Genomic DNA, 72089 nt, shown 5'->3' on the forward strand with positions numbered 1-72089 from the left:
GGAACTAGTTTAGCTAACTTTAACTTGGTTAAACTGAATAAATTAAATACAACTCAAAATAAACTCAACCAGGGATCCTATAATGTAGGAGAATCTCTACATGACTCTAGTTAGACCCTCCACTTGAATTATTGGAGCCAACTAAGTCAAATTAAATTATTTAACTTGTACAAGTTGTCTTGTGATGTGGAATTACAATTTTATTCCTAATTTAATTCAAGGACAAAATTAAATCAGGAGTTTCTTGTTGCATTTTCAACACTCCCTGTCAACAAGAAAGGGATTATTAGATACCCCAATCCTGCCTATATGGAACTCGAATTTTCCTCTTGATAGTGCCTTAGTAAAGATGTTTGTATCATGTTCCTTTGTAGTAAAGTACTCCAACAACATGATTCTCCTCTGTGCACAATCTCGTAGATGGTGATACCATATGTTGATATGTTTGGATTGATCATGAAAAAATGGATTCTTAGAGAGTTTGATACAACTCTGATTGTCACAGTAAATCATTGTAAGATCCATTAACTGACCAAATAACCCAAAAAGGATCTTCCTCATTCAGATAACCTCACAAGATTCTTGACTAGTAGCCATGTACTCTACTTTTGTTGAATTGAGTGTAATATATCTCTACTTCCTGTTGTACAAAGAAACTGTTGTTGACCCAATACTGAAAATTCCCCTTGATGTGCTCTTCATGTCTAACGGACTCCCTGCCCAATTTGCATTTGTGAAGCCTTGAAACTTCAATCCCTCAATCTCTATGTACCAAAGACCAAACTGAGTGGTGCCTTTAAGGTATCTCAACACATGTTTAGCTACCTTCTAATAGAGTTTGGTTGGCTTAACCATTTCTTGACTAAGCTAGTTAACTGCAAAACATATGTTCATTCATGTGTTCACCAAGTACATAAGTGAGCCCACAAGATGCCTGTAAATAGTATCATCTGCTACTTCACCTGAAGTAGCATCTTCCTTCCTCCAATTCCCTGCTATAGGAGTCTCCATGGGTTTTCTGCTCTCCTTGTGGAACTTATTCAGTATTTTGTTGTCATAATTACCTTGAGAGACAAACAATTCCTCATATCCTTGTCATACTTCCATACCAAGGAAATAATGCATGAGCCCCAGGACATTCATCTTGAATTCTTTTGCAAGATTTTACTAGCTTCTCATCACCAATTAGAATTAAATCATCGACATATAATATTATAATTAATAATTTAACTTCAAACATAATATGGTAAAGGTAAGCATCTGCTTCACTTTTAGAGAATCCCAACCTAGTGAAATAGTTGCCAATCCTGGTGTACCAAGCACGAGGTTCTTGTTTCAATCCATATAGTTCTCGCTTGAGTTTGCACACATGTGACTCTCTATTGAAGGTATCAAATCCTTCTGAATGCTCAATGTACACCTCTTCCTCAATCAATTTGTTGAGTAATTTTATCTTCACATCTATCTGATGTATCTTCCATCCCATCTACTCTGAAAGTGATAGGATAGATTTGATTGAAGAGTAGCTTGCCACTGGAGCAAAGATCTCCTCGTAATAAATTCCCTCCACCTGAGAGAACCCTCTGGCCACAAATTTGGCCTTATGTTTCTCGACACTCCCATTTGTTTCTTGCTTCACCCTGTAGATCCACCTAGAACCTACCATTGACTTGTCCTCTGGCCTTGGGACAACTTCCCAAACACTCTTCCTCATAGTGGAGTCATACTCTTCTACCATAGCATCAACCCATACTAGTTTTTTCACTGCTTCCTCAAATGAGGACGGCTTAGTCTCTACACTCTTGCTCATCAGATCCATGTAGCAAATGTACTAATCTAGTGACCTCTTATGCCTGTGTTGTGATATGGGTGCTCCCAAATTGTCTCTAGCATCAAACATCAATCTGTCAGCTTCTCTGGTGCACTTCCTTCCATATCTAAATGTCTCTGCATGAGTGGGTGCTTCCACTCTTTTCTCCTCTACATGTGGCTGCTCCACATCATTCCAAGGTTCTTCCTTTGGAGATAAAAGCTCCTCATATGCATGTAACTGAATCTCCCTCTCAAGGGAACATCTCATGGCCTTCTCTTCATCAAAATTCACATCTCTACGAACCATTGTCATCTTGTGAGATGGCAGGTACACCCCATAGTTGTGAGGTGTATTAGTGTGCCCCACAAATATGCCCAACTCAATTGTTGGCTCTAGCTATTTCCTTGCATCCTTGGTAACATGATAGTAAACTGGTAAACCAAATATTCAGAAGTGTGCCACATCTGGTTTCCTACCTGAAAAGGATTCTTCTAGTGTACTCATCCCAAGAATCTGATGAGGACTCTTGTTCTGCACATATACATTTTTGTTACATGCTTCAGCCCACAAGTGAAATGGTAGGCCCTGATCATGTAACATCACATGTGCAGCTCCCACAATACTTTTTTTCTTCCTTTCAACAACCCCATTCTGCTGTGGGTTATGGGTTGTTATTAATTCTTGTCGAATGCCTTCTGGTGCATAGAAGGTCTTGAATTCATTCGACACATATTCTCCACCATTATCGCTCCTGAGAGCCTTCACTTTCCTATTAGTGTCTTTCTCAACAAGTTCTTTAAATTCACAAAATTTAGAGAACGCCTAATCTTTCTTCTGCATGAAGAAAATCCAACACTTACATGAGAAATCATATACAAGTATCACATAATATATGTGATTGGCTATGGAGGTTGTCGAGAATAGTCCACACACATCTCAGTGAACTCTTTCAAGGATCGCTTGCGCTCGACTTCCTTTATCATGAAAGGTGGATTTGGTGTACTTCCCCAATGCACACCCTTTGCATGTATCTCGTTGCTCTAGTGCACCCTTGGGAAATCCTGTAGAAATTTGTTGCATGATCTTCAATGTTCCATGGTGCAAATGGCCTAATCTTCTATGACGTAATTCACTAATGTCTCGACTCTACACCTTCTCTGCTTTGTGCTCAATGTTGCACAATCTTCTACATCTTATTTGTAGAGGTTATTCACTTGAAGCCCAATCCGCTTCACTTATCCTATGGTTATGTGATGAAGGAAAGTCTTCCCTTTGCTAAATATCACATCGTAGCCATGATCTTCCAAATTAGCAACTAAAACTAAATTCTTCTTCAGACCCGGAACATACATCACATCTTTTAATGTGAGAGGATAAATATACGCCTTCTGAAAAGTAATAGTACCTATTTGAATCATGTTATACCTTCCATAATCTCCTGTCTTGATGTGCATCTGGAAGTCCTACTCCTCCAAGTCACTAAAAAATTCTTTTTTTCTCTTCATATGGAATGAGGCTCCATTTATATCCATATGCCACACACTACCCATCACCAATGTCACCATACATGCAATGAGGGTGAAATCAAACTCGAATTGTGAAGCAATAGCTTCACCTACTGCTCCTCCCTAGGGGTTCTTTTCATTCTTCTTATGCAAACATTTAATATTCGACAAGTCCTTCTTGCCATCCTGATTGGAATATCCTTTGGATTGGAATTTCTTTCCTTTCCCTTTCTTTACCTTTCTAGCTAAGGCATAATTCTCCTCATCCTCATTCTTGGATGAGATTCCATCTCTGGTGTTTCACCTAATCTCTTCTTGCATCAAGTCAAACCACAAATGCTCCCACTCTCATAGCTTCTCCCTCCCATTTACTGAATCCTAGCAGTTGTGCTAGCTCTTGGGAAGGCCTAGAAGTGATAGGTTGGCTAGATCATCTTCAATAACTATAACCCCAACACTCCCAAGATCAACCCGACATTAGCTAAACTTGCTCAAGTATTATGGTATTGTGTCGCTCTTCTCCATATTGATTTTTCGAAGCTTGTCCTTCAGTGCTAGCTTCCTGTGGCCATTGTTGTTCTGAAATAAGTCTATCAAGGCATTCCACATTGCATGTGGAGTCTCATTCCTGTCGATATCCCAGACAATATGATATCGAACTCTTTCCAGTAAGATCCTTCTTACCTTGGCTACATTCCTCTTCCACTCTGTCAGTTTATTTGCATCTGTAGCCACTGGTTTCAGAACATTGCTGTCAATGTATTCCTTCAATACATTACCTTCCATGATTGCTTCCATCCATTCCTTCCAAGAAATGTAATTCGAGCTACCCTCAAGGGCATACTAGAGCATCAGACCATAGAACGCCATCTGGATCCTGCTACTAGCTCTGTAGAATAGATCTGCAAAACTTGTTCTTCTTGCAAAGAAAAACTCGTATTCTTCTCTTCTATAGTGATTTCAGCTCTAATGCCATCTAGAAATTCCTTGTAGATTCAAACTGCTAATTTTAATTTACTAAAACAATAGACTTGAATCTACTCTACTCATCAGCAGAAACAATAATTGATCGATAAATCACGAAGCATACAAGAGAAAGAATTCAATAAACACATTGCATAATGATTTCCTAGGAAAATCCACATCTAAAACCCCGTGCTATTTTTATATTTCATTAGTGAGAAATAATGAGAAGATTACAATGCTTTACACAAGCCCAAGCAACCTCTGCACTATCTCTATCTATCTCACAGCTTCCTAGACTGTAAGCCTATGCCAATACTTAACCAATTTTCTGCTTGCCCAAGTCCCTATTTCCTTTCATTGTTTGCTTGGGAATTAGCCCCCTATTAATTAGGGAAATTCCTCAATATGAATTACAGAATCCTCATAGGCCTTCCTTTGACTGCATGCACCACTTGTACAATTCAGGTGATTATACAATTGATAGTACACTTCCCTTGAACTCCAATCTCAACTAAATAACTCTTAGATCTAACATGCATGAGTTATTTATGAGTGAATCATCAGTTAACTAGTTGAACACATGAAGCAACACCCCACTGTTTGACCTCCTATTAGTTCCTCCATTAGTTGGAACTAGTTTCACTGACTTTAACTTGGTTAAACTAAAATAATTAATTACAAATCAAAATAAACTCAACGAGGGCTCCTATAATGTAGGAGACACTCTACATGACTCTAGTTAGACCTTCAACTTGAATTAATTGAGCCAAGTAAGTCAAATTAACTTAGTTTAATTTGTACAAGTTTTTTTGTAATGTGGAATTACAATTTTATTCCTAATTTAATTCAAGGACAAAATGAAATCATGATTTTCTTGTTGCATTTTCAACAGCACTCTCAACTACAAAGGTTAAACACATGGCATCAAATCATTCAAGCTAGGAATAAATATCGTTATAAATATTTTCTTCAAGTATTGGATTGATGCAACAAGTTGTAATGATAGAATGCGATATTTATAAAGTATTTTCCTTGGTGAAGAGCCTAGATTATCAATGAAGACAAAAAATATTGATATTCAATAACACTTTATCAAAATATGATTGAAGACAAGAAGGTGCTACTAGAAAAGGTGGACATTTTGAAGAATTTTGCATATTCATTAACAACACAAGTGAGCATAGATAAGTTCTCTTTGTGTAGATAAACAATGGGAATTATTTCCCCGGATTATTGATCATGTACTCCTGTGGCCCCTTATATGAAAAGAAAACAACAAGTGAGAGAATATTGGGTATGTGCTATATTCTTTGGATGACTACTTGCATGTGTTGAATGTTGTTCTAGGTGCAATAATGGCAAATCCACCTTGTGCGAGTGTTTGGAGGGAAGTTGCCTGGTTTTATTTTAGGTTATTTTCTCCGTCTAATTTTTTTTAGTTTTTGGCACACAATTTTTGAGTTAAATGATTTTGTGGGGCATGGATTTTTGGCCCGTGGATTTGTAGTTTTTGTTAATGAACTATGGTTATCTTATAATCCATGATAAATGAATTGGCAGTTTATGGATGCCACAAAATATCATATATATATATATATATATATATATATATATATATATATATATATATATATATATATATATAGTATTATAATACTATAAAGATCAATATACTAAAAAATATTTATATTTTTCCTAGTTTCAATTTCTAGTGTAAAATATTTGTGTTTATTTTTGTGTTTTCCATTGTATATGTTTAGCTTTTTAAGAATTTGTTTGCAATGATTAATTTTATGGGGTTAAAGCCTACATCTTTTCTCCTCATAAGTCATGGCATAACAAGTTAAATCAAAGACCCCGAGATGTCTCACTGAAGGAATGTGGTCGTACCACATTCCATATGGAGTACTATTTCTAAGAGCTTGAGATTTAAAACTTTTTTTCACAAATACTCTACATTGAACCACATCAACCAACAAAATCAACTTTACATTTTTGAAAAACATCATGGAACAAACCATATTCAAGATATTCTTGTTCATTATTTTAGCTACACCATTTTGTTGAGAATTATATGGGCTTATGGTTTGCTTTTGAATCCCATGTTGCGAAACATAGTTTTCAAATTCATTAGATGTATATTCTCCTCAATTATTAGTGTGAAGAGAGAAAATATGTGATTATCCTTCATTTAGAATCAATACATGGAAATTTTTAAAAGTTTCAAAGTCTTGAGATTTATATTTCAATAAGTAAACTCAAGACATCTTGGTATAATCACCAACAAAAGACATGATAATATCTATTTCCATTAAAAAATGGAATAGGCATGGGGCCACATAAACTATAATGTATTAGTTCAATTTTCTACGTCTTTTGGAAGTGGACTCATGGAAGGGTTGTTTGGTATTTTTTCCAAGCATAGAAACATTACACTACTTTTGTTTCTTAGGAATAGTAGACAAACTACAAAAATTATTATTTTTCAATAAACAAAGGTTGCCATACTTAATATGTTCAAATCTATCATGCCATAGAAGATTATATGACAATGTACAATCATTCTGATGAGAGTGATATGAAAAAATTTGTGCATGAGTAGATGTCCCTTTGAACATCAACAATGTTTCATCCTCCACTCTAGTCATGACGACCATGTTATCATAAAGCTTTTTTATTTGAAATTTTCCATCAAATATATGAATGGAGTGGCCTTATTGTTAAATTTTATAAGGGACGACAAGTTCCTTCACAACTTTGAAAGATAAATCACATCATGTAGAAGCAAATATAAGAACCAAGGAAAGTTAAGCATGATGGTGTCAATCCTAAAAGTTTAAGACTTGACAAATTATTGTCACTAAATCTTCAAAGAAGTGTTTTTGGAAGGTTGTTACATGTTACACTTATGTCAAGCAGTTATGCATCTCTCCAAGAAGAAAATGAAGTATGAAACAATTCTTCAGCTATTTCGAAATTACAATAAGAAAGTATGTAATACATAGATCTAGGTGGTTTTGCTGGATTAGTGTTTTACCTTTGTCTTCTTTCTGATTGTGTTTGTCTCTAATTTTCTCCTAGAGGATTCCAAATGTTGTTGCATCAAATCCATTTTTGTTACAACAAATACAATGAAGATCAGGTCTTTCTCCTTGATTTTGTTTTACACCCTATCTCTAGAATTATTTTTTCCCCCACCTTCTTTTAGTGCCATTTCCCCTAGAAGAATCATGTGATTGATCAATTCTTCTCCTTTTGAGCAATGAACATAGTCTATTTAGTGCGTTGTGATGTTGTCTTCTTCTTTCGAATCTATTTCTTATGTTCTGCAACTCTTTCCACTAAAGAGTCAAATGTGTTAGACTTGAGTCAATCACTAACACACAAAGACTCAAGGTAGAGATAATATGTAAAATAAAAACTTTAATGAAAACATGAGAGGAAGGTTTATATTCATTCTAATAGGATTTATATAATGCATGATGGATTTGATCTCAGAAGATAAAACCCAAATCATTATCATTCAACTCCAAGTTGAACAACTTCTATCACTAGTTATACAAATTCCAATTTCAATTGAAAGTGCTCATGATACATAAATATTTATAAAAACACTCCTAATACATGAAATAATCATACCACATGAATCTCAAGTTCAAGTTGAAAATAATAACACAACTTGAAATACTCATAACACACGTATTTCAATCGAAATTTATAAAAATAAAGTGGAGATTTATGACGCATACACAATACAGTATAAGATCTAGATTTGAACTATGTGAGGAATTTAATGTCAGTAAAAAGGTATAATATATATATTGAAGATCATCGTATCAAATTCTATGTATGGAATATTAGATGTGGATCAATAAGAATATATATCAAATTATAAATAGGAATATAAATTATTTTAATTTTCAGACGAAAAATAAATTGGAATCCTGAGTACATTTAATGAAATTTTGAAAAAAAAAAAAAAAAAACATAACAAAAACTTTTGAATTACCACGTTTCAACAGGGTAGGAGGAAAGGTTCACTTTGATCACAGCCTCCCCTGGCAAATAGATGTACCCGAACAATGATTTCGCAAAGTTCAGTCGCTAATTACAGATCCAATGTATACAATAGCATCACCTACGAATCACGTATTACGACGATAGCTTCAATGGCCAAACTTTTCATTACGATTCTCTCCTCCTTCTTTCTGGGCTATCGTCGTATATAAAATAAATATAACACCATCCAAATTACCAATAAAAAATAACTAGCATTTGCACCTAATGTTGCAAAGGAAACGCCGTAAGGCATAGTGTGTGGAAGAATATTGAAACGTGAATAGGCTTTTGCGGGCTTTTTTGAAAGCAAGGGTCGATGAATTCGAGTTTTAATTTGAGGGAGCGATGCCTAAAACCGTTGAAATGGAATGCAAGTAGCCATAAATATGCATTGAACCTGTTTAGAGACCTTTGTTTGTAGTTGGTAAAAATTGTGGAGTTAAAGGTGAAGATAAATGAATGAATCCATGCGAACAACAACCGGGCAACCATATTGATTTGGAAAGGGCTATTTAAGAAATCATTATTCAAATGGAAAATTAAATTAATATGAAGATATATTGAAAACATGTATTATAATCATTAAAATCAATTGATTTTGTCAACAAAATATGTTAAAACCCATTGACAATGAATTGGTTGTGAGGACATAAACTATCAAAATGGTATTGATCTTGAAACATCCCTTTTTAAGTTTGAAATGGGAAACACAAATAGTTGTGAGGACATAAACTATCAAAATGGTATTTGATGTTGAAACATCCTTTTTTAAGTGTGAAATGGAAAATACAAATAGTGTATTGTAACATCCTTTTTAAAGTTTGAAATGGAAAATACAAATAGTGTGTTGTAACATCCTTTTTAAAGTTTGAAATGGAAAACACAAATAGTTGTGAGGAAACAAACCATGAAAACGGTATTTGATCTTGAAACATCCTTTTTCAAGTTTGAAATGGAAAATACAAACAGTGAATTGTAACAAAAGAGGTTCGAGAAGGAATATAATAGTCTAAAGAACATTGTGCTTGTCATTCCATATCTGAAGTTGTACGAAAACATGGTGGAGGTAGCAAAGACCTGAAGAAGCAGTAATGGACCTGCAAAATGTATATTTTGTTAGAATTAGTAATATGTAAATTAGATGCAGAAATTTATTAGTAATACTTTGCAGGTGAGTTGTGTTAAAATGAATCTGGAATGAATGGTAATGAAGTTACCTTTGCTATGGGGATTTATATATTGTTAGTGGAAGATGCATGGTGAATAATGGCATATTGAACACCATTGGAGGTTAATGCACAGCTGGAGATGCAGTTTTTTTTGCTTGCCAATCTACATGTAGTTGTGCAGGTATGTTATTTCTGAGCCCATGTGGCCTGTTGCAAAAGAAAGAAAAGGTTAGAATGAGATGTACAGATAATATAAAGACATTCTAATATTTGATTATTTACTAATATTGATTAAAGTTGGTTGTTGTTGAAAGAAATGAAAAGTATGTTATGAAATAGAATGAGGTAAATAAATGGAGGAAACCTTTTGTTGATGTCAAAGTATGGGTTGGAGCAGATTATCTGGAGGCGGCATTGAACGGAGAATTTCTTCTGCGTGTTTTCTGCGAGCAATGTTTTTGTTGTCCTTCATTTTACTGTAACGATCGAAACTGAATGCGGGGTTAATCTGGAGATCTTGTAGAGAAGGCACTCTTGAAATAGCTGTGAATGTGAGACCTTGACGTTCTGTTTTTCCAATGTCAATTGTTGCTTTTGGAAGTGTCATACCTTGAGATTTATGTATGGTTAAAGCCCAAGCCATCTTCAGTGGAATTTGTGCATGACCATTTCTTTTTACTGCTGGAATAGGCAAGTGAGTGGGGTTTCTTTCATCCCAAGGAGGCCCAATGTACTTGGGAAAATCTACGACAACAAATGTTGGAATTTGTGGTGGTGCAGTTGATTCTTTGTAAAAGATGGTTACAATTTTTCCAAGGGAACCATTAACAAGACCGGCTGAAACCCAAAGGTTGGAAGTCAACATAACTTTTTCGCCATTGCATAGCAATACAATTCGCTCAAGTTGCTCGTCTTCAGAGGAAACACTGGAATATGTGTTGTCATCTTCAGCAATGGATCATGCGATAGGAGTGTTTAGAGATTTCATCATTTGCTTATTATGGACCATTGTTTGAGCATTTGTTGGAAATAGATGCATGGAATCATGGAATGAACATATTTCTTCTTCTGATAAAAAGGAATCTGTGCGCGACATGAGTACATTGTAGTCGTCGATTGTTGGATTTGCATCTCTAATGTTCTGGAGAATGTTCCTGAAAGTAACCTGTGCGACGTCGTTGCCTTGTTGACGAAATATTGTGTCTAATGTGATGACTGTGTTGAAGGTGTTCCACAGTGTGCTTCCGTGGCTCGTCCCTGCATATAGAGGTATGTCTTTGACAGGTGGTAGCTGACCGAGATCACCAACCAATATTATGGAACAACCACCGAAAGGAGTGTTTCTTTGGTGGGGAAATTCCTCGTGAAGACGTTCATCAATATGGCTGAGAAGCTTTGGCCCAATGAAGCTCATTTCATCGATTAGTATGTATCTTATATGCCTGAGTTCTTCTTGGAATTTTGCAAGAGCATTACCTTCTAAGGGCATAAGATCCTTTATACGAAGGTGCAAAGCAGAATGGATTGTCGATGCTTGTATGTTGAAGGCAGCAACCCCGTAGGGGCGAGGAGCATGATCGGTGAAGGTTCCAGGCTTGCAAGGCCTATGAGCATATCTTTGATGCAATTAATAAGGAGGGATTTTCCCGTACCAACAGTGCCTTGTATTATCATTCTGAGAGCGGGTAAATAATCCTTCCTAGCAAAATGATTAAAAATAATATTTAGAGCTTTTCTTTGCATTGGAGATAATGTAGTAAGGGTCAGCAGGGTATGTTGATGTGTTTGAAGAATGCGGTGGATGGAGCGGCTATTCTCAATGAATTGTATTGCATTATTTTGTAGATCCAATGGGATAGTGGTATGATTCCAGTTATGGGTGTCATCAAAGCCACGAAGACCAAGCATGTCAAGGTCGTTTATGAGAAGCTCATTTGTAGGGTGTAATTGGGAAAGTAATTCCCATTCATTTATTTCCATGGTGTCTGTTGGATTGGCTTCATTTATAGTTGAGGTATCATTTGTGACAGATTCAATATCAGATAGTGTGCGGTGTTGATGCCAAGGATTGTAGAATGGACGAAATGTTTGCCAATTTGCGATGAATTCTGCAGCAGAATCTCCTATATCTTGTACGATATGGCGAAAAGGTTTGTATAGCACGCCAAATAGATAGGATGGTAGGGTTATGGCTATTGAGTCGATCGTCATTGCGAGCAGGGGTGTATGTTTTTTGGCCATTGGAATCAATGAATAAGGCCGATTTTGGATGTAATTCCCACGGTGCTTTATAACAACATTGGAGTGAGGATCCATTTTTTCTTAGGCACGTGCTTTCTGAGCATTTTGTGTGACGTTCAACACAATTAACGAGCTGTTCATAGTCACTGAAAGGATTGGTTCTGAAGATTTGCGGTGTGGAAAATAGGCAAGGGTCTTCGGGATTTGTCCAAGCATTTGGTTGGTTTGAAGTCGAAGGAGCACGAGGGTTCCAAGCGGAAATATATTTGTCGAAGAACTGCCTTGTAATATCGACTGCTTCTGTGTCTTCCCAGTTGAGATTCTCCATATCAGGTGCATTTTCTATCCAAAGGAAACCATGGATGTGCACAGATCTCCTATGTTGCCATTCATACCTAACAAGTATGCGTTTTTGTAAGATAATTTTGCAATAGGTGAGGAATGTTGTTTAGAGTTCTTGGAGGGAAAAAAATGCGGTAGAATGCGTACCTGTACCAGTAATCTTTTGTATTCAAGTGTTTCTCTAAGATAATCTCACGAAATGCTGTGAATCTATGGTGCATATATAGTGATGTTAAATGTGGGTTAGAGATAATGTTATCATTTCTCCACTTTTGTTGTTTTGCAATATCCGAAGGAAGACATCCGGGCATGACTTCATGAAGATCAGGCCATTTTGTATCAGTTGCACTTAATGTGAAGAAGAACGTCGGGCAACCGAGTTGAGATATCATGTTCGTTAGTTCATTTTTATCTTTGTGCCAAAATGACCTTGTTCCACGTAAAGAGCTACCGAATCGCATGACTTGCTCTACCAATTGCTCATCTGGAAATTGTTCTAATCGAATGTTCAGATCTTGAATAGATATTGGAAAGTTATCTGTGATGTTTTTTTCACAAAAATCGACATTGTTGCTTGACTGCGATGCCGCATCATGACATTATATATGTAATAACAAAAGCATGGGTGGCTTCCAAATCTGTTATCGTAGTAACGTATGAGATGAAGTGCATATTCATGTAACTGCACTGCTTTCATTCTTGGCTGATTTGGCATTGCAACGCCTGTCGGGAAAAGGGCGGGGAAAGCCATAGAGAGTAGACCTTCTGTGTTGTATTCATTGACTGGCGATAAACCAATTGTTGGCCACTCAATTGTAGTATCAGATTGGTGGTTGTAAGCATGCAAATAATGGTGAATTTCTTGGATTTCTGTATTTGTATTAGGTATGATGGGTATGAACGATGATGTTTGGCCAACGGATGGGTCTGTGAAATCTTCGGTGAGCTCATGGGGTGGTTCAAGTGGAAGGCGGACAGTGGTTTCTGTAGTATTGGAATGGTGAAGGGAGGAGGAGACATCGGTGGGGATTGCTGGTAAGGATGCTAGTGCATTGGAATCAATACGAACATTCTTATAGTATGGGTCATTAGCCAATTTGTATTCCAATGCAGCGAGAACGCGATGTCTACTGACAATGAAATCATAAGCCTTATGGTCATTACTATGACGCATGACAATTAGGATGTCCAAGTGTTCAACACGTCGTGGCAACATGTTTGCGATTTTTGTAATGTCTTGAGGAAAACAAATTGTGTGGCCACTGTATTTATACTGGCCACCACGTGCATGTGTTACCTGCAGTATAGGGTTAACCCTAGCAATGAGCATTTCTTCTATTTGTGAAAGAGACGTAAGGGTAGCTGGTTGAGGGCCAGGGTCCATGTTGTTTGATAATGAGAAGCGATGACCCTTTGTTTCAGAGACGCATCTGGAGCAGCAATACATGTGGTTGGAATTGCGGATATGTATTCCAGGATATGATTCAAGACAAATGGAGCATGGGCATTTAGGTGGAAGTTTATCAAGCTTTGAACAGAAATCTCGATGTGCTTGATCAGTATAAACGTTGTTGAAAGCATGTGCGAAGGAGGGGTTAGGGCAATGAGGCATGGATGTATTTGTTTGAGAGGTTTGCTGAGAAGATAAAGAGTCTGATAATTGCAAGGGAGGATTGTTTTCAGGGTGGGCCATTTCAGACGAGGAAGGTTGGTCACCCTTTTGTTTTTTGTGTTTTTGACATTCTATGATGTTTTTTTTTCTTGGTAAAGCTCACGGCGTTGTGCATTTATTCGTTCTTTATTTGTTGCATAGTATCTTCGAGCATGTTCATTATTAGAAGAAGAAGCCATTCGCAAAATTTATGGTACCTATAAGCAAGGGAGGGGAAAAGAAGAATGTTATTTGGAGACAACAACCATGTTATTGTATGAAAGTGAAAGAAGGGTAAAAAATGCAAGCGAAAGCGAAAGAAGGGAAAAAAATCTAAGTTCTGAATAGTGCCATGTGAATTTTTTTATTTGAGAAATGTTTTTGAAAGAACGTATTAGTATTTTTTCTGCATACATGTAGGTAGTTTCATGTGTAAAGCTGATAAAAGGAAAAAAAAATGTGATTTTGTCTACTCACATAATGCTAGATACAATGGAGAACGAATATTTATTTCAATGGTATATAAGAAAATTTCATAAGAAGACATGCAACAATATATCTTGTAAAGTTGTATTTATAAAATTGGACAATAGGAGTTGCCAAAAAGCAAGGAATACATTTTGCCATATTTATCTACAATGTCGAGATGTTCTGAATTTCTCGAAGGATGTTGTTGCATTCTGTCGTGAAATGCAGTTTTTCTTCTTTTATGATAACGCATTTCAATCGTGGGACTTCTTTAAAAGTTTCTGTCTTCACCAATAGTGTGAAGATATTATCTGTCCATAGAGCTCTAGAGACAATTTCCTTGATCAGTTCTGGATCTGAAGATAATAGATAGAAGTCTTTGGCATTATTTCCAAGAATTGTAGAGCCCGCGTCTTCGAAAGCATCAGTTGAAGCCAATTCACCAGTGTGATCTTGTATGTCGATTTTCAATAAGTATCTGTAATCACAGTCGCTTACTTCAGCGTTGCATTTTGGACAGAACCACATCCCTGTATTTTGTGGAATAAGTTTTTTCATGCATTTTTTCCCACCAACAATCGACGGGCAAGAAATGTAGTAAAAACTATCCATCCCAATTTTTGTTATTGTGCCCTTTAATTGGAAAAATGTTGGTTTCTCTAAGGAATCCATACTGTAAATGTCAGCAATTGTTATTTTTTTTTGTTGGTGGCCAAAAGGAGATCTTGTTGTCAAAGATGTAGAAGCTGCAGTCGAACCTTCTTTTTTAAACCACGACTTTAGCGCATGGGCCTCTTCAATGTCAGGATCTACAAGAACAATGGATCTCGTTGTAGTGCCGATATTTTTTCCATTAAATTCTCCAACACATGCAGATTTGATTGCAATGATGGGGTTATTTCCTGTAGCACATAGGGAGGAGATTTCCTGTGACACGGCATTAAAATTATCTCCCCAAAAGATTGCATCTATGCTATACCCTGACATGTATCGAAGTTGTACTGTTTTTTTATTGACTTCAGAGTCGTCTTTTCTACGTATAGTGCATACACTGGAAATGTCTGTGACAACACCAAGAATATCAACAATGGAGTTGACGTTTGTTGTTCTGATATCATCAATTGATTTTATATTGAATCGCACTGTTGGATTATGTTTTTTTTCGTTGGCAACATGTTCTATGGTAGATGTTGCATTCAACAAAATTTCCCAGTCATTGTTCAAGTGGTTGTATTAATTATTAGCCATTTTTACATTCCCTTTAGAGACAATGTAGACATTTTCATTTTGGATTTTGTCGAAAAAATAATCTGCGACATTGTTGAAACATGTAATATGTATTTCTCAACCCTCTGTATCGAACAGGTCAAAAACAAACACTTTACCGGGTCCGTATTGATTCTGAAACTGTCAAAGAGCTGTTTTCCTTTGGACGTATCCTTTTATGCACCAGTTTGAGTGGTAAGGGTTTAACGATTTGATGGGAATTTGAACTGGTAGAACGGACGGAGTTGGAGTAGTTGGAAGAGGGCAGTGTCTTTTTGATGGAGGATGTGGATCCGATGAGGATGGAGTGTTTTCATCAGATGTGATGGGGATACTCATAGTTTTTGGATTGCCAATTAAGGGTGCAAATGAAGTAGATATTTCAAAGTCTATTAGCTTTATAGACCTACACGACAAATGAGAGTCAAAGGAATAACTGTTAGAAGCGGTTGTGTTATAAATAAAAAATGTTAAATTTGAAATAAGAAATTTATAACAAACTTACGTTGAAGGACCAATAGCTGAGGTAGTCCAACTTTTAACATTTATAATAGAACCCTTTTGTAGCAAGCCTGTTGCTACGAGATCATTGAAATCTTTTGGAAGCATGATGTGTTTCTTATGTGTTCCGTCTGAAATTGCAGTACGATATCGTGGAGTTGAATTTTGCATTGATTGTATTGGCTCAAGTTCAACAATTTGTAGGTATGGTTGAATATGAGTTGATCCAGATAACATTGAGGAAATTGCATTTTCAGTAAGGTTTGTTGTCATTTTCTGGTACAAAACAAAACACAAAAATGTTTTTTTCTTCATGTAAGATGTTTAAAATTCATTACATTCCTACAACATTACTTGAAAAAATATGAATTAAAGGGCAAAGGGAAAGAAGCATGTTTAGTTTTTTTCTAAATGAGTGGGCATATAAGCTTGTAAACATAATGAAGAAAGATATTTATTACAACAACTTTTATACGATCATTTTTTTTAAGCATAGTTCCACCAAGCGCAGAGGAAGGAGAGGGAGAAACAAACGAAATAGAGGGTTTGGGGGTAACTCTAGTATCATCTGGTTGTCGATTTGATTGCCCAAGAATCATGGTGTTTTGAACGACAGAGCTCGATAAAAGCCATACCAGCAGGCGAAGTGCAAGCCCTGGAAGGGACAATGTAGCCATATGAGGTACACCAACATCTCCCCTAGAGGAAAAGGGAGTAGGATTCCCCCAAGGGGAAATCCTTGATTGGTGGACTCCATTTTGTCAAACTGAGACCAACGAGGGAGCAGTGATGTTATTCCGATTTGAATAAATTTTATGACACTTTGACACAACTTGCTTTTTCAATTTTTAAGAGTCGAGAAAAATCTAAAGATGATTCTAGTCGCCTTCGATTTGGGTAACTCTAGTATCATCTGGTTGCTGAGTTGATTGTTCAAGAATCACGGTGTTTTGAACGGCAGAGGTCGAGAAAAAGCATATTGGCAGGCCAATTGCAAGCCCTGGAAGGGACAATGTAGCCATATGAGGTGCACCAACATCTCCCCTAGAGGAAAAGGGAGCAGGATTCCTCCAAGGGGAAATCCTTGATTGGTGGACTCCATTTTCTCACCCTAAGACCAACGAGGGAACAGTGAGGTTATTTTGATTTAAATAAATTTTATGACACTTTGACACAATTTGCTTTTTCAATTTTTAAGAGTTGAGAAAAAGCTAAAGATGACTCTAGTCGCCTTCGATTTTTAACGAGCCTGAAGTGACAAGTGCTCAGATGGTCCTTTTCTTTTAAGGAGTCCGAAAAGGAATGAAAGTGACTACTCTGGATATCTAGACAGGGGGATTACCAAACCAATCGCAAAACTGCAGAATACTTTTTATGGTACGACAGTCAATCTTCCCGAATGCTATGTTCAGTGCATTGCGATCGATAGGGCGGCAAACACGTCTTCCTAAGGACAAAGGATACAGCCTACTGTGGTCTCCCAATATATACTCGACGGTACGTGGGAGCACAAGTCCGTACTGGCACTTGTCGTTTCAAAGAGGAGGAATCACCCAACCTACGATGAAAGTGATAGTTACCAGGCTTTACGACGCCAGAACACGTCTCTAGCCTAGACTTCTAAATGGTGTGCGTTAGGTTCCAAAGCATTTTTATGTTTATTGAAATGTATTTTACAGTTGATCTTTCTTAAGAAGTTTGCCTTTAAGGTTGATCGCGTGATGTACATATACAATTCCTAAATATGCAATCTAAGATGATAAACAATCGTTTACTTTGTTTTTTGCAGTGAAAATCCTAGCTACTAAGGAAAGAGAAGTGAAATTGTTTCAACATAGAGCAGAGAGCACACACTAAGTCCTAAATCAATTTCCGCATGCATTCTAAATGTAAATGTACATGCATGTATTTGTTTTCTGCTTTCTTAATGTGTGGATGACAAAAAAATGCCAAGTGGAATATAATATCAATACAGGGATATGACTAGTCCAGAATTCCGACAGACATAAGCAAAGCTATTGAAGTTTGTATCTAAGATTTTCTAGAGTCTGTTCACTAGAAACAAGACAGTCACGATGGCACCACTTTGCATTAGTTTAACACAAAGGAATAAAGTTTAAATTATCAAGAAAGCATATATATAACTGAATCATTTCAATCGGGAAATAATTTTGAATCAAATTTATAAGACTCTATAGTTGCTCAGTGGCTAATGTACAATTGATGGAAGAGGATTTTGTATCATGGTCCATGGATGAAATAGAAATGAAGCAAAAACTCGGAAAGGAGATTAAGGTTGTTACCGGAGATGAAGCAATACAGAAAATGCCCAGAAATGTCCCTCAATGCTGAAAGTTGAATTGCCCAGTGACAAAACAGAGTAGGCCAAGGCAAAGTATCTGTATTTAACATTGCTATGTGAGTAACCAACATAAGCTACACAGTGCTATGCAAATTAATAGTCTTTGCGGGAAGAAAACCCAACATAAGCCACACAATCTAATCCTCACGAGGAAGGTTTTGCAGGGATTTAAAGGTTTTCTTATGTTATAAAATCCTAGGCAAATTTGGGTTCCCTAGCAAATAAAAATGTATGCCATAATACCCACTTACTATTAAGCATTGTCTCCAAAGGAACTTGAACAATATGATAAAAGATTCATCTTTTACTTCTATAATATACATAATGTTAAATATATGAAAAACACTTTCTGCTTTCAAGTAAGACTCTATAGTTGCTCAGTGGCTAATGTACAATTGATGGAAGAGGATTTTCTATCATGGTCCATGGATGAAATAGAATTGAAGCAAAATCTCGGAAAGGAGATTAATGTTGTTACCGGAGATGAAGCAATACAGAGAACGTCCAGAAATGTCCTTCAACGCTGAAAGTTGAACAACAACTACAAATTAGTTAATATCATATTTAGCTTGCAACTGCTTGACATATAGTAAAAAATGGATATTGTCAGATAAAGGTAGGGAGAAACAACTGCAAATTCAATAACAGAACAGAGATTAAACTGCATGCAAGATGATCCGAGAACAAGTAGTAAAGAAAAAATTACCACCACTTTCTCCAAGGTGCGTAGATATCGAATTCAGCTGTGCCCTGTTCTCATAAAGGCGCTGAATAGCTTGCCTCGATCTTACAATTTCTTTTGCCAAATTCTGCCCAAGAAAATTTTGACTCATTAAAGATAAAAGCAAAGCCTGTTTCTGAGCACTAGCAACCTTGCTGATGTTCTTTAGTCACAAACATGATATCATTAAATTTAGTACAATATGATATCATTAAATTTAGAAATTGTACTAGAGAGAAATATAACAAGAATCGTTACTAGAGGTTCAACCCAAGATACATAAAAAATGATGGAAAGCAGTACATCAGCCAGCATTCAGTGCAAACACACCTCACAAGATTTGTCCCCTACTTGATATCAATCACAAAGTTGCAGCAAACAATAGATTTAACATAAGAAGTGAAGAAATAAAAGAAGTTGATCTTCTTGGTCTCCTAAGAAAAGAATATATCTGAGTGTGAGTGTTAGCCCTGAGTTTACTGAATGGAACTTTGTTAGTAAATGGATACTTCTAAAATTCAAATTTGAGATTGATGAAGACCCTATGCCACAAGAAATTTGCAAACTAGCACATAGCCTTGACTTTCAAATTGTTTCTTTCCATCTAGAAATAGAATAAAGGCACTTATAAAATATGGATCTACATATGATCCACCAGTTTCCAGTGCTACTAAGGATGCAGTCAAAAGTACTTCCTTCCAGAGAGATAGGAATAAGCCTTTTGCTAATGACCAGTATGACATTTGGCCTCTAGCTGATCTCTAAATTTATGGTATATCTGACCTGCCCTCTCCACATTTGCAACTTGGGGTACATCATCAATGTGCATAGGGCTCTTATAACCAACAACATGCAAAGGACTCATCCAAGTTCAATTATTTTAAGTGATGTGATGAGCTCTATTCTAATGACTTCGAACTTTGTTATTGAAGCTAAACTCTAAACAATTCTTCTAAGACTAAATTCCTCTTAGTATAATGATATTTCTACTTTAAAAGAACAAATATTTTGCCTAATAAAAAACCTGGAAAAAGAAGATCTGAAATAAAAGTAACCCTCAACACAAAAATTTCATCAATATAATAGGCACCAAATCCTAGTTCATCACATAGCAGAATTCACGTTTAATTTCAACCTCAAGGAACATTGTATAAATTCACTTCTTAACCTCACTGAACTACTAATCTTGAATTCTCTGAATCAGCAGAGCCCTCTTGTTTTGAATTCATTTGTGCTGATTATTTAATTGACCCAAAATTTGTGTAAATTGTATGAGCTCCCATTTTCTGTCCTTTAACATGCTTCAATACAAGAACGATGGAGAGTTTGGATAAGGTTATTCATCTACAGTCTTGATTATATGGATGGGAAAAAATTCCTCCAGATCATTTTAGGATTCAGAACAAACGGTCTCCTAGAGTTTTCAACTTGCTCAGACACATCTGCTGTTAATTCCTGTAATTCTGGTTTCTGTACCCTGAGATACAGCACCAAAACTATAGTCCTTCTTCATCTATCTAAACTAGTTTTGAATCTTGATAGCTTTCTCTTGATGTTATTCCATCCCTTCCTCAAGTCTCCACAGCAATCTGGATTCTGTATAGGAAGAGATGACCTCTGGCTGATCTCTGAATTTATGGTATATCTGACCTACCCTCTCCACATCTACAACTTGGGGTACATCATCAATGTGCATAGGGCTCTTATAACCAACAACATGCAAAGGACTCATCCAAGTTCAATTATTTTAAGTGATGTGATGAGCTCTATTCTAATGACTTCGAACTTTGTTATTGAAGCTAAACTCTAAACAATTCTTCTAAGACTAAATTCCTCTTAGTATAATGATATTTCTACTTTAAAAGAACAAACATTTTGCCTAATAAAAAACCTGGAAAAAGAAGATCTGAAATAAAAGTAACCCTCAACACAAAAATTTCATCAATATAATAGGCACCAAATCCTAGTTCATCACATAGCAGAATTCACGTTTAATTTCAACCTCAAGGAACATTGTATAAATTCACTTCTTAACCTCACTGAACTGCTAAACTTGAATTCTCTGAATCAGCAGAGCCCTCTTGTTTTGAATTCATTTGTGCTGATTATTTAATTGACCCAAAATTTGTGTAAATTGTATGAGCTCCCGTTTTCTGTCCTTTAACATGCTTCAGTACAAGAACGATGGAGAGTTTGGATAAGGTTATTCATCTACAGTCTTGATTATATGGATGGGACGAAATTCCTCCAGATCCACCCCATGGTCATTTTAGGATTCAGAATATTCACAATGTTGTTCTTCATCTTCATTTTGTGTTCTGTTTTACAGACAAACGGTCTCCTAGAGTTTTCAACTTGCTCAGACACATCTGCTATTAATTCCTGTAATTCTGGTTTCTGTACCCTGAGATACAGCACCAAAACTATTGTCCTTCTTCGTCTATCTAAACTAGTTTTGAATCTTGATAGTTTTCTCTTGATGTTATTCCATCCCTTCCTCAAGTCTCCACAGCAATCTGGATTCTGTATAGGAAGAGATTTTTTTAGGCTATCTAACCCTACATTTTCTCTGAGTATTTCTTCCTCTCCATGCTGTCATAGGTCTAAGTTCTGACAGTCCGAGTTGCCCCATGAACAACACTAGCATCTTATTGAACCCTTTTTCAAAAGAGATTTCCATAGCTGAACAACAACGAGGATTATTAAATAGAGATAAAATAGTTACATCAATTTCAAGAGAAGAATAATACCCATAATAGTACATTGAGGTGATAGTATGAACCCATAGCTTCTACTCAGAGTTGCACATTTAGCTTAACATATAAACCATAGATCTTCTCTTCTACAATTTATCTACAAATGACTTGGTTTGTATCACATTGTATAATCCCATCTTTACATCTTTCTCTTTGATTTTCCTTAAAGGTTGCTTCCATGCCCTGGAACAAAAATACCTGAAACGCTTGTAAATACATTAGCATTTCCCAAAATAAACAATGCCACCTTCATTTTTGTTACACATTTTATGTGACATATATATTAGCATCTCATTTTCTGTCTAACTATTCTTTAGTGTGGATATTGTCTATAAATATCATTTACTACATTCTTTATTGTCCCTAAATTACAATTTATTAATACCCTCACAATTATTCTGAAAATAACTCTGTAAGTGGATAATATACAGGATACTGAATAACAACAGTTTATCAGAGGAGATGCCATGGCAGTTGAACAACTGCTTTAGCCTTACTACTCTATAAGAATTTGCCTGAATTGGTGCTATTTTTTGTTCATTTCATCGTGAAATTACAGAGGAAACAATCCTCGTATATCAACTCGTACTTATTCATACTGGAAACGATCAATTTGTTTTACAGAAACCTCTGCCACAACAATTTGTCTGGGAATATTCCTGTCACACAGAACTTTACAAGGTTTACCCCAGAAAGGTATAGATATAATGAACACATTTTATTTCTAGATCAAATTCAGTTTTCTTCTTGATATTGTCAAGTCTGTACATTTTATCTGATGGGAACGATTTTTGCCTCAGTTTTTTTGGAAATCCAGGTCTCTGTGGCTATTGGATTGGATGACTTTGTGGGATATCTGCCAGACAACCAAAAGGTGAAAACAGAACTAGATATTACAAATCAGATTCCATAGATTTGTATTAAATATCCTTTAGATTATATTGATAGTGTTATCTATTGATTGTGTAAATGGACAGCTTCTGTGTGAACAACAGCTATTGTTTGCATCTCATTAGGTTCAGTGATATTAGTGTGTGTAATCACCATCGCTCTCTACCTTTCAAATCAACATAAACCATTCACTAAAGGGTCATCAAGCAAAACGGGTCAAGGTGTTATGCCTCATTTCAAATTTGTTATTTCTCAGAGTAAAGCTATCATCTTACCATCAATATCTATGCCTCTTGTTAAAAGATTCTTGCATGTCCTGACCAGGTTCTCCAAGGCTTGTAATATTGCACATGGATATGGCCCTATACATGTATGATGATATAATGAGAATGACCGAAAATTTGAATGAGAAATTCATAATTGGCAATGGTGCTACAAGCACAGCTTACAGATGTGATCTTAAGAACTGTAAGTCAGTTGCTATTAAAAGACTATACACACACTATCCACAAAGCTTGCGGGAATTCGAAACTGAGTTAGAGACTGTTGGAAGTATCAAACATCGATCTGTCCTCCAACAATACCACGGGAACAATTCCTGTAGAGCTGGGGCATATTATAAATTTAGATAGATTGTGAGTTTTAGTTATTCTAATGTCTTGGTTAAGGCTTCTAAGGTTCCCTTTTAGAACTATATCTAAAAAACATAATAGCTGCAAGGGTAGACCTTACATTTCTATTGCCCTGTGATGTGATGTGAACTTTTAGGGACATTTCTAACAATAATATATCTGGACCTATCTCGAGATCTATTGGGAGTGCTCTTATTTAACAAAGGAGAACTTTCAAACAAACGACAATCCTGGTGTTGAGACAATGCCCAGTCAACCCAATGGCAAACTGATTAGGTTCTAATGGATGTGCAGCAATAACAAGCGGATAGACATTGCCACTGCACATATAAATTGACACGAATTTCTCAACAACAATATAAAATAAACAATAGGACCAACTGGGATCCCTGCTATTTAGATGAGGATAATTTACCAACATTGATTTACACAGCAGATCTTAGAATGACGACAATTTAAAATAAAACTGTTTCTCAACATCCTCACAACTTTCTGAGAACAAACCATGATAGCATGAACCTGAAAAAGACGAGGGTTATGATCCTCGATCTCAAACATAGACTTATCACATTGAACCTTAACAAGACTAAGGTTACAATATTCAATACCAAAAACAGATTATGACAGTGAACCCTAACAAGACTAAGGTTATAATCTTCAATACCAAACATAGACTTATCATTCTAAACATTAACAAGACTAAGGTTATGATCTTCAGTACTTCTAAGAACAATCATACTTCCATTTCATATCTACAGGTGATCTTCAGTACTTCTAAGAACAATCATACTTCCATTTCATATCTACAGGGGATGAAGTAGAGAATCGAGATCACTTCAGCATATACCTATGTGGGGTTCCAATTCACTGGCAAGGAAGAGGCCTCAAAAGGATACAAGCCTTGACCTAAGTGATAGAAACTCAAGGGACAGAAAAGTTAAAAGTGAAGGGGCCAAGTCTTGCTCAAGACAAGCATTCCGTGAAAATGGTATATGGATTCCTTGAACCCCTACTAAATGCCAATGAAGATGAACATGGTGATCATAAATTCACAATAGAACAAATATATGCAAAAACAATACATTCTTTCATAAAGGCTTACAGGTACCTACATTAACAATGGGCAAGAGAAATTTTGATGCAGTAGTAGACACAAGTAGAGATGAGCATCATCTCTAATCTCTGTTGGGAAGAGTTATTCAAAAAACCACCTATAAAACCAAGAAAGATGATAAGATCCCTATAAGGGTGGCCAATTACATTATTTGCAAGACTATAGGTAAATTGATGGCAGTAAGAACACAGTGTTATGAGATCACTCCTCATAAAACATTTGAAGTCATGATGGCACCACTTTGCATTCGTTTAACACAAAGGAATAAACTTTAAATTATCAAGAAAGCATATACATAACTGAATCAATTCAATTGGGAAATAATTTTGAATCAAATTTATAAGACTCTGTATCTGCTCTGTGGCTAATGTACAATTGATGGCAAAGGATTTTCTATCATGGTCCATGGATGAAATAGAAATTAAACAAAAACTCAGAAAGGAGATTAAGGTTGTTACCGGAGATGAAGCAATACTGAAACGTCCATAGATGTCCTTGAAAGCTGAACCTAAAAAAGACGAGGGTTATGATCCTCGATCTCAAACATAGACTTATCACATTGAACCTTAACAAGACTAAGGTTACAATCTTCAATACCAAAAATAGATTATGACAGTGAACCCTAACAAGACTAAGGTTATGATCTTCAATACCAAACATAGACTTACCATTGTAAACATTAACAAGACTAAGGTTATGATCTTCAGTACTTCTAAGAACAATCATACTTCCATTTCATATCTACAGGTGATCTTCACTACTTCTAAGAACAATCATACTTCCATTTCATATCTACAGGGGATGAAGTAGAGAATCGAGATCGCTTCAGCATATACCTATGTGGGGTTCCAATTCACTGGCAAGGAAGAGGCCTCAAAAAGACACAAGCCTTGACCTAAGTGATAGAAACTTAAGGGACAGAAAAGTTAAAAGTGAATGGGCCAAGTCTTGCTCAAGACAAGCATTCCGTGAAAATGGTATATGGATTCCTTGAACCCCTACTAAATGCCAATGAAGATGAACATGGTGATCATAAATTCACAATAGAACAAATATATGCAAAAACAATACATTCTTTCATAAAGGCTTACAGGTACCTACATTAACAATGGGCAAGAGAAATTTTGATGCAGTAGTAGACACAAGCAGAGATGAGCATCATCTCTAATCTCTGTTGGGAAGAGTTATTCAAAAAACCACCTATAAAACCAAGAAAGATGATAAGATCCCTATAAGGGTGGCCAATTACATTATTTGCAAGACTATAGGTAAATTGATGGCAGTAAGAACACAGTGTTATGAGATCACTCCTCATAAAACATTTGAAGTCACGATGGCACCACTTTGCATTCATTTAACACAAAGGAATAAAGTTTAAATTATCAAGAAAGCATATACATAACTGAATCAATTCAATTAGGAAATAATTTTGAATCAAATTTATAAGACTCTGTATCTGCTCTGTGGCTAATGTACAATTGATGGCAGAGGATTTTCTATCATGGTCCATGGATGAAATAGAAATTAAACAAAAACTCAGAAAGGAGATTAAGGTTGTTACCGGAGATGAAGCAATACAGAAACGTCCAGAAATGTCCATGAAAGCTGAACCTGAAAAAGACGAGGGTTATGATCCTCGATCTCAAACATAGACTTATCACATTGAACCTTAACAAGACTAAGGTTACAATCTTCAATACCAAAAATAGATTATGACAGTGAACCCTAACAAGACTAAGGTTATGATCTTCAATACCAAACATAGACTTACCATTGTAAACATTAACAAGACTAAGGTTATGATCTTCAGTACTTCTAAGAACAACCATACTTCCATTCCATATCTACAGGGGATGAAGTAGAGAATCGAGATCGCTACAGCACATACCTATGTGGGGTTCCAATTCACTGGCAAGGAAGAGGCCTCAAAAAGATACAAGCCTTGACCTAAGTGATAGAAACTCAAGGGACAGAAAATTTAAAAGTAAAGGGGCCAAGTCTTGTTCAAGACAAGCATTCCGTGAAAATGGTATATGGATTCCTTGAAACCCTACTAAATGCCAATGCAGATGAACATGGGGATCATAAATTCACAATAGAACAAATATATGTAAAAACAATACATTCTTTCATAAAGGCTTACAGGTACCTACATTAAAAATGGGCAAGAGAAATTTTGATGCAGTAGTAGACACAAGCAGAGATGAACATCATCTCTAATCTCTGTTGGGAAGAGGTATTCAAAAAAACCACCTCTAAAACCAAGGAAGATGATAAGATCCCTATAAGAGTGACTAAGCTTGGGAGTTTAGTGAAGCTGCCAAATACTCCTATAATTGATTTTGTTGACCTTATTGTTATGGATTCTTGTGATGAGAGAAATGTGGTGCATTTTATAGCTTGGCTAGGGTTGTAAGTGATCTATCAACTCTTGATTTTGTTGACCTTGTTGTCATGGATTCTTGTAATGAGAGAAATGGGGTGCATTCTATAGCTTGGGTATGGTTGTAAGTTTTCTATCAACTCTTATGTTTATGTCTTTGAAGTTTGTACGAGAGAAATGGGTTCATTATATAGCCTTAGTATTTGATTTGTGTAGCTTGTGAAATAGTTCTATTTTCTAGTTCTTTCTACATCTCTTTCTGGTGTGCCCTAGCCACTTCGTCAAAACAGTAACATAGTGCGGTATTTTTTCAATGCAGGGACATTTCTGCCAACCAATTATTGGGTCCTAATCGTTCAGAACTTGGACAACTACAGAATTTGGTCTCACTGTAAGTTCCTTGGAGTGATCCCTAAATTACAATTTATTAATACCCTCACAATTATTCTGAAAATAACTCTGTAACTGGATAATATACAGGATACTGAATAACAACAGTTTATTAGAGGAGATGCCATGGCAGTTGACCAACTTCTTTAGCCTTACTACTCTGTAAGAATTTTCCTGAATTGGGTGCTATTTTTTGTTCATTTCATCGTGAAATTACAGAGGAAATAATCCTCGTATATCAACTTGTAGTTATTCATACTGGAAACGATCAATTTGTTTTACAGAAACCTCTGCCACAACAATTTTTCTGGGAATATTCCTGTCACACAGAACTTTACAAGGTTTACCTCAGAAAGGTATAGATATAATGAACACATTTTATTTCTAGATCAAATTTAATTTTCTTCTTGATATTGTCAAGTCTGTACATTTTATCTGATGGGAACGATTTTTGCCTCAGTTTTTTTGGAAATCCAGGTCTTTGTGGTTATTGGATTGGATGACTTTGTGGGATATCAGCTAGACAACCAAAAGGTGAAAACAGAACTAGATATTACTAATCAGATTCCATAGATTTGTATTAAATATCCTTTAGATTATATTGATAGTGTTATCTATTGATTGTGTAAATGGACAGCTTCTGTGTGAACAACAGCTATTGTTTGCATCTCATTGGGTTCAGTGATATTAGTGTGTGTAATCACCATCGCTCTCTACCTTTCAAACCAACATAAACCATTCACTAAAGGGTCATCAAGCAAAACAGGTCAAGGTGTTATGCCTCATTTCAAATTTGTTATTTCTCAGAGTAAAGCTATCATCTTACCATCAATATCCATGCCTCTTGTTAAAAGATTCTTGCATGTCCTGACCAGGTTCTCCAAGGCTTGTAATATTGCACATGGATATGGCCCTATACATGTATGATGATATAATGAGAATGACCGAAAATTTGAATGAGAAATTCATAATTGGCAATGGTACTACAAGCACAGTTTACAGATGTGATCTTAAGAACTGTAAGTCAGTTGCTATTCAAAGACTATCCCGAGATCTATTGGGAGCGCTCTTATTTAACAAAGGAGAACTTTCAAATAAACGGAAATCCTGGTGTTGAGACAACGCCCAGTCAACCCAATGGAAAACTGATTAGGTTCTGATGGATGTGCAGCCATGGCAGTTGACCAACTGCTTTAGCCTTACTACTCTGTAAGAATTTGCCTGAATTGGTGCTATTTTTTGTTCATTTCATCGTGAAATTACAGAGGAAATAATCCTCGTATATCAACTCGTAGTTATTCATACTGGAAACGATCAATTTGTTTTACAGAAACCTCTCCTACAACAATTTGTCTGGGAATATTCCTATCACACAGACATTGATATTGTCAAGTCTGTACATTTTATCTGATGGGAACAATTTTTGCCTTAGTTTTTTTGGAAATCCAGGTCTCTATGGTTATTGGATTGGATGACTTTGTGGGATATCTACCAGACAACCAAAAGGTGAAAACAGAACTAGATATTACAAATCAGATTCCATAGATTTGTATTAAATATCCTTTAGATTATATTGATAGTGTTATCTATTGATTGTGTAATTGGACAACTTCTGTGTGAACAACAGCTATTGTTTGCATCTCATTGGGTTCAGTGATATTAGTGTGTGTAATCACTATCGCTCTCTACCTTTCAAATCAACATAAACCATTCACTAAAGGGTCATCAAGCAAAACGGGTCAAGGTATTATGCCTCATTTCAAATTTGTTATTTCTCAGAGTAAAGCTGTCATCTTACCATCAATATCTATGCCTCTTGTTAAAATATTCTTGCATGTCCTGACCAGGTTCTCCAAGGCTTGTAATATTGCACATGGATATGGCCCTATACAAATGAGAAATTTATAATTGGCAATGGTGCTACAAGCACAGTTTACAGATGTGATCTTAAGAACTGTAAGCCAGTTGCTATTAAAAGACTATCCCGAGATCTATTGGGAGCGCTCTTGTCAGATTTTGAAACATCCTCAATCATTCGAGCTGCGCTTTCCCAATATGTTAGATCTGCAGCCTTCCCAGCCCCAAGACCCCGGGTTATAGTGTGTGTGTTCATAGACACAAATATAATGTCAGCTTCCAAAACATGCTTCTCCACATCAGAGCTGAAAAACAAGTTTTTCCCTCTGCAACCTTTTACGACTTCATCAAGACCAGGCTCATAGATTGGCAGCTGGTCACTATTCCATGCGGTAATCCTAGCAGATGAAATATCTACGACAACGACTTCAATGGCAGGACATTTAAGTGCAATGATGGCCATTGTTGGCCCACCAACATATCCAGCTCCAAGACAGCAGATCTTCACCATCTTTACCTGCTGAAGTGAAATTGAGCAGATAAGTGCAATATTGCACATGGATATGGCCCTATACAAATGAGAAATTTATAATTGGCAATGGTGCTACAAGCACAGTTTACAGATGTGATCTTAAGAACTGTAAGCCAGTTGCTATTAAAAGACTATCCCGAGATCTATTGGGAGCGCTCTTATCAGATTTTGAAACATCCTCAATCATTTGAGCTGCGCTTTCCCAATATGTTAGATCTGCAGCCTTCCCAGCCCCAAGACCCCGGGTTTTAGTGTATGTGTTCACAGACACAAATATAATGTCAGCTTCCAAAACATGCTTCTCCACATCAGAGCTGAAAAACAAGTTTTTCCCTCTGCAACCTTTTACGACTTCATCAAGACCAGGCTCATAGATTGGCAGCTGGTCACTATTCCATGCGGCAATCCTAGCAGATGAAATATCTACGACAACGACTTCAATGGCAGGACATTTAAGTGCAATGATGGCCATTGTTGGCCCACCAACATATCCAGCTCCAAGACAGTAGATCTTCACCATCTTTACCTGTTGAAGTGAAATTGAGCAGATAAGTGCAAATGAAAAGGGAATCTAGCAAAGAAACCCTGATCGGTCTCAAAGATCCAAAGATATCCAAGGAGACATGTATGGCAGTTGACCAACTGCTTTAGCCTTACTACTCTGTAAGAATTTGCCTGAATTGGTACTATTTTTTGTTCATTTCATTGTGAAATTATAGAGGAAATAATCCTCGTATATCAACTCGTAGTTATTCATACTGGAAACGATCAATTTGTTTTACAGAAACCTCTCCTACAACAATTTGTCTGGGAATATTCCTATCACACAGACATTGATATTGTCAAGTCTGTACGTTTTATCTGATGGGAACGATTTTTGCCTTAGTTTTTTTTGAAATCCAGGTCTCTGTGGTTATTGGATTGGATGACTTTGTGGGATATCTGCCAGACAACCAAAAGGTGAAAACAGAACTAGATATTACAAATCAGATTCCATAGATTTGTATTAAATATCCTTTAGATTATATTGATAGTGTTATCTATTGATTGTGTAAATGGACAGCTTCTGTGTGAACAACAGCTATTGTTTGCATCTCATTGGGTTCAGTGATATTAGTGTGTGTAATCACTATCGCTCTCTACCTTTCAAATCAACATAAACCATTCACTAAAGGGTCATCAAGCAAAACGGGTCAAGGTATTATGCCTCATTTCAAATTTGTTATTTCTCAGAGTAAAGCTATCATCTTACCATCAATATCTATGCCTCTTGTTAAAATATTCTTGCATGTCCTGACCAGGTTCTCCAAGGCTTGTAATATTGCACATGGATATGGCCCTATACAAATGAGAAATTTATAATTGGCAATGGTGCCACAAGCACAGTTTACAGATGTGATCTTAAGAAATGTAAGCCAGTTGCTATTAAAAGACTATCCCAAGATCTATTGGGAGCGCTCTTGTCAGATTTTGAAACATCCTCAATCATTCGAGCTGCGCTTTCCCAATATGTTAGATCTGTAGCCTTCCCAGCCCCAAGACCCCGGGTTTTAGTGTGTGTGTTCACAGACACAAATATAATGTCAGCTTCCAAAACATGCTTCTCCACATCAGAGCTGAAAAACAAGTTTTTCCCTCTGCAACCTTTTACGACTTCATCAAGACCAGGCTCATAGATTGGCAGCTGGTCACTATTCCATGCGGTAATCCTAGCAGACGAAATATCTACGACAACGACTTCAATGGCAGGACATTTAAGTGCAATGATGGCCATTGTTGGCCCACCAACATATCCAGCTCCAAGACAATAGATCTTCACCATCTTTACCTGCTGAAGTGAAATTGAGCAGATAAGTGCAAATGAAAAGGGAATCTAGCAAAGAAACCCTGATCGGTCTCAAAGATCCAAAGATATCCAAAGAGACCTGTATCGGCCGGCCGACGAGAGCTCAAGATAGAAGCGCGCCATCTATTGGGAGCGCTCTTATTTAACAAAGGAGAACTTTCAAACAAACGGCAATCCTGGTGTTGAGACAACGCCCAGTCAACCCAATGGCAAACTGATTAGGTTCTGATGGATGTGCAGCAATCACAAGCAATCACAAGCGGATAACAAACATTGCTAGAATGGTTTGAGATTCGAATCCAGAAACCAGAAATTACGTTAATTCGGTCAGCGTCCGATACAGATATAACTAGACAATTACAGAAGGAAACCAAACTGTCCGTAATCTTTTCCAACCAGCAGGATGCTTACCTGGCTGCTGTCGTAGCGTAGCTTTGGAGGAGCGCCTTCTCCTCTGTAGCAGGTGCGAACCCCAAACCGGTGACCAGAATCTCTGTGAGGATTACAAGCCACATGAAAAAGCTTTATAAAAGACTCCATTACTTCCTCCAGGCACCTGAAACATCAGAGGCAAGAAAAAACGGCCTACGCAGCCCTCATGCAGCGAAGAAAGAGACGTGTGGAAACCCTTCTCCCTTCTCTGCAGGTCCGCCGCCGCCCCCCTCAACACCCGCGCCCTCTGCTGATTTCTAAACCCTAAAAAACTTTAACCTATTAATCAAACGGTTGATTTCTCTCCAATCGTCTAACATTAGATCTAACGGCTACGATTACGACACAAAGACATTTTGGGGGTTGATTTCAGAGGGGAACGCCTTACGGCGTAACTACGATTACGACACAAAGACATTTGGGGGGTTGATTTCAGAGGGGAATGCCTTACGGCGTAATAATTAAGTTATTAAAATATTAGTGTGAAAAACTTTATTAATTTGAAAATTTATTCCACGTAGTAAATTTTTATGAAAAAAATAATTATCAAGATATTGAAATTTTCATCGTACACAAAGAGGACTACTTTTTTCTATTGTATAATTTGACAATTTGAAAGCATCATGATCTCAGAAGGAATCGCCTGCAACTTACGACAGCCCCTAAGATCCAAATATTTGAGATCTTTGAGTTTTGCGATTTCAGATGGCAATGATTCTAAATGATGACATCCTCTGAGATCCAGAAATTTGAGATTTTTGAGATCTTTCATTTCACATGGCAATGATTTTGACCACTTACATCCGCTGAGATGTAAAAACTGAAGGTTTGAAAGATTGCCAATGCCTGAATGCACATATTCAATTTGAATATAGTTCAGATTAAGATATTCAAGTTGTTTCAATTGCCACAATGATCTTGGCAATAATTGTAGCGCCGTGTTACTTAAACCCAACACCTTCAGAGAGACGAGGCTAAGCAAAAATGCTTCTGGAATCTCTTTTAATTCAAGATTGAGTGTTAATGCTAGACATACCAATTTTGGACATCCCAATTCCATGTCGGGGAGAGATGTAATATTGCTACCAAAAAGGGAGAGCCTCCTGCAATAATGGCGTGTCTCTATGTCGGGGAAAAGGGCGTCGATGTCGGGGCAATGTTGACCTGCCCTGGATACAAAATTCTCCTCTTTCTCTGCCACATAAATTGCCATCTCCCGCACAACTTCGTGAACGAATAAGGAACGATCGGCAAGTAACCTTACGTAGCTGTGCCCAGTATCCATTAAGGAGTCCACATGTTTGCTCTTTATTATACCTTCTGCGATCCAGATGTGCGATATCATGTGCACCGGAATGTACCAGTCCTCTGGAGCCATCACACAATACAGAAAACAGGTTTTCAAATGAGCATGGGGTAAACTATCGTAGCTCCACCTCAATCGCTCATACAGATCTCGATCAATGCGAGGATGAGTAATTGGAAAATTTGAATCCACTGTCTGAATCTGCCTTAAAGCAAGGTTCCACCCATTTACAGCCTGGTTTCCAATCATTGTTGAGGCTATTACATTTATAGCCAAGGGCAACCCTTTACACTCCTCCGCCACGACTCTGGCAATATGCTCGATTTCCTCGGGATCGCCCTCTTTGAAAGCTACTTTGCAAAACAGTTCCCAGGCCTCCTGTCTTGGTAGTGGCTGTATTTGCATGGACTGCTCTGCATTCATTGCTGGAATCAGATCTCTATTTCGAGTAGAAAAAACAACTTTGCTCCCTTTGTTCTCGCCAAATTCCACGCCCAATTCTTTCAGAGTGACTGCGCTCCACATGTCGTCTAAAATCAGGAAAAAACTCTTCGTCCTGAGAAGTGCCGACAGCTTCATCTTCCGCGCATCAACATCATTATAGGAACAACTAGTGAGGTCTAGATTGATTGCAGAAGCCATACGACTCTGTAACTCTAGAATGGAAAATTGAGCAACAGCAACCCAAATCACATGATCAAAAACATCACTGACCTTGTAGGTGTTGTAGACCTTTTTGAGCAAAGCTGTTTTTCCAACCCCACCCATCCCATATACAGAAAATATCCGATCGCGGGGAGCTTCTGTAATCCAACTCTCAAACCGCATTTCCGCAAATTTAATTTCCAACCCTATCAGTCCGGTCTCTGGTTGGTCTTGAAGCAGTAAGCTTGCCTGCTGTGGTGCCGCGGAGGCAATCTGTTGAGCACTGTGAAACACAGAGAAGTCGGTTTGAAGATTGCGAAAGAGCTCATCAAAAGTTGTCTTCCACCTCCGGATTTCTGTAGAAAGTTTAGGCTTGCAAAGGAGGCAACTGATACACCGCTGCCGCCTTCGAGAGCAATCGATCAACTCTCTTGCTTTTCCAACTACATCTTGCATCCTTCGCAGACAATTTTGCAGAGATTGAGGGGGCGTCTTTTGTCGATCTTGAAATTGATCGCTAACATCGAGTAAGAGAGTCTTCATACGATTTAACTGCCCTTCCAAAAGCTTACGGTTCTCGTCCAACCGAATAATATCGTCTATTTGTCGGATGAGTGGAGCAATAGCGCTACTGAATGTATTGGCTGCCACTCCGGTGATAATAGCCGTCACTGCCATTTCTTTTTGGCTCGGCAACCCAAGAAATCCCGCGTCTAAAGGGGCGAGAGACATTATAACACAGGCTAACAAACAAATATAAATACAAAGAATATGCATGTTTGTTGTGAAATCATGGAGGAGATACAACGTCATAAGTCGTTATTCAAAATGCAGACTGAGTTGATCTACCATGGTTATTATATAAATTAATCATCATATAAATACAAACATATCAGTTGTAGAATCAAACATATTAGTTGTAAAATCAGTAGTGGGATACACAGTCATTTGAAAATCAGTCATAAATCCAAATATATTAGTTGTAAAATGAGTAATGGGATACACAGTCATCAGACATTAAAGGCCCGATAGCAGACTGGTTAGCTCTGGCCCTCCCTAACAGCTCCCACGTTGTGCCATTACCAATCGCACAGCGAACCAAGCGCCGCCAGCCTAATAAGTCAAAGATTGCGGCTTGTTTTACCCATCATGAGCATTGGTATTCTACCGCTGTCAAGTCTGTTTGAAGCGGGGAAGAACTAAGTAACCTCCGCCACTTCTTCTCTGCGTCTGGAGAAATCCTGTCGGTTCGCTAGAGATTTAGAGAAAAAAAAAATTCTAGGGCTTTGCCAGTCGTTTGTGAGAAATCGAAAGTAAATGAAATCCGATCTCTGCCAACCGTTTGAAACCTCAAGTCTTTCGCTAATATGGAGCTGTGGTATTCGGCCATCTTCAATTGCTTCTACCGCAGAAGGTTCTCTGCATCAATTAGAGGTTTGTGGAATAAATTAAGTACAGCTGGTGTGTTTGGTAGCGGGTAGAGGTTCTAGGTTCTAAGTTCTAGGGTCGAAGGCTATGTTTCTGTCGAGATCTAGGGTCGATGTCTAGGAAGAGATTGAGGGTAGAGGTCTATGTCTTACTTGTAGGGTAGAGCTATGTCTGGCAGCTATGGTTTCCAATGATCGGCTATCAAATGCGTTACTTACAATATGGCAATGAACACTGTCTATGTTTGGCTATATGACTGCAAAGTCCACCTCCTGTCAATGATACTGGCTATCGACCTTAGCCTTAGTCCATGTCAATAAGCTCTAGATACACTAGCTTCCGTCATTGCATTAGCTGCATGGACTGTAAGGTCTTGCTTACTTACTTGAATGAGCTTCCGTCTTACGAGTTCAAGCTATAGCCTTACTACTAGTAATAGAGACTTAGTCTTGAGTCTATGCCCTATGGTTGATGGTGTTTACTTGAATTAGCTTCAGTCTTACGAGTAAGGTCCATGCACTTGAGACTGACTTACGCTGCTCCATGGTAAGAAGCCTTAATAGACTCTCTTACATGCACTTAGTTCCATGGAGTTACTTAGAGTTCTAGCCTCTATCGACAAGCCTTAGTCTTAAGCCGTATGGACTTAGCACTTTAGACTCCTTCCGGTTGTCCATGCACTTTAGACTGCCGGTACTAGCCCGACTATTAGCCTTAGTAAGCTCCATGCACTTACCATCAAGACTGCCTTAAGCCGTAAAATGACTACTTATGCTGGTGTTGCTGCTGGTCGTACTGCTGCTAGCTTTGGATCTTCTATCTATGCGTAACCATTAACAGCTTAACCTACTGCTTAACCTACCGGATCAATGGCTTAAGCTAGTATTGCTGCTGCTACTAGGACTAGGTAAACAACTAGCTTTGGGACTGGAAGAGATGTTGCTGGATAAGCTCGTATAGCTATGCTTACTTTGCTACTACACCCTTATAGTAGATCGGAGAACTTCTAGAATGGAAGTACAACCATCACTCCTTCCTTAGCGTCTTTGGTCATTTCATTCTCTTCATTGAACACAATCAACTCAGATCATATGAATTTCATGCACCGAGATATGATTTGATCAATTCTGAGATCACGTAATTACATATATAATATATGAATTTATGTCGAGTATGCTTTTATTTCGCATCTATCTCTAGTGACCGCAATCAAGATTCTTATATATGTAATTATGCATTTATGCCGTCATTACGCTTTAACGAACAATGCTGCTATGGGCATATGTAATTATGCATTCGACAGTTTCAAGCCATTTTGTAGGAAACTGCCGAAAAGGGATATAAGGATATATGGATATGACACTAGCACAATTCAATTAGAAAATGTTCTTTGATTTCCATTCGGTAGTTTCGCTACAAATTTGTAAACTCCGATCAATTTGATTTGGATACTTGGCTACTCAGCTTGGCCCCTCCGACTAGGCTCCTGAGCTGGGCCAAAGATATAGAGATTGATTCAATTGATGGAAACATAGTTTGAGGTGAGGCCATACCTACGGGCGGACGGATCGAAACTGACCCAAAAGAGAAGGAAGTATCTTGAAGTTACCCAGATTTTTGAAGTTCGAGTTCGCATTCCCCGTTCACATTATCCCATTACTGCATTCCGTACGCTTGCCCAGTACACTCATCCAGGATGGCCCAGTACGCATTCACTTATTAACGATTCCATTCTATCCGCATCCCCTCTGCATTACCCAGCGCCCTTTCACTAATCCCCTTTCACTTATCGGACGGACAACAGCACCAGGCCCTTCTGATTCAAAGAGATTCGAGTGCAGCTGATTCACTCGATCGATAGGGTCATGGGGAGGGGCGGTAGAGCGACTAATTCTTCCGGGCATTTTAGCTCTCTACCCGTGATTAGAAGAAAGTAAGAATTGGCGGAGCCCCTTATATAAGAATTGAAACTGTTCACTCCGGCCAAGCAGTCAATTCATTCTAACGCCGGTAAAGGCCCTCTCTATCTCGTCGAGCTCTCTCCCCATCGACCAACTGATAAGTCGAGCCCCTGTCAAGTTGCTAAACCATATGGTTGAGTCATTGAAGCAAAGTTGTGTTCCTTAATCCCCCTTTTGGCCCTTTTTTTAGGGTTCATTGGTGTCCGGCCAATCGCCCCCTGTGGCATTGGTGGCCCCTCTATCCCATCCTTTGGCTTCCGGTCACTTCACTCAATAGGCCGGCTACTACTCATTCTTTGGTAGTACTAGCTAAGACTTACGATCGATCTTTCAATGGTCTGTACTACCTATTGCATTCTATATAGGCATTGGCCCTTTTGAATAATAGAAAGTAGGCGGCGAACAGAGATTCCAATTCCTAATCTTAGTTCCCATCCAACAGCTTAGTCTTGAACCCAATCTTAGTCCAATTCCCGATCAGCACTCTTGTTCCAACAGGTTAGTAAGATTTATGCCCACTCAGCAAGCTAACTCGCTAAGATGCCCTCTCAAGCTCGCTTCAAGCAGGATGAAAGCTCGCTCACTTCAAGCAAGCTCACTCGACTTACTAGATCAAGCCCACTTGAGCTTCAAGCGACTCAAGGCATAGCACCTCTTGCATGCACTCCTCGATCAAGCTCACTCACTTCAAGCGACTCAAGATGCTCACTCATTAGCATGGCATAGCACCTCTATGCATTGTTTAGATAATCTTCGGCAAAATCACATAACCAATCTTTTGTCGACGCGTTTCGAACCAACCAGTGTGGTTCATCGTCAGGACAAGTTGAAGAACCAATCTGGCTAAGCTTGATTAAATAGAGGTGCAGAGACTCCAACGGCTAATTTTGACCAATGACCCTAGTCAAATTAGTTAATATTTAAAAAAAAATTTAATAACGGAGTTAATTTAAAAATAAATAAATCTAATATTAATTATTAAGAGAATTCCTAGGTAATACCATATCTTAATAATCTAGTTATATTGGTCATTTCACATTTATTTATATTTGATATTATTCCAATATATTTTTCTAAAAAAGGTAATAAACACTAGGTAATTGGTAATAATGGTAAGATAGATCTTTAGAATATATTATTTTTATCTATTATTTAAATATAATGGTCTGTTCAAATTTAAATTTAGTAAGTTATATATGTTTATTAAATAATCTACTTAATAATTTATAATTCCAACCAAATCATAATTATTCCTAGAATTTAGCTCCTTAAGGTAAATATCAGATTATAGGGTTGTTAAAGTCCATAATCAAAGTGTAACTAATAATAATGGTATATCGTAAATATCTATTAAACCAATGGTCAAATACCCAGTATTAATTCAATATTTCAAGTTTAAATATATTAACACTAATAATATTGGTATATCATAATATACCCTTAAATATTCTATATTCATTAATAATCCATATATATATTTAAATATTAATTCTTCCAAAAATTAATTATTAGACATAAGTTAAAGGGAAACTCGATTCTAAAGATGTAATAGAAGTAATAATGAAATATGGAAAAAATCAATTTTAATTATAAATTGCCCAATAGAATCAAAAACAAGTTAAGGTAATACACCAGGAAGCTCGAAACTAAAACAAAACCTATAATGACTTAAACACTCCATAATAATAGGACAAACCTGCCAAAAGAGAAATTAAAGGAGGATAGAAACCCTAAGACCTAACACAAAGGGGAACGAGGAGACTAGGAAGACAGGGCTGGGACCCAGCAACGGCTAATCTTCCAGCCATCATCCCTATTAAGATTGTTCGGCCTTTTCTCAATCTCCAGGGCCTCTCTAAATTTGCGATGGTGAAACTGCGCAATTTTGGCAATGACTTGAGCCTCCTCTATGCATACATGATGCATAGTCTTCCCTGCATGCTCAGCCAGGGCCGAGGACTTGGTCCTACCATGTCTTAAGTCAGCCGAATGCTCGCTGATCCGCTGATTGATAGAACGACCAGTTTCACCGATATAAGGGGTCCCACAGGAACAGGGAATGACATAGACACCCTTCATGCTCTTAGGGTCAACTGGGTCTTTTACAGACCTGAGGGAGCCACAGATAGTATTGAGAGGTCTAAAAGATGCGGATACATCATACCTCTTTAGAATCCTTGCAATCTTGTCTGTGGTCCCTTGGATGTAAGGAAGGTTCACACCCAGGACATGATCTTTAGGAACCTTTCGGATTGAAGGCTCCTTCTTGGCCTTGAGGAAGGCTTTTTGACCGAGGTGCCTATTGTAACCATTCTTCTCAAACACTTCTAGGAGGTGAGCCTTCAATATTTTTTTAAATATTAACTAATTTGACTAGGGTCATTGGTCAAAATTAGCCGTTGGAGTCTCTGCACCTCTATTTAATCAAGCTTAGCCAGATTGGTTCTTCAACTTGTCCTGACGATGAACCACACTGGTTGGTTCGAAACGCGTCGACAAAAGATTGGTTATGTGATTTTGCCGAAGATTATCTAAACAATGTTATGGATCACAGAAGTCTAAATTCCTTAATAACCTCTATGCATGTCACAACAATCCAAAATGCTCCTCTCCCGGTGGTCGAGCGATGGAGGCCTTTTAGTCGAGAGTTCGCTTACTCACCCTGCCGGGGGCATCCTTGCTTCTCTCCTTCCTTTCAACTCGCTACTATTCCCATCTTATGGATAGCATCTCCTGCAGGGGATGCAATATGTAGCATATGGATTTTGCATTTTATAACTCACATATGCCTACCCACTAGGGAGGTCGTGTTGTGACTTTCTTCTGTGTCGTGTTCATGCATGACCCACCCAGTGAGAAAATGATATCTCTCTACCATCCTTCTGTGCTAGATCACCTTACTTGAGTTCCCCTACCCTAACCTAGATGTATGACCTCTTAGGGATGTCTAATGCTTAGGTAGGGTCCTTTGCCTCCTTCCCTCTCTTCGTCTTTGGCCCTCTGTCACCGATTTGGTTCACTTCGACTCTTGAGGCACTCGTTTGAGGTATTTCCTCACTCTATGGGTCCAGTTTGGGGTGCAAACACCTAATTGGGTCCATAGTGACTTAGGATTCTCCATTACATATCCACAATGGCCCAAATCCATTTGGATTTTCTATTTATGGGAAAATGATTCAAATATTTATTAACCTTTCCTCATCTCAAGGTATTAAGTGAACCATAGATTTCCTGGTTGTAGTGTAACTGTGTTTTGTGGCTCACAAGATAGAGACCCTGTTTTAGGGTCCAAACCTGTGGTATGACCTTAGAAATTCACGGTATGAGGTAAAACCTCATTGTTTGACTTTGTAATACCCGACGATCCTTCCACGTGACACGACCCGATTGGTGTAGGTATAAGCTTGCACGTCCATGTACTTTCCCCTTTGGAATCCATAGCAATCCTGGTCGTAGATCTGAGAATGGATCAATGGTGAGGATTAACCGGCGGTGGAAGTGGTAGTCCTTTCATGTTTACCCGAGCCCTGTGTTCCCACCATGTGGCGTAACCCCATCGGTGTGGGTTATAAAGTAGCGCACCTAGGGCCGTACTCCCTTTGGACCCCAGAGATCTTGATCATTGATCAAGTTTATGATCAATGATGCGTGTTGCACCCACCATAGAGTTGCTCACCCCATAATACATTCAGGCTCCACACTGCTGCCAAGTGTAACAACCCCATTGGTGTGGTTTATAAAGTAACGCCCTTTTGTCCTTGGGCCTTTGGAACCTAGGGAGATCATGGCCAGTGATCTCATCGGGGACCTTTAGAGATCTATGGTGCACATCGCACCTGCCCCATAACTGCTCACCCCATAGAGCTTAAGCCTGTACATGACATGGGCACGTGTCTTCTCCTAATAAGTGCGGGCTAGAAAGTAGTGTGCCTGCCCCTTGGGACCTATAAAACCCAGGGATATATCGACCCTTGGTTCATTTGGAGATCTGAAGAGATTGAAGGCACAGGTTTAACCTGTACTGGACCTGCTTGCTGCTTAACATAGTAAACCAAAGGAAAGGAGGGGGGCACACATCCCGATTTGATTCAACTTTGAGGCCCGCCGACATCCCATCCATCCATCTACTTGAAGTTCTAGGGTGCAGAATCCACCCATGCTATAATTGCTGGGCCATTAACACTATTCCACTATTCCCACAAAAACTTAGGGTAAAAGCTATTTGCATAAGGATGCGCAAGCAGGCTCGACTAAAAGGAGAGGATGCCCCCGACAGGGTGAGGTACGAACGCTCAACTGTTAAGGAGAGGGCTCGACCAACGCCCCCCCACCCAATAAGTAAATCGAAATTGAAATAGTCTCTGATTTTACGAAGGCTTTGTAAGGCAGCCTAGAAGCTCGTATCATTTCGGTAGCTAGAGATAGAATCAAGAATATAGAGCGCGCTCAGGTAAGTTGTGTCCACCCCCTATTTCTTTATAAGTAAGCTCGGAACGATATTCAAATTGACCCTTCCCTTATGTATGGGCAAATGGTGGCTTTAAAGAACCAGCCAGTAATGAGCCCAGCCCAAATTCTTTCATACATACATAATGGGGGGCCTTATTCTAATGAAATGCCAAGTTACGTAGGTGCAAAAGAGTACTTCACGCTACAACAATCTTTTTTTTATAGGTTGTATGGACTAATTTCCGCTGCTTCATCTGGGAGAAGAGGATCAGAGATATGCCGGTAATGAAAAGGAAGAACCGCCATAAAAATATTCCTCGTGTAGAATCCGTAGCAGGACTATGAACGGGAGCTGGCAATCCGGATCGTACCAAAGAAGTTCCTGAGACACGGCATGAAAAGGTAACAATATTGAGAAACAAGGTCCAAAAATGAACTTTGGGTATAATTACTGGATGAATACGAGCTGTGGCTAATACTCGAGGCATAGGAGAAGCATTTTCTATGGGATCCCAAAACCACCGGCCACCCCGACCCAATTCATGATGAGCCCACCAACTTCCTCGCAAGATGCCTACGGTTAAAAACCATCGACATGTCAGGATCCAAATTCGAATTTGTTCCCGGTCCTTCTTCGGGTCAGAGACCACTATGTTCGCGCCGGCGGGACAGAGAGGCGAAGTAGCGGTATCTTTCCTTCCATTGCGAACGACACGCTTTGCCTACTCCCTCCCCGTGTCCATCAGCGCTCCTGTCCAGAGTGGAGAGAGGGCGAGGAAGCGCCGCTGGAGCAGCAGGAGCAGGCTTCTATTGCTACGCAACAATAGAAATCTGGGATGGCATTTCGCATCTGTGAGGGTAAAGAGCTCGCTCGTTACATGGGCTCCGACGCATCCGCCAGAGCGAAGCGTTCTATTCCTTTCCTTCTGCATTGGCGAGTAGAGTGCTACAATCCCGTTCATCATTTCGGATCTACATAAGCCAAAGCCCATAGCACTGGCGACGTCTCCGGCATAAATGTGAGGAGGATGTATAGCTAATATGGGATCTTGCGGAACAGGATTTGATTCTGCAAGCAGTTCAGTACGAATGAATGAATTTCGAACAAAAGGATTGGAACTCGCCGATAGGGAAAGAGGGAAAAACAAAGCAATGCCAACAGAGTCAATCCGCTGTTCATCGATGGGCGAAGCTCTATCTTTTACATCTCGTGCCAAGTGCAGTGCTATGGGCTTTTTTCTGCTACACGCTCGTTCTCGCGAACCTTTGTTTCGGGAGCCCTAGCGCCAAGAGAAGCAAAGCTCATTTTCCTCCCTCTGCCTATGAAAATGAAGTGGTCAAGCAGCGCATAAGAAAGAGAAAGGGCGGGTTTACGTTTCCTGTGAAAAGTCCGGCCCGTTCGCGAAGGAACTTAGGTTCGTGGAACGGTGTACAATCGCGGTGTAGCCCCACTTTGTTGTTCGTAACGGGGGAGAGATAGAATGGAGTTCTTCACAAAGCTCGAGACGAAGGAGCAAAAAGCAGTTTCCCTACGGCCTACTCGTTCTGATACATTATGGCTCCAGGGTTGGACCCGGTAACGAAAGGGGAATCCGTAAAAACTTGGGATCCGACACCGTGGTGGAATACTACCCTCATGATTAGACCATGTCCCTGAGATTTGATAAAGCGAAGGTGCATTAGCATTGGAGTTGGTGAATACGTTGTAATTGGGAAAGTTAGAAGGAGTATGAAGGAACGAAGGACCAAGGAGAGAAAGAAGAGTGCACAAAAAGTAAGGTGAAGCACCAGATGCAGGTGGTTTTTTCTTGTCGTGAGTGAATGCAACGGAAAGACCCAGAAATAACAGATAATGGCACAATTCATTTATTGACATTCCGTCCGTGTTCCCCAATTTCGTTGTTATTCCCATCATCCTCTGTGGGTCACCACAGGATGATTCACAATCGAGGTTACATGATTCGGACCTATGGCCCCCCACAAATGGCACCCCCGCCCACAAGTACCCCCCTTCGGCTCTGTACCCTGCGCTACCTCTGGTGAGCGCCTTGTCTCACCCAAAAAGCTAATGCTCCCCTCCCCGGTTGTGCCATTACCAATCGCACGGCCAGCCAGGCGCCCCCAACCTAATAAGAACGATTATCTGCCGAACAAGGACCAACCAATGAACCACGATCCCGTCCAACGACCATAAATGAGATTGCTCGGGGATGATTGATATAGAAGATCTGGTTGAGTGGTAGAGGAATATATAGGTATCGATAGTCGTTGTCTGGACATACTCTTTTTTGTTCCTATAGGGAAGAGGAGAGATCAACGACGGAGCTACTATAGCGATATAGACCGGAGATCGTTTCACTTACTCTGGACCAATATATATATATATATATATATGTGATTTTGGTCAATCATCATAAGGCTGGACATGCATGTAGGTATTGCAGAATTCGATGACCAACAAGACTTTATCCCATACATAATAGGCATATTTCTCATAGAGCCTTTATGGATGGTTCGCTTCATTATCACGAGTAGCAAAGAAGGAAGGGGATTGGGTTGCATCCATTGCATAGATAGGGCAGGCACTCACTATAGATCGATCGTAGTTGCACAAATTCCCTCACATTTTGTGAAGTGGGACGGTTCTTCTCTTCAGTTCCCCTTTCCTACTACTCCTTCTATTCCAATAAAGGGTGGTTCGTTCCGTGGCGAAGAATGGAAATTCCCAGAAAGCTGCTGGTTATTGGTCAGTAGGTGTTACGCTTGCGGCCAGGCCTTCCTTATTTTGTTGCCCTCCCTCTCATTTTTATTTGAATTTAGGGGAAGCCTTCCTGCCTGATAGAAGTACCCATCTATATGAGAAGGATCTTTGTATTTTCTTATTCGAAGAAAAGGGTAGTCCTTGCCCTTAGAAGCGCAAGCCCTCCGGACCTTGGTTTACTTATTTTGTGGCCCCTCTAAATAAGTCACCCCCCAAAGCAAGAAATTCCTTTCCCGTTGGTCGAGCCCTCTCCTTAACAGTCGAGCGTTCGTTACCTCACCCTGCCGGGGGCATCCTCTCCTTATCAGTCGAGTCATGCTTATGCATCCTCTCCCGTTGGTCGAGCCACATCCTCTCCCTTTGGTCGAGCCTGCTTGCGCATCCTCGCCCCACTTGATTAGGACGAGCAATTCTTCCTCTGGTATTTAGAGCGACTCCGTTTCTCTCCGTTCGTCAATTCAGAGTCTATTTCAATACTTACCAAGCCAAGTAGGTCAATACGGGGGACCTTTATGGCGGTTGGCCTAACTCGGGTAAAAGACAAATAGCAGGGTGAGTAAGTGAACTCTCGATGAGCCCCCCACGAAATAATTCAATAGGGGTTTTTTCCTTTATAAGGATAGGGTAATAGCAGGGTGAATTAGGCCCTCCATAAGACAAGCCCTTCTAGCTATAAGTCTTGATCTTGGGAAGTTCGCTAGAGGTAAATCCACAACCCGGGTGAAAATGTGAAGGTCCGGAGGGCTTGCGCTTCTGAGGGCAAGGGTTGATCGGGCCTTTACCGGTTGGTCAAGGCCTTACCTTCTAGCTGGTAAGTGAGAGCTTCAGGACCTTCTGTCTGTTCGTGTCGTAGCTCAGGAAGGTACCTGAGCTCTGCGCTTGAACCTGAGCCGGGTGGGTTATTGCGTCCTTTCTATAGTCACGGCATGATAGGGATCTCATTCAAGCGCTGGCTATCCCCTTACTTACCTTCTAGCTCAGGTAATATAAGGATGTGCAAGCAGGCTCGACCATAAGCCCCACCACCCAATAAGTAAATTGAACCTTCCCTTCTATTTTTCACCCCTTCAGGATGCGCAAGCAGGCTCGACCATAAGCCCCCCCACCCAATAAGTAAATTGAACCTTATTCTTTTTTCATACAATGGAATTGATAGGGGTTTACTTGGCCAACCAAGAAGGGCAGGCCCTTTCATAAATAAGTGCCAAAAGAAATAAGGTCCGGAGGGCTTGCACTTCTGAGGGCAAGGAAAAAGGCCTGCCTCCCCAGTCATTACCGTTCATCACTTTACCACTTGATGGAAAAGCCGCCCTTATCTCCTTGGCGTTCGAACTGATTGATTTACAGAAATAATATGCCACACAGCCAGGCCCCCCCTTTTGCTATATGGATGGATTTCTCTTTCATTGATGGCCCATCAAGACAAGAAGTGTTTGCGCCTTATCTGTTCCCTATTTCTTTCCTCCCCTATCGCCAGCTTTTTGTCTCGTCCCCTACCTATTCGTTTCGTTTGCCCTTTTCATTTCCCTCATATAATTCCACTTTCGATACAATGAATTAGAGACTTGAAATGCCATTACTTATTCTAAGTAAGGAGGAGGGTGGACGGACAGCAAGGGACATTATTATTTCACCGTAAGTACTTGACGCTCAGGCGAGAGGTTGTATACTTGGCTGGACGATCAATGGTGGCTGCTATAAGCAGCTAATGTCCCGTACTACACAGTAATGATGAAGATCCCTCTTCTCACCAAGAATGGCGGGGATGCAGATTCGAAGAACTAAAGAAAGGTTTCCTGGCTGATCGATCTACCTACCATTTGATTTGATCCCGTCTCGGGTGGGGGAAAGAAGGAGCAGGTGAAGCCTGCAGAAACCTCGCTTTTGCTCAATTATAATAAGTACTTATTTCCTCTCCACTATATACTATAGTCGCCTGCTTGTGCTTCCTCTCCCGCTGGTCGAGCCATTCTTCCTCTCCCGCTGGTCGAGCGACTATGTTCCTCTATTTTTGGGGCCCTACCCCTTCATAGAGTGTTCGTCCCTATGCTCCTCACCCTCACCCTCTAAATGAGGTGAGCGGCTCTGCCGGGGATTGGGGTGGGTGGGTAAATAGTTTTAGGAAAATAGAGCGAGAAATCGATGGCGTTGGTCGAGCCATGCGTTAGCACCCTCTCCTTAGCAGTCGACTGTGCTAACGCACCCTCACCCATATGATGGATGAGCGATAAATCCCTCACCATATGAATAGTGAGTGACTCCATCCCTTTGGTCGATCGCCCAAAGGCGATCCTCACCCTCTCTATGGTCGGGTGAGTGGGCTTCTCGCTCCTCACCCTTATTTTTTTGCTCTGCTCAGGTAAGGCCAAGGTCCCGGAGGGGCTTGCGCTTCCTAGTGCAAGGACCCGACAGGGGGCTCGACTGATAAGGAGAGGAATTTCTTGCTTGCTCGACCCAATCAAAGTGGGGCAAGGATGCGTAAGCACGCTCGACTGTCAAGGACCGGCAACGAGGCTCGACTGATAAGGAGAGGTCCGGCAGGGTGAGGTAACGAACGCTCGACTAAAAGGAGAGGGCTCGACCAATGCCCCCCCCCACCCAATAAGTAAATTGAAACTTTATTTGCTTGACCATAATCCCCCCACCCAATAAGTAAACCCAAGAGGGCCCTCACCCATATGATGGATGAGTGAGAAATCGATGGCGGCCCGGGGGTCGAGCGTTCGTTACCTCACCCTATATTTATTACTTAGGGGCGGAGCCACTCACTATTCATATGGTGAGGACCGGAGGGGCTCGACTGTCAAGGAGAGGGGTCACTCACTAATTCATATGCCCACCACCCAATAAGCATCAAGGAACGCATGCTCTCGGCCGCCATCGTTTGAACACTCACTCATCATATGGGTGAGGGCCCTGGAGTGAAGCCGCTTGTCTGCATCGGGCAAGGTCCTGAAAGGACCTTTGATGAGGATTTGTAGCATCATTCGGGTAAATACAAATTGAGATTGTAGAAACATGAGCTTGTGATATAGCAACACCTAATTCCGAACCGGTCGGTGCAAAAACTATTGATAGAGGACCCGGATCTCCTATGGAATACATAATATTATTCATACATGGCATAGTCCGAGCGAACCCACTTGGGATATTTACTGAACTATGACCAGCCATCATATTAGCGGATAAACGTATTCCTAAGCTTGATGCATGGAAACAATGAGGGATTAGCTCAAGGAGTACTAAGAAAGGTGCTAATGACAGTGGCACTCCTGCGGGTGATGAGAAGCTGGAAAAATGAATCCCATTTATTTGAGATCCCACTATAGTAATTCCAATAGAAATCGAAAATGGGAGACCCGAAGTAATTATAAAATGACTTTTCACTGTGGAGCTATATGGTATCATACCCTGGGGATTACGAAATGACGAAGAAGTAAGAGTGACCAAGATGCGAGGGGAAGACTTTTGCTTAAAATTTCCGGAAAGACCAACTATTTGTTCGTTCACCAGGTTCAGCACGAAATCATGAATAAGCTCTACCGAGGATTGCCGAGCATTTGGTACTGAGTTTCCCCCTCCATTCTTAGTAACGAAATGAACCAAGAGCAAGACTGAACTGATAGTTAGCGGCATGGAGAAAGATGGATTTGTGAATGGGAAATACAAGTTTCCTATATTCATAGGAATCAATGGGATAATGGCAGATTGCTCAAGTGGGCTTTTTAGCGTAATAAAGACTTTTATTTCATCTCCTTCCTGTACTTCTTGCTCCCGAGCGAGATAGATCGAAAGACTTGTCTTTGCTCGCTCCTTTTTCTTTCATAGCTAGCAATAATGGCAAAAATGGACAAAAGCATGGGAGTTAGCGATCAATAGGTAAGTTCAAGAAAACGGCCTTTTTGTAATATAGAAAGATTTTCCTATCCTATTAGTATTGCGGGATCAGAAGAGTTAGACAAGCTCATGAGAGCTTGCGTAACGAATTCACACTCCTTGGGATTTTTGACCCCCAGACATGAGTTGCTCAACGCTTCTGAGCAAAGCTGCTTCATTTCGTTCCGCTTGCCCGGAACGGGAGATTCTCCTTGAGTCAACTATTTTTAGCTCCGCGGATGGCGGCGAGCCCTCGTCAATAGGGGGCTTTTTCAGATCCAGGTAAATGGGGGGATGATCTAGAGGGGGATTATGAATATAAATGCCTGAATATCTTCCCGGAGCAGCCCCCCCCTACCGACGAATCTAGAAGAGGGGCCAGCCCCGTAGTTGCCGTCTCTTTCTCGGGAAGATATATGAGTGGCTCCAAGGACCCGAAGGTGTCCGAGGATATCTCCAAACCAGATACGGGGGGTTGGCATAGAGCCAACCAGAAGCCCACGCCGTTTCCAAGGCTCTGAAAGATAACCCAGGTGATCAATAACTTCAATAATCAATCCAAAAAATTGGGATTTCCTCTCCTTAGCAGTCGAGCCCCTGCCAGTCCTCACCCATCGGAATGAGTGAGTCGATGGCGACCTTATAGTCGAGAGTTCGTTCCTCACCCTACCGGGCCCTGGGGATTGGGGTGGGTGGGTAAATAGTGGTCGAGTGTGCTATCCTTGATGCTTATTAGGTGGTGGGCATCGGAATGAGTGAATCGATGGCGGCCTTATAATCGAGAGTTCGGCAGGCTCACCCTCACCATATGAATAGTGAGCCCCCTAACGGGTCCTACCGGGCCCCGGGGATTGGGGTGGGTGGGTAAATAGTGGTCGAGTGTGCTATCCTTGATGCTTATTGGGTGGTGGGCATCAGAATGAGTGAGTCGATGGCGGCCTTATAGTCGAGAGTTTGGCAGGCTCACCCTCACCATATGAATAGTGAGCCCCCTAACAGGTCCTACCGGGCCTCTCCTTACAGTCGAGAGTTCGACAAGCTCACCCTTGGCCTGTTGGAGCTCTCTTCAACCTGCTCATGGCTAGATCAATCGGTTTCGGGTCAAATAGTCAAAACTAGGAGATTCCCTGGCTGGAAAGCACCTACACTTAATGGCTTAAGCCGCTGTTACCATTTACTCGCTGACCCATTATGCAAAAGGTACACCGTTAGGGTGAGCTGCATCCAGGTCAACCCAACCCTGAGCTCTGCTTAGATATTTGACACAAATAGAGGGCCCCTACTCCTTTATAGGGGTCACTCACTCATTCTGATGGGTGAGGACCGATAGGGGCTCGACTGCTAAGGAGAGGGTATTTCTGGTTAGATTAGGCCCTGAGAATCTTACCCACAGCTTCGCTCCTTTCCCCCGGAGGGTCAAGCAAGAAATTCCTCTCCCTTACGGTCAAGCCCTCTCCTTAACAGTCGAGCATTCGTTACCTCACCCTGCCGGGGGCATCCTCTCCTGTTAGTCGAGCCATGCTGTAGCATCCTCTCCCTCTCCCTCTCGATGGTGGCGATGGCGGCCCTTATGGTCGAGCCCGTACCGGTCCTCTCCTTAACAGTCGAGCCTGCTTACGCATCCTTATGGTCGAGCGATAAATCCCTCACCATATGAATAGTGAGTGACTCTGTCCCTTATGGTCGAGCGACAAATCCCTCACCATATGAATAGTGAGTGACTCCGTCCCTTAATGGTCGAGCGATAAATCGATGGCGGCCTTATCAGTCGAGCCGATGGCGGCCTTATTAGTCGAGCGTGCTCCGCATCCTCTCCCGTTGGTCGAGCGTGCTCCGCATCCTCTCCCGTTGGTCGAGTGTGCTCCGCATCCTCTCCTTATCAGTCGAGCCCCCTGTCGGGTCCTTGACAGTCGAGTGTGCTTATGCACCCTGCCGGTCCTCTCCTTATCAGTCAAGCCTACTTACGCATCCTTGGCGGAGGTTTTAGCAAAATACACTATTCGTTTTGCCATTTTAGGATGCGCAAGCAGGCTCGACCGCTAGGGAGAGGAGGCGGAGGTTTTGAAGCGTAATGACATATATAAAGAATGAACCACGGGAATATAGAATTCATGAATGCATAATGACATATAGAATTCATTACGGAATTACCTATCTAATTCTTTGATCAATTCTTCGAGAGAACGTAATGACATATATAACGAGCATCATTCAATCTCTCAAGAATGACTAATGAATCACATCGAATCTGGTATGACACATATATCGATGCAGTCATTCATTATATACGTAATTACGCTTTAGCAGATCATGCATATATGGGCATATGTCATTATGCATTCATTCTTTCGACTACGTTCCCTACGAGATTTGTCATTTTCACCCAATTAGGAGGGGGCGGAGGTTTGAACATCTTTCCCTCCTATTCTTGCATATTAAGGAGGCGGAGGTTTGAGCGCTCTTCCCTGAGACCAGCTAATCACATCACTACCATCCATACCATCATCACTACCATCCATACCATCACTATCAGCCCAGCATACCAGCATCCAGCCCATCATCACTACCATCAGACCTATCATCCCATCCCATGTGGGTTTATAATCACGGCAAGCTCTCTTGCCCCGGACGTTGGGCACGTTTCTAAATAGATAGACCCAGAGAGCCTTACCAATTGAGAGTGAGATAACTGGGTGGGATTAAGAGCCTTATCGATTTGAAGTGGGGCGGTCCCAAAGCATGAGTTATCTGAATCTGAGGGGAGGAAAGATGTATAACCCGCATAGCGATAGTTGAGTCGAGTAACACTTCTTCAGAGATCACCTATCTATTTACATGATAATTGAATGTATTTCCTTTCGTAGAGATCAAAAATTGCTTCTGTTTCGAGCTCATGTTCAGAAATCATAGTGATAGTTTCCCCAATCACCCGGCTATGGTTGCTTTTTTGGAGCGTAGAAAGGAAGATAGATCGCGCCACCGCTATAGTGCAGTGCAACAACGCTCATGTTGGCTGGGATAGGTGAGTAACAAAGGAATAGTTGAGTAAATGGATTAGAGCGAACAACACCCTTTTTGAAACTATGGGTAAACATTGAGATCAAGGCTGGGTTATTGGGACCCTGCTTACTGATAGAGATTAGTTACTGCAATCTCACTCTCTCACCCGTACGAGGAGAATCAGCTAGGAAGACCATATGACTCATGAGGCCAAAACATGAGGCATTGAGAACAAGTATGGACGGGCTTAATGGAAAAAGGTATTACCGGAGTTGCTATAGCTGGGGTAGACCCAAGTCAATCGGTCAAGAAGGTATGGCCGAATGTTGAAAGCTATACAAGCAAGTTTCTCCGCCCGAGCTATGGTGTGTGTCTCCTATGGCTCTTCTAACTAACATATCGCTCAGGGTTGTTCCTTGCTGACATCAACGTAACGGTATAGGGGAAACATCGACTGGATACGCGAGATCCTACGATGTGCAGGCAAATCACTGTGAGTGTGTGTATCACAGAGGGTGGGTCCATTGGAGATCGCAGCAGATGGAAGAAGGAAGGGATACTCTTCATGCTACTCTTTGAATCTGTCGAACTCCTATGCTACTCAACCCTAACAATGATAGGTACTATAGGTGGCAATGCTCGGTACTATAGGTGGACCCGCTGTCCTGCTGCTCTGCCCGTAATTACTCCTTAGCTTATATAGTGCCCGAGGGAAGACCCGTATCGCATCAACCTAGGTTACTTTGTCCTGTTGTATACGTATATGCCATAGGGGGATCTAGTAAGCAAGCACAAAGGTCTGGTGCTCAATGCCTGGTTATTTCCTCTCCTTATCAGTCGAGCCCCTGCCGGACCTTGCACTCGGAAGCGCAAGACCCTCCGGACCTTTCCTTCCCTTGATTCGTTAGTGTCCAACATTGGTTAGTCTCGAATGGATTGAATCGATTGGATGATAAGTATTCAATGAGGTTGTTTTCGGTTAGTGATGCTAGCTTGTACTGATTGGTTTCTCTCGATGGGTTAGTGTGGATCAGTTGCTTTGGTTCGGTATCCCTGCTAGCCATCCTTCCTTGCACGCCCTGCTTTGATGAATTAATACTTGAAACGATTATGAAATAAGTACTTGCCAGCTTGGTTAGTTTTGGTTGGTTGCTCCTTGGTTGGTCTTGATCGGTTACTCTTGGTTAATTGGGTAGGCGTCGATAGTAGCAGAACCCATTTCGTAGTCTATAACCGGGGCTTACTTTTTATCGCTTGCTGACTAGATGGATGTTTTCTTACATATATAATGACTGGAAGAACTTAGCGGTTGGACAATTCCACACCAATCGAAAAGGTTTGGGTTATTGACTCGAAAGAGTTTCAAGACGTCTTCTTCCTGCCTCTGAAATACCAATCCAACCAACGCATCTTCCCCTCAGACCAGAAGAAACCCACATGCACATAATAGCTATACTTCTTTATAACTTCCTACTTTGTTAAGCCTTTACACCAATACTCTTTGCAAATATGGCGGTGGTGGCTCTCTTTCTTTATCTTCCTTCTCCCCCCCCTTTGGTGGTGGGCGGCATGACTCATATTCTTATTCTCCTAATTGGCAGGTTTTTTTATGCATTGGTTGGTTGCTCTTAGCACAACATGTTGGTAGAATTAGAGGTCTCCTTGGGCTTTGTGATATCATCTTAGAATTCCAACCCGACCTTCCTTCTCTGCCAATAGGGAGAATCTTTTGATTCCCGGCCTGCCTTCCGGATCAAACTAGATTGATACCACTCCGTCCCTTCCTCTTAACACGTCCGTTATGCAATAATCAGCCTTGCCTCCTATTGACCCCCCACATGAATAGATATAAGGTCCCTAGGACCAGTTTCATTCGAAGCGATTGATCCTCGTCCAATCAAGAAGGAAGACGAAAAGCTATTCCATACCTCGGAAGATGACCAGCCATTCCATGCCATCCAGCAATCGATCATGGAGAGCTCGGGGCTATGACAGATCAAAACCAATTCTAAGACCATTTGAGTGCACTTACTAAACACTTTCAACTTGGGTTCCAACCTCTCTATCTTGAAATGCCCGCCCATATTTGCACGTTGTAGCGTTGACTGATTTCATGCGGGTTATGCCTCACCCTCCCTCTCTTGACCGCAGGGCCGTATTGCAGGTATCCATTTTCAGAATCGCTCATATAATCAATATGAAATGTGAATAGGCCTACCCTTTCAATAATGTGAAAACGCCTGGCTGGCTCTGGCAGCAAGCATAATATTGTATACAACATATTTCGATAAATATCCCATGCTTTCCGTTGGTAAACGACTAACCAACGACCTCCAACCCTGTATGTCTTTTTCCCGATACCTTGCTTGCTTGGTACGAGAGTCTTTTTCTCATATTGGACGATTGAATAAATAGAACAAGAGAAATGATGCTCCAACCTATTCTTGTTTCATCTGGTATCTGTCCATTCATCAATCAATCCATGCAATGCTAGTACCTGTGTCAGTTTGTTTTGTTCTTTCAGCTTGGACCTACCCGCCATTGTTGTTGTTCCAGTTTCATATTCCAGTCCTTTCGCGCCTAGTTCCATATCCATAGGAAAAGGTGGTGCTTATGGCATCGAGTAAAAGCAACAGCCAGCAACACCTGTAGAGACAGGACCAGGTCCAGATCAGTTATAACGAGGGCATCCATCGCTCCATATCTTTTTTCTTCTGGCAGAATCCAACGAGTGGTTGTTCCTGTGCCACCCACTTCCTCCATTCATCATGTAGGCTGACCCATTCCCTACCTAAAGGAAGGGCTGTATACTGGTACCTTAAGTTCAGTGTCTAGGCCTGAGCCTTAAAAGGGGTCGGAACTCAAAGCCTATCTGTAAAAGCACCCACCTCTGGCATATCCGTAGTTGTGCATCCGTATATGGAGCTGGGAAGTTACGGGCTTTTAGCCAAAGGTACAAGTGCTCTATACCTCTGAGCTCTTCACTGTGCAGGTAAGAGAGCTTAGAGGGAAGGGCCTTTAAGCTGCTATTGCCTTGGCACCTGGCATTTTCACTACTGAAAGGGTGGAAGTGAGGATACAAACTTGCTCTATTTTACAAGAGAAATTAAGGTGCGAAGCCGCTTGTCCCTTCGGGGGGCAAGGAAGATAAATGGTTGCCAGTTCCTTGCTTTCCTAACGTCAAGAAAGCACTACATTCCTTGCTCTTCTAACGTTGAGAAAGAAATTCTTCCTTTCAGGTAGAGAAATTAAGGTCCCCGAGGGGCTTGCGCTTCCTAGTGCAAGGACCCGACAAGGGGCTTGACTAATAAGGAGAGGACCGGTAGGGGCTCACCATTCCGATGGTGAGTACCGACAGGGGCTTGACTGTTTAGGAGAGGACCGGTAGGGGCTCACCATTCTGATGGTGAGGAATTTATTACTTGTCCCGCACTGGGCAAGGAGAGGGGCTCGACTGTGATTCGTAACTACTGCTTGCACGTGAGCTTCAGGTAACTGGGCCAGGTTTCATAATCATTCCTTATATATGTTGCATCACTTTCAAAAGCCTTCGGGAAAGTCCACTAATAACGCCTGATGAAGTTGGGATGCCTGATTGGATGGATGGGAAAATCGTCCTATCTTAAACGTCGTTCAACATACCATAAACGACACGGAAATGGCCTTTGAAGGGGGTTGATGGGTTGTTAGAAGAGTGCGAGTCAGAACCTAATGAGCAAGGAGATAGGTCGGTCTCATCAGGCTAACCGGATAGGTACATTTCTCCATGGGCCAAGGGTTGGGTACCAACGTGTGGATCAAGCACCGGGATGAAGGAAGATGGATCAAGGACTGTTCTCGTATCGTTCCTTTGGTATGGTCGCAAGACTGATAACGAGGTGTGTCCGACAAGCATCTTTATATACGGTTTATGAGAACGGGTTAGTTCGCTGTTTCAGGATTGATGGAGTTCTCTGTCTGGTCCTAACAAGGGGGATGTGTCCAGTATACCCACAAGCAACCGCTCAAAGGCAAGCAACCTAATGAACGACCTTCCCTCACTTCCATCATAGCATGTGTGTGTAGCCCAGCCCATCCATAAGGAACATACTAACTAACTCACTCGCTCGGTTGAGGTTCGGAGAAGGACTGACATAACTTGGTTTAAGGTCGACCTATCCACCATTTAGGTAGGTACTTGACCTATCTATCTATTCAGTAAGCAAAAGGGGAGGTACGTGTTGTGACTCTAAAGATCTAAGAGGGACCAGGTACGAAGGACTTTGCATGCATCAATATATATCAAGGCATTACTGAGCCTTCCTTACACAGGGTAAAATCCAATAAACCATAAGGCTAGGTTTCTAGGCTGAATGTCCCCTCCCAACCTCGTTCATTCCCTATGGGGTAGATTGAGCTCCTTTCCTTCAGTTGAATCAGTTGCCTTCCACTGAGGCAGGCCAGTCGGCTTATAGCCAGTTGCCTTCCTTAATCTCTCTCTCCCTATCTATCTCTCTTTCACCGGTCCTACATAGTGATGGAAATGTGCTCCTTCGCCGATCACTAGAACACATTCTATCTTCACTGTATTATTGACAAGGGACCCACTCTAGGCATTGGAACCTGCAGCCTAGCTCGGTTCATCCGGGCTCGCTATCGCTCAACAGCAATCCCCTCCTTTGCCGAGACACTAAAGGCAGGCTACGAATGTGATGGTTCGGAAATGAGAGCGGCATATTTACGTATATGATGGGTTCAGCCCCTCTCACGGGAGAAACAATCCCTCACCCATATGAATGAGTGAGTCGATGGCGGCCTTATAGTCGAGCCTGCTTGCGCATCCTTAGGCAGATATCCAGAACTTCCGCTTATATTGTTGAACTGCTGCATGACTTGATTATTGTCCATAAGAGAGCCGGACGAGCTTCAGACATTCATAGGACTAATCAAAAACTGTATACAGGGTAAGACTACCAATTCATAAAGGGGATTATCCAGGGCATGAGCTACTACCTCTACCAGGACAAAGATTAGATGCAGGAGTAGGATCCCTTCGATATGGAGCCCGAGATGCATGAGTAGTAGATGGAGTAGCACCAGTACAAGGAAGTGCAGGCGACCAACCTTGAGCAGCATCTGGGATAGAAGTAGCAAAGGTAGCAGGAGTAAGAGTAAAGGCAGTAGTGGAGATTATATGGTTGAACTAACAAAGAAGTATCCCACTTTTTCTATCTCAGTTCCATATAGGGGATTACGAATATGAATCTTCCTCTAACTCTGCTTTGCCTACCTCTACCGTAGTCCTCCACCACATGCACTCAGAACATTTAGCTCTCTAGTGAAAGCTTGAATTAATAGTGCCATGCCAACGCCGCCGTTGCCTTTCAGCAGTGAAAGGTTCACTTATAGATGCAATATCATATAGTAATAGGGTTGTAGTAGTTGTTGGAGGTAGGAGTAGTGCCATCTTTGTAATTCTGATTTATTTCTTTTTTCAATGGCACATATGAAACCCATGGAGAGGTTGTATGGGAATTAGGATCAACACAATGGGACAAGTGAAACGTGAACCATCATTTAGCAGGGTTACTAGGACTTGGATCTCTATCTTGGGCAGGACACCAAATACACGTCTCTCTACCCATTAACTAACTTCTAGACACTGGAGTGGATCCTAAAGAGATACCACTTCCTCATGAATTTATTTTAAATCGCGATCTTTTGGCTCAACGTTATCCCAGTTTTGCTGAGGGATTGACCCCATTTTTAACCCTGAATTGGTCGGAATATTCAGACTTTTTGACTTTTCGTGGAGGATTAAATCCAGTAACGGGGGGTCTGTGGTTGACCAATACTGTGCATCATCATTTGGCTATTGCATTTCTTTTCCTAATAGCCGGTCATATGTATAAGACCAATTGGTGCATTGGCCATAATCTCAAGGACCTTTTAGAAGCTCATAAAGGTCCATTTATGGGGGAGGGCCATAAAGGTCTTTACGAGATCTTAACTACCTCGTGGCATGCTCAGCTAGCTATTAACCTAACTATGTTAGGATCTTTAACTATTGTTGTAGCTCACCACATGTATTCGATGCCTCCCTATCCATACCTAGATATTGATTATGGTACCCAACTTTCTCTGTTCACACATCATATGTGGATTGGTGGGTTTATCATAGTTGGCGGTGCTGCACATGTAGCGATTTTTATGATAAGAGACTATGACCCAACTACTCAATACAACAATTTATTAGATCGCGTTCTTAGACATCGTGATGTAATTGTATCACACCTCAACTAGGTATGTATATTCTTAGGTTTCCATAGTTTTGGTCTGTATATTCATAATGATACTATGAGCGCTCTAGGATGTCCTCAATATATGTTCTCAAATACTGCTATACAATTACAACCTATCTTTGCGCAATGGATACAAAACACTCATGCTTCAACACCTGGTTCAACAGCTCCTGGTGCAACAACGAGTACCAACTTAACCTGGGGAGGTGGTGATTTGGTGACAGTAGGTTCCAAAGTGGCTTTGTTACCAATTCCATTAGGAACCGCGGATTTTTTGGTACATCATATTCATGCATTTACTATCCATGTGACTATTTTAATCCTACTTTAAGGTGTTCTATTTGCCCGTAGCTCCCGTTTAATACCTGATAAAGCGAATCTGGGCTTTCGCTTTCCTTGTGATGGACCTGGTAGAGGAGGAACATGTCAAGTATCTGCCTGGGATCATGTCTTCCTTGGTTTATTCTAGATGTACAATGCAATTTCGGTAGTAATATTCCATTTCAGCTGGAAAATGCAGTCCAATGTTTGGGGTAATATAAGTGATCAGGGAGTGGTAACTCATATTACGAGAGGAAACTTTGCACAAAGTTCCATTACAATTAATTCGTGGCTCTGTGACTTTCTATGGGCACAAGCCTCTCAAGTGATCCAATCTTATGGTTCTTCATTATCTGCATATGGTCTTTTATTTTTAGGTGCTCATTTTGTTTGGGCCTTCAGTTTAATGTTCTTATTCAGCGGCCGTGGGTATTGGCAAGAACTCATTGAATCTATTGTTTGGGCCCATAACAAATTGAAGGTTGCTCCTGCTATCCAGCCCAGAGCCTTGAGCATTGTACAGGGACGTGCTGTAGGAGTAGCTCATTACCTTCTGGGTGGAATCATCACAACATGGGCGTTCTTCCTGGCAAGAATTATTGCAATAGAATAAATGCTAGGAGGATTTTAAAAGCATATGGCATCAAGATTTCCAAAGTTCAGCCAAGGCTTGGCCCAGGACCCAACTACTCGTCGTATTTGGTTTGGTATTGCGACCGCACATGACTTTGAGAGTCATGATGATATTACCGAAGAACGCCTTTATCATAAAATTTTTGCTTCCCACTTTTGTCAGTTGGCAATAATCTTTCTGTGGACCTCTGGTAATTTGTTCCATGTGGCTTGGCAAGGCAATTTTGAAGCATGGGTACGTGATCCCTTACATGTAAGACCCATTGCTCATGCAATTTGGGATCCTCATTTTGGTCAACCAGCTATAGAAGCCTTTACCCAAGGAGGTGCTCCCGGTCCGGTCAATATTGCTTATTCCGGTGTTTATCAGTGGTGGTATACAATTGGCTTACGCACTAACGAAGATCTTTATGCTGGAGCTCTTTTCTTGCTATTTCTTTCTGTCATCTTTTTAATAGCGGGTAGGTTACATCTACAACCTAAAGGGAGACCAAGTGTTTCATGGTTCAAAAATGTCGAATCTCGTCTCAATCATCATTTTTCAGGACTCTTCGGAGTCAGTTCTCTAGCTTGGACAGGGCATTTAGTTCATGTCGTTATTCCTGAATCAAGGGGAGTGCACGTCAGATGGGATAATTTTTTGGATGTATTACCACATCCCGAAGGTTTAGAACCGCTTTTCACAGGTCTGTGGAATCTCTATGCTCAAAATCCTGATTCTAGTAGTCACTTATTCGGTACCTCCCAAGGGGCGGGAACTGCTATTCTAACTCTTCTCGGAGGATTCCATCCACAAACTCAAAGTTTATGGCTGACTGATATGGCTCATAATCATTTAGCTATTGCATTTGTTTTTTCAATTGCTGGTCATATGTATAGAACCAACTTTGGGATTGGTCACAGTATGGAAGATATTTTGGAGGCACATGTTCCTCCAGGAGGCCTATTAGGACGCGGACTTAAGGGTCTTTATAACACAATCAATAATTCTCTTCATTTTCAATTGGGTCTTGCTTTAGCTTCTTTGGGGGTTATAACTTCCTTGGTAGCTCAACACATGTATTCTTTACCCGCTTATGCATTCATAGCACAAGACTTCACCACCCAAGCTGCATTATATACTCATCATCAATACATTGCCGGGTTCATTATGACAGGAGCCTTTGCTCATGGAGCTATATTCCTCATTAGGGATTATAATCCAGAACAGAATAAGGATAATGTATTGGCGAGAATGTTGGAGCAGAAAGAAGCTATAATATCTCATCTTAGTTGGGTTAGTTTATTACTAGGTTTCCATACCTTGGGACTTTATGTCCATAATGATGTTATGGTTGCTTTCGGTACTCCAGAAAAACAAATCTTAATCGAGCCCATATTTGCTCAGTGGATACAATCTGCTCATGGTAAGAATATATAAGGGAGAAGAAGGATAAAAGGCTCCAAAGGGGTATTCATTTTTGAATCAATAAGTAAACTTCATGTTCAAAAATCTATGGACCTAAAGATTCATCTCAGCCAATTGAACTTTCTCAAATTGTTTCTTCTTAAAGACCAAAAATATATGTGCCAGAATGACAGATGCTAAGAATAATGAAAGACCTTTAACACGTAATGGATCTTGAAGTACTATCTCTGCATCTCCTTGACCAAATCCACCCAAATTAGGGTTATTCGTTAATGGCTGATCGACCTTGATCAATTCGCCTTCTGAAATAAGAAGCTCTGGTCCTGGAGGTACAATGTCAACCACTTGCCCACCGTCTGATGTATTATCGATAGTTATCTCATATCCACCCTTTTCTTTACGTAAAATTTTGCTCACTCTTCCTGTTGCTGAAGCACTATAGAGCGTATTGTTGCTCTTACTCCCGTCGGGATAAATTTGTCCTCTTCCTCTATTACCACCCACATATATGGGATATTTCAGTGAGTGAGCTTCTTTATCAGTAGAAGGATCTGGTGAAAGGATGGGGAACACAAGTTCACTATATTTTTGACCGGGAACAAGACCTATTACAATAATGTTTTTTTTATTGGGACGATAGTCCTAAAAATAAAGATTACCTGTCTTTTGTCTAATCTCAGGGGAAATACGATCCGGAGGGGCTAATTCAAAGCCCTCGGGTAAAATTAGAACAGCTCCTACATTTAAATCCCCTTTGCTGCCATTAGCAAGATCTTGTTTCATCTGCATATCATAGGGGATTTTAACAACTGCTTCAAATACGGTATTGGGAAGCACGGATTGTGGAACCTCAATATCCACAGGTTTTTTTGCCAAGTGACAATTGGCACATACAATACGTCCAGTGGCTTCTCGGGGATTTTCATAACCCTACTGTGCAAAAATGGGATATGCATTCGAAATGGATGTCCGAGTTATGATATGTATCATGACCAGGACGGAAATTAACCGAGTCTTCTTTTTCGCCCATTCATAAGTATTTCTATTTTGCATGTTTCAATTATTGGTTCCAAATCATTTTTGGGGTGAGAGTAGGTAGCTATCATAGTTACCTGTCAAAAATTCTGCTACTATATTGATTCAACCAAACCTAAAAGTAAGAAATCGGAAGTCTCGCACCAGGAGAAGAATGAAGGGGAGGAATAGCTAATTCCTGAACATAGAAAACACTTTATTATTCAGTTTCAATTGTATCGGTCTTCCATACTGTGACCAATCCCAAAGTTGGTTCTATACATATGACCAGCAATTGAAAAAGCAAATGCAATAACTAAATGATGATGAGCCATATCAGTCAGCCATAAACTTTGATTTTGTGGATGGAATCCTCCGAGAAGAGTTAGAATAGCAGTTCCCACCCCTTGGGAGGTACCGAATAAGTGACTACTAGAATCAGGATTTTGAGCATAGAGATTCCACTGACCTGTGAAAAGAGGTTCTAAACCTTCGGGATGCGGTAATACATCCAAAAAATTATCCCATCTGACGTGCACTCCCCTTGATTCAGGAATAGCGACATGAACTAAATGCCCTGTCCAAGCTAGAGAACTGACTCCGAAGAGTCCTGACAAATGATGATTGAGATGGGATTCGGCATTTTTGAACCATGAAACACTTGGTCTCCATTTAGGTTATAGATGTAACCTACCCGCTATTAAAAAGATGACAGAAAGAAATAGCAAGAAAAGAGCTCCAGCATAAAGATCTTCGTTAGTGCGTAAGCCAATTGTATACCACCACTGATAAACACCGGAATAAGCAATATTGACCGGACCGGGAGCACCTCCTCAGATAAAGGCTTCTATAGCTGGTTGACCAAAATGAGGATCCAAAATTGCATGAGCAATGGGTCTTACATGCAAGGGACCGCGTACCCATGCTTCAAAATTGCCTTGCAAAGCCACATGGAACAAATTACCAGAGGTCCACAGAAAGATTATTGCCAACTGACCAAAGTGGGAAGAAAATTTTTTATGATAAAGGCGTTCTTCGGTAATATCATCATGACTCTCAAAGTCATGTGCGGTCGCAATACCGAACCAAATACGATGAGTAGTTGGGTCCTGGGCCAAGCCTTGGCTGAAATTTAGAAATCTTGATGCCATATACTTTTAAAATCCTCCTAGCCTTTATCCTATTGCAATAATTCTTGCCAGGAAGAATGCCCATGTTGTGACGATTCCACCTAGAAGGTAATGAGCTACTCCTACAGCACGTCCCTGTACATTGCTCAAGGCTCTGGGCTAGATAGCAGGAGCAACCTTCAATTTGTTATGGGCCCAAACAATAGATTCAATGAATTCTTGCCAATACCCACGGCCGCTGAATAAGAACATTAAACTAAAGGCCCAAACAAAATGAGCACCTAAAAATAAAAGACCATATGCAGATAATGAAGAACCATAAGATTGGATCACTTGAGAGGCTTGTGCCCATAGAAAGTCACGGAGCCACCCGTTAATCGTAATGGAACTTTGTGCAAAGTTTCCTCCCGTAATATGAGTTACCACTCCCTGATCACTTATATTACCCCAAACATCGGACTGCATTTTCCAGCTGAAATGGAATATTACTACCGAAATTGCATTGTACATCCAGAATAAACCAAGGAAGACATGATCCTAGGCAGATACTTGACATGTTCCTCCTCTACCAGGTCCATCACAAGGAAAGCAAAAACCCAGATTCGCTTTATCAGGTATTAAACGGCAGCTACGGGCAAATAGAACACCTTTAAGTAGGATTAAAATAGTCACATGGATAGTAAATGCATGAATGTGATGTACCAAAAAATCCGCGGTTCCTAATGGAATTGGTAACAAAGACACTTTGGAACCTACTATCACCAAATCACCACCTCCCTAGGTTAAGCTGGTACTTGCTATTGCACCAGGAGCTGTTGAACCAGGTGCTGAAGCATGAGTGTTTTGTATCCATTGCGCAAAGATAGGTTGTAATTGTATAGCAGTATCTGAGAACATATCTTGAGGATGTCCTAGAGCGCTCATAGTATCATTATGAATATACAGACCAAAACTATGGAAACCTAAGAATATACATACCCAGTTGAGGTGTGATACAATTGCATCACGATGTCTAAGAACGCGATCTAATAAATTGTTGTATTGAGTAGTTGGGTCATAGTCTCTTACCATAAAAATCGCTGCATGTGCAGCAGCGGGACCTTGACCCTATCTCCTGGTAGTATTTTTATGGAATTACGTCGAATCCTACCCGAAATATGAGTCAGAATCTGACATCCATTATCTGTCAGAACTCGAAACATACCGTTGGGGAGTGATTTAGTAACCAAACCTTCCGCATGGATCAGATTCTGTTTCTTCATCGAATCTCCTCCTCTTTTGATTCAAAAACTTGACTAACGTGCTTGGATGAAGATGAATGGTGTCTCGACTTGCTCTGACTTTTCATACTATGGGGATATCTTACAGAATATATATTTTTGGACAACATTTGGATTAATTACCATACATAACATAAAATTTCTCCTCCAATTTTTTTCTGTCGAGCTTCTCGATCTGTCAAAATTCCTTGGGAAGTAGAAAGAATTACGATCCCCATTCCACCTAGAACTTTTGGAATTTCTCGATAATTAGAATAAATTCTGAAACCAGGTTTGCTGGTACGCTTTGACGTGGCCATATGTGTCCTTTTCTTCCTTCTCCGATATTTTGAAGTTGATATCAAAAAATATTTTTGGCCTTCCTGATGTTCCCTAACATCTTCTATAAAACCTTCTCATAAAAGGATCCTTCCAATGTTCTTGGTAATATTAGTAGCTGTTATTCGAACCGTTCCTTTTTCTACCATGTCAGCGTTTCTTATAAAAGTAATTAGATTGGTAATAGTATCGTTACCCATGACGAACAAATTCTTAGGAATTCCTGGTCTCGATATAAAAGGCATGTTCGATCTTCTTTGAGGAATATGCCTGAGGTGCAATGAATTTAATTGATCCATGTACCATTTGATGAACCTTAAGTCAAAGATTCTTACAAGATCTATCAGTACTTATAATACTTCGGGAGCCAATGGAACTATTTTCGTGAAATTAAATTGTCTCAATTCCTGAGCAACCGGACCAAAAACTCGAGTTCCTTTTGGATTTCCTTCTTGATCAATGACAACGATTGCATTGTCATCAGATCGTATCATCATTCCATTGTCACGCTCAAATTCTTTACAGGTGCGTATAACTACAGCTCTAACTACTTCCGATTTTTCCAGGGGCATGTTAGGTACTGCTTCTTTAATTATAGCAATGATAACATCACCTATATGAGCGCATTTACGATTACTTGCTCCTAGAACTCGAATACACATTATTTTTCGGGCTCCATTGTTATCCGCTATATTGAAATAAGTTTGAGACTGAATCATTTTTCCTCCAAAATATTTTTTACCTCGGCAGATAACATGAAAAAAAAGGAAGAGTTCTTACGAACTAGTAATCTTCTTCCACCAGAAATAACTCTTTGATTCTATATGGATGGGTTGGGTTAAGTAGTAACAAATTGAGTATGTATAGGCATTTTGTATGCAGCTATTCTAGCAGCTGCTCTAGCGACGGTTTCGGATACTCTACCCATTTCATAAAGTATTCGACCTGGTCTGATGACAGATACCCAATATTCGGGAGATCCTTTCCCGGAACCCATACGTGTTTCTGCAGGTCTCATTGTAATAGGTTTGTCGGGAAATATACGTACCCATATTTTTCCGCCACGACGGGCATAACGATTAATCGTTCTTCGTCCGGTTTCTATCTGCCCAGATGTGATCCAAGCGGGTTCAAGTGCTTGAAGAGCGAATCTACCGAAACAAATGCGATTGCCGCGGTAAGATACTCCTTTCATTCTTCCCCTATGTTGTTTACGAAATTTTGTTCTTTTTGGGTTATAGTCGATGGTTAATAGTATTTTGATCCCATCTCTAATCCAGAACCGGACATGAAAGTTTCTTCTCATCCGGCTCCTCGTGAATAATCAATGTGTAGATAAATGAGTCTATATCTATGCATTACACATATTGTATATAGAATCTAATTTACAGGACGAATAACTCTTAAATTTCCATCCAATGTCTTAATAAAGAATTTCACAGGCGAATATTTACTCTTCCAGTATTTGCTCCATGGGGTCGACTTACCTATAGACTCCAATGAGATTAATTGGTTTTTGGTTTATTTCGCCATCCTATCCAATGAATGATTAAGATTCCTATATGATCTTATGTGGTCATAGGTTCCATCGTTCCATAGCTTCTATCTAAATGCCCAGGTCTTCTCTCCGCAATGGAGCTTTCTTTTCATCTGTTATGGAATCAATTTCCTTAGTTTCCATTGACCCGAAGCTCTTTCTCCTTCATAAACTGAATTCCTTCAATCTTGCTTGAATGAATCAGGATGATTCTTATGCTTTATCACACTGCTATTTGGAGGGTAGTTAATGAACCATACAATATTGGGAGAATATTTCTCCCTTTTCTTCTTTTTCCGCATTACCAAACACCTTTCTCGCTTCACGAGAGATCAAAATATCATTTTTTCTCTCGTGGAAGAAAGTATTTACGAGGTGATAGTATCTACCCATAGTTATTGGATCTTGGCAATATGAAGCAATGAGTTAGTCTCTAGTTTATTTATAGAGACCAATCCGTTCTTATTTCGAGTTCTCCATAACTTCGGAAAAGAATGAAAAGCTCGATTCCAACGAGTCGCACACTAAGCATAGCACGGTTCCAAAATGGTAAATCTAATTTCTATTCGATCTGATAGAATTGATGATCCATGATTGGGCAGATTGGAAAAAAAAGACCAATTATTCCTACTCTTCTAAAATCCAAATTTTTATCCCTAAAACTCCATAGATGGTTTTAACTGGATAATAACAATAATCAATCCTAGCCCGAATTGTCTGTAGGGGAACCCTACCTCCCCTGTCCCATTCGACCCGGGCAATTTCTTTTCCATCGAGACGTCCTGCAATTTGGATCTGAATACCTTCTACCTCTTCCCGTTCAGCCATTTCAATAGCTTTCTTCATTGTTTTTCTGAATGGAACTCTCTTCTCTAGTTGTAGGGCAATATAGTCTGCAAGAATATTAGGGTTTCTATAGGGTTTCGCAACTTTTTCTATAGCAATATGAAGTTTTCGGTCCACAGAATCGAGATTATTTAGTACATCATTTCTTAATTTTTCAATTCCTTGACCCCTACCTGCTATTAACAACAAGTTGGGAAATCCAATATAGATTTTGACCTTAATCAAATCGATTTTTCTGCGAATCCCTACACGTGCAATTCCTCCATAATTCGAGGAGCTCTTTATATGCGTTCGTACATAGTTTTCAATGCAAGTACATATTTTTTGATCTTCTCGGAGATCTTTGGAATAATTCCTTTGTTGTGCGAGCCAATGGGAACACTCATTTTGAGTTACACCAAGTCTAAAACCAAGTGGATTTATTTTTTGCGCCATACATATCCTTTTTTTCGGGATTCTATTGACATAATCAGATCATTCGATCTGGAGATTTCCTCCGATACAATAGTTATATGACAAGTGGGTTTCTGTATTAGATAACCGCGTCCTTGAGCTCTAGGTTGAATCCTTTTAAAAACAACACCCTCATTCACTTCGACTCTACCAACGAGTAAATTGGCTTTGTTCAAACCCATATTGTGATTTGCATTCGCCGCTGCAGAATGAATTAATTGTGATATGGGATAATAGGCCCCATAAGGCATTAGTTCCAATATCATAAGTGCTTGTCCATATGAACGACCACGAATTTGATTAATTACTCTACGCGCTTTATGAGCAGACATACGTATATTTCTCGCCAAAGCTCGTATCTCTGGACCTGGACTATTATTTCCCATTGACTCCATCCTCCCTAATGAATGACAAGTCTTTCTCAATTAACGATGAGATTTCTTATCTTCGACTTAGTCACCGGAGAATCCACAGCAAGAACCATTTTTTGCCAACGTTTCAAATCCCAACCGGGATCCATCATCAGGACAACTTGAATGCTTGATAGAAGAAGAGCTTATTTGAGGGATTAAATAGTAATGAGGAGAGAAAAAGATGAATGTCGGATCTCAATTTTTGAAAAATAATTTTTGATGAGAAGTCGGTTGTCTTTGATTAATTTATTTAATTAATTAATTAATCTAATTTTTTTTTTAATTTAATTTAATTTTTTTTTTTATTTTTACTTTTTTTTTAATATAATAGTTATTATTAATATTAATTCTATTAAAAATAATTATTATTAATATACTAATTAGTAATTAGTATTATAATAATTAATGATAATAAAAATGATATTATATTGAAAATATTAATCCTAGAAAATTGAGTTAATATTTTATAATAAATGATTGATCATTAATATTTATTATTATTTATTATTAATATTAATTGAAATTATTATTATTTATTATCATTAATTATTATTATTAATATAATAATTAGTAATAATAATTAGAATTATAATAATTAAAAAACCATGATTAGTATTAATGATATTATAATGATTATAATTAATGTTAAGAATATTAATCTTGGTATATTGTATTAAATTTTTTTATAATATATGTTGTTACAATTTTATTTATTTATTTGTTTATTTATTTATTTAAAGAATAGGTTACTATTTAGCTTAGTAAAGAAATTAATGTTAATTGTAAATATTATTGTTATTAATAAATATTATTTACTAATATAATAATTAATAATAATAATTAGAATTAATAATATAAATAATGATCATAATAAGAATTGATCAAATTAATCCTAGAATATTGTATAAAGTATCAAATTGATAAAATTAATCCTAGAATATTGTATTTAATATTTAATATATTATTATTTAATATTAATTATTTATAACAAATCTATTAGAACAATGTTATTTATATATTTTTTAATAGAATTATTAGCAATATAATTTTGATAATTTTGGGAGAAGTATTAAAATAGTGATGGGATAATATTAAAAATTTAGTATAAATATTAATAAAAATTATTATTATATTAAAATAGATATCTTAATATTAAGAATCGAAGTAATTAATAAGGGTAATTAATAAATTGATTAATTAATTAATGATAAAGGTCAATATAATTAATATTGTAAATGTTTAATTGTGTATTAATTATTATTATTATTATTATACTGATAGCGGGTTAATTTTTCTGATTAGGGGAAGCCAGCTTCCACTAATCTCCATACCATTGTCTCTGTTGAGATTATGCGGGTGCTTGATAATTTCAAGAGCTTCTCTGATTTTTCGCCTATGGTGTTGCTCTTCCTTAGCAATAATAGAGGCGCTTTCCAAGCAGACATGGTGCTTGGTTTTTGACGAGTGTTCTGCCAGGGCGGAAGTACGAGACCTTTCATTCTTAATATCAGCTCCATGTTCCTTGAGTCTGGTCTGCAGGGAGCGACCTGTTTCACCAATGTAGCTTTTCCCACATAAGCAATCAATTTTATAGACCCCTTTAAGTTGATGCCTATCAATATTATCCTTGACAGATCTCATACCTTGCCTAATAGTCCCAGGGGCTGAGAATTGCGTGCTTATGTTTTTTCTTCTTAGGATTTTCACAATCTTATCTGTAACTTCATGAATGTAAGGAAGAAAAACCCTACCACCCTCAGGCTGATCTCGGGTCTTAGGTTCATGAGATAACATCCTTTTCTCGGCTTTCTGAATTGCTCTTTTAATCTCATTTTCTTTGTAGCCTATACCCTTAAAGGTTGAGACTAAATGCTTCTTTTCTTCATTCAGATGATCAGTGTCAGAAATTCGAAGGGCCCTGATAGCAAGAGTGTTTAGAACACCAAGTTTTTGGGCTGGATGATGGTGGAAATCAGCGTGGAGGTAGTTTTCTGTATGGGTTGACTTCCTGAAGAATTTATGCCCTATGGAGCCATCCTCCTTCCTCATGATGAGGATTTCTGAAAAAGGGATGCTCATGTTTTCTTCAAGCTCCATAGTGAATTTAATTTCTGAGGAGATGGAATTTAGGTGAATAAAAAACTTGTCAAGCTCTGCTTTACCATGTGTCCATTTTATATTAGTATCATTGACGAATCGTTTCCACCATGCTGGTTTCAAAGCGTAAGATTCCAGGGCCTTCTTTTCAAAATATTCCATGTATAAGTTGGCCACGATTGGAAAAAGGGGGCATCCCATTGCCACTCCAGATGTCTGTTCATAATATGTTCCCTGGAAGGTGAAACTGTTGATCGCAAGCAGATTTCGGCCAACCTTGCAGTCCCTGGATCAGCGACCTCTTTTATAACCTGAATGGCTTCTTCAAGAGGAATCTTGGAGATTTCTTATCGTTTCTTGCATGTCCCTGAAAAAGTAGGGTAGGTGCAAATTCCCACAATTTGTGGTCTACCATACGATCTGTTACATAAATGGGTAAATGTTCCCTCCCATTATGAACAGCAATTGTATGACCGATCATTGCGGGTACAATGACAGATGCTCGGGACCAAGTAACTATTATCTTATTTTCTTCTTTTATGTTTAGATTTTTAATTTTCCTCAATGAATGATTAGCCACAAAAGGATTTTTTTCAGTGAACTTGCCATGATCAATTACCTTTCTTTCCTTTTTTTATTTTATGGATATCAAACCATTCTTACTCACGTCGACGAAGGATTGAAGCATCACTGTATCTATTTCTCTTCCAACTTTTCTTTCCAAGTGCACTATAGCCCCAGGGGGTCACAGGTTTTTTCCTGCCTATTGGGGTTCTTCCTTCCCCACCTCCATGAGGATGGTCTACAGGGTTCATAGCTACTCCTCTTACCTCAGAACGCTTACCCAACCAACGTTTAGCTCCGGCTTTACCGAAACTTCTATTGTTTGCAGTGATATTACCCACTTGTCCAATTGTGGCTGAGCAGTTCTCAGATATTAAACGAACTTCTCCAGATGGTAATCTTAATGTGGCCGATCGATCTTCTTTTGCGATCAGTTCTGCTACAGCACCTGCCGCTCTAGCCAATTGTCCACCCTTTCCAAGTGTTATTTCTATGTTGTGTATAGCCGTTCCTAAGGGCATATTGTTTGAAGTAGACTCTTATTCCGATGAATCAAAATCCCTTCCCAAACTGTACAAGCCTGTCTTAGGGCATACAGATTTCTGGATGTATATTATATTCACATATATTGAATAAATATAATCGAGATGAGAAGGAGCATCTATTGTATTCTCTATGTCCTGATTCTCTTCATCCTAGGTCTCTCTATTCCATCATCTGGCTTATATTCTTTATGTAGCATTCAGAATGAATGACTTTATCAAATTACGCTAATACTTTCGTATGTTATGGATAACGTAGGAGGCATATTAAACATCTTTCTCTCTTCTCTCTCTTTTTACTTTTTTCCTCTCCCCATCTTTTTATTTTGGGAATTACTACCACTGTCCAGCTCCGAATCCACCTCTGACCATCAGATCAAATGTGAGTAACTTGTCTTTTTAGAGGGTGCCTCTATCCCATTTTGTTCATGCTTCGGACAAACAATCAGGTCCTCTCCATATTATTATATCTTCGGAACCAATGATCCGATATGAACAATTTTTGAATCCAATCACCTACTGTCATTTATCCTCAGTTTCCCTTTGGGGTTCATCCCGTAAAAGTGTCCTAGTTGGATCAGTGATAGATTTATAGGTTTCGCTGTAAACCCAATCGGTTGCTTCCAATCACGTAAATTAATAATTCAAACCGCATTCAAAGGTAGGGCATTTCCTATTGATATAGGAGCTTTTGGACCAGAAAGAATAGTATCTCCAATCATGACCCCTCTGGGATGCAGAATATACATCTTATCGCCATTCTTGTAATGCACCTTGCAAATGTATGCACTTCTATTAGGGTCGTATTCTATGGTTACAATTTTTCCTGATATGTGTTCCTTATTCCGTCGAAAATCAATTTGATGATACAGACGCTTCTGACCGCCTCCCCTGTGTCCAGTAAGGGGGGGTTATTCAGAGCAGGTGCAATGGAAAATGGAGATGGAATAGCTGTTGGTTGGTTAGGACACCCTATCTTCAAAGATAAGGAGTCAAATGAGCTTTTTGTACATCGTATGCCTACCTTTTTCGAAACATTTCCAGTAATTCTGGTGGACAAAGAAGGAATTTTGAAAGCCGATGTTCCTTTTAGGAGGGCAGAATCAAAGTATAGTGTTGAACAAGTAGGTGTAACTGTTGAGTTCTATGGTGGTGGACTTGACAGGGTCATTTTTGGTGATCCTGCTATAGTTAAAAAACACGTTAGATGTGCTCAATTAGGTGAAATTTTTTAATTAGATCGTGCTACTCTAAAATCTGATGGTGTTTTTCGTAGTAGTCCAAGGGGTTGGTTTACTTTTGGACATGCTACATTTGCTCTCCTTTTCTTTTCTGGACACATTTGGCATGGTGCTAGGACCTTATTCAGAGATGTTTTTGTTGGTATCGACTCGGATCTGGATGCTCGAGTAGAATTTGGAGCATTCCAAAAACTGGGAGATCCAACTACTAAAAGACAAGTGGTATGATATTGCTCCTATCTCTTCTCTAATAAATATTAGTACGAAAGTTATCTCCATAATTGTAAATTACGATCAAATCAAATCTATGGAAGCATTGATTTATACATTCCTGTTGGTATCGACCCTAGGGATAATCTTTTTCTCTATTTTCTTCCGAGAACCACCCAAACTTCCGACTAAAGGGGGAAAATAATTTTGCTTCTACAAATCGTCATTCTTTCTCTCCCATCAAAGAAAGAATCCAACTTTATAGAGGAAGAGGACAAATTTATCCCGACGGGAGTAAGAGCAACAATACGGTCTATAGTGCTTCAGCAACAGGAAGAGTGAGCAAAATTTTACGTAAAGAAAAGGGTGGATATGAGATAACTATCGATAATACGTCAGACGGTGGGCAAGTGGTTGACATTGTACCTCCAGGACCGGAGCTTCTTATTTCAGAAGGTGAATTGATCAAGGTCGATCA

At 39.7% G+C, this 72089-nt stretch overlaps 4 protein-coding genes and 1 pseudogene across 4 annotated transcripts; 1 reads left to right on the forward strand and 4 right to left on the reverse strand.

Moving 5' to 3' along the window:
* Positions 1–29163: 29163 nt before the first annotated feature.
* LOC149150021 (UDP-glucose 6-dehydrogenase 5-like) lies at positions 29164–29598 on the reverse strand. Its single transcript, XM_089442666.1, has one exon. The coding sequence runs from the start codon at positions 29596–29598 to the stop codon at positions 29164–29166; it is 435 nt and encodes a 144-aa protein (XP_089298792.1).
* Positions 29599–29704: 106 nt separating this feature from the next.
* On the reverse strand, positions 29705–30139 carry LOC149150022 (UDP-glucose 6-dehydrogenase 5-like). The gene has a single exon (XM_089442667.1). It carries the CDS (start codon positions 30137–30139, stop codon positions 29705–29707), a length of 435 nt encoding a protein of 144 aa, XP_089298793.1.
* Positions 30140–31006: 867 nt separating this feature from the next.
* LOC149150023 (UDP-glucose 6-dehydrogenase 5-like) lies at positions 31007–31441 on the reverse strand. Its single transcript, XM_089442668.1, has one exon. The coding sequence runs from the start codon at positions 31439–31441 to the stop codon at positions 31007–31009; it is 435 nt and encodes a 144-aa protein (XP_089298794.1).
* A 1048-nt stretch (positions 31442–32489) lies between these two features.
* Positions 32490–34526, reverse strand: LOC149150024 (putative disease resistance protein At5g63020). The gene has a single exon (XM_089442669.1). The coding sequence runs from the start codon at positions 34524–34526 to the stop codon at positions 32490–32492; it is 2037 nt and encodes a 678-aa protein (XP_089298795.1).
* Positions 34527–42703: 8177 nt separating this feature from the next.
* Positions 42704–42970, forward strand: LOC149150025 (uncharacterized; annotated as a pseudogene).
* Positions 42971–72089: the final 29119 nt, after the last annotated feature.

This window comes from Pinus tabuliformis, chromosome 9 (assembly GCF_031772625.1).
Source record: "Pinus tabuliformis cultivar Carrire ecotype Pingquan chromosome 9, CPIR1, whole genome shotgun sequence".
NCBI classification, from domain to species: domain Eukaryota; kingdom Viridiplantae; phylum Streptophyta; class Pinopsida; order Pinales; family Pinaceae; genus Pinus; species Pinus tabuliformis.

What these genes read in the sequence shown, in the direction of transcription:
- LOC149150021 (XM_089442666.1), bottom strand. Translation starts at nt 29,598, where the DNA reads ATGGTGAAGATCTGCTGTCTTGGAGCTGGATATGTTGGTGGGCCAACA.
- LOC149150022 (XM_089442667.1), bottom strand. Translation starts at nt 30,139, where the DNA reads ATGGTGAAGATCTACTGTCTTGGAGCTGGATATGTTGGTGGGCCAACA.
- LOC149150023 (XM_089442668.1), bottom strand. Translation starts at nt 31,441, where the DNA reads ATGGTGAAGATCTATTGTCTTGGAGCTGGATATGTTGGTGGGCCAACA.
- LOC149150024 (XM_089442669.1), bottom strand. Translation starts at nt 34,526, where the DNA reads ATGGCAGTGACGGCTATTATCACCGGAGTGGCAGCCAATACATTCAGT.